Consider the following 68,182-nt stretch of genomic DNA (forward strand, 5'->3'; position numbering starts at 1 on the left):
GAGTCAGCCTAAATTCTGCTCGGGCTGTACGAAATAGACTGTAAAGACAAAAACGAAATTAAAAAAGCAGATGGTAGAGTCCGTAGGGAAAGCCAACCGAGGCAACGAAAAAAATTAGGAAGTTGATCAGAGTGCCCCCTGCAACAAAAGAGTCACTTCAGGAGGTCAAAGCGGCCGGTTCAGGGAGGCACCCACTGGGAAGGGAGTTTCGTACCCGGTCGCACAGGCCATTCCTGGCGGGGGAGGAGAGGGGAACACCCCTACCCACCGCGCTGGATATCTCAACCAACTCTGATCCTGAGAGAAGTTTTTAGGTGGGCGACGCAAACGCCCTGAAATTCTGCACTGTGTTGCATAGGGTTGCACTGTGTGTGTGCATTTGTTTTTCTCAAAGGAATCCAAGACCCTTCCCCAAAATTATGAACCTTGGGTTTAGACATCCAGATGAGAATCGGGAAGGAATGGTGGCAAGGGGTCGCGCAAATCTTTGCAGAAGTGTCCTTTCCCAGGGCTGTCCCGGCGCCTGCCCCAGCTTTCAGAGCCGGGGGCGCGCGGGGGCGAGGGTGGCTCCTCGGGCGCAGGGCGCAGGCTGAGCACCTCTGGGACCGAAAGGAGCTCGGGTGTATTGGAGAGGCGGACCTGGGAGGCGCTGGGGTTGCTGCCTAAGGGTAGATGGAGAGTGAGGGCTGAGGCGCAGGTAGAGACGGGCCAGACGGATGGGAAGAGGAGAGGAGGAGGTTACTCAAAAAAAGGTGAGTGGCCGGAGAAAGAGAGCCGGGCAGCAAGAGAGAGAGAAAGGACCGGGGAAGGTGCTGGTGGGGAAGGAAGCGGCGGGAGAAATGGTGAAGGAGGGCAGCGGCCAAGACCCGCTTCTCACGGCCCAGGTCTGGGGGTAGACCGGACACATCCTTGGCGCTCAATCCTGTTTCCTTCTTTTCTCTCAGTTCTGGGGCAGCGCTGCCCGACTGGGGCGGGTGGGTGGAGGGCCGTGGAGGCAAACGGCGCCCTAGGTTGACTCGGTGTCACCCCCAGGACCCGCCCCCTCCTCCATTCCCGCAGGGTCAGAGTCCTGGGTGCCCGCCAAACCGAGACAGCTCGAGGGCAGTTTTCCACTCGACGGGGCGGGCCCCGGATCCTGGGAAACACTCCGCCCAGGCCCCTCGCCCCAGCAGTGCGGGGGCCAGGGAGGAGCGAGGGAGGGGGCAGGGTGCCACCTAGATAGCGATTCCCTCCGCCCGCCGCCTCCCCGCTGGCCCGGCCCGGCTCGGCCTCTGGTGCCGCAGAGCCCGCAAGGGTTAAAGGCGGCCACAGGTGAGGTGGGCGGGGCCGCGAATTCGGGCAAAAGGAGCGCAGGGCCGAGGATGAAGGCAGAGAGCGCGGTGAGTCACGGGCGGAGCTGTCCTCGCTCGCTCGCCGGCTCCCGCCCGCCCTCCGCCCTCCCGCCGCCTCTCTCCGCCCCTCCGCCGCCGCCAGCCGCCGGGTCTTGTTGCGGCCCCCTCTCGCCCTCGGCTCCTGCCCCTCGCCGCTGGAGAGGCCGCCGGCGCGCGAGGCCCAGGAGCGCCCGTCGGGAGGGCGCCAGCCTGCCGTGCCAGGCGCCCGAGCGCAGCCTCGAGGTAGGAGCCCGGGTCCGGGCGGCGAGGGGTGCGCGCATCGGGGATCGTCTCGGAAAGACGCGCCCGGAACGCGCCACAGCCTCCTCTGGCCTCGGGGGAGGTGGTCTTAAAGAATCCGAGGGGCTTAGAGCCCCGGCGGAGTGAAAACGGGGCGGACGGGCGAGGCTGGAGACTGGGGAAACTGGAGCGACTGGGACAACTGGAGGATTGGACCCCTGAGGACCGGGAGTACAGAAGTCCTGACCACCTGAGCACCGGTGATGGGAGAGGCAGCCGGCGGAAGGGGGAAGGAGGGTGTCTCTACCAGCCTTCCCGCCTTGGGGAGCGGCACGCAGGGGTACGCGCCCGGCTGTCTCCCTTCCCGAGATCTCGGTAGCAGGCGAGTGCATCCCAGGATCGGGCTCCCTGGCCCTGTGGCGGGAGAGGCCACTCTGGAGCCTGGATCGTTAGCCTCCCCCCACCCCCCCGCCCCCAACCCCTGGGGCCGTTCCCAGGCGCCAAAAGCTATTAGGGTCCCAGGCCTCTCTGCTCCCGCCCAGCCCCTGCTGGGCTGCCCCGCCTGGGCCTGAGGCTCCATTCCTGCCGCTTCTCCCTGTTCCTTTCTTGTGGTGAGGCACCAGGAGCCTGAGCAGGCGCCCCAATCCCCCTCTCCCTCCCTCTCCCCGACCACCAGGGCGACCTCCCTGGTCCCAGAAGCAGAAGGTGGTAGGGTCATCCGAATCCTGATTTAGGAAGGAAAAGTCCCGCCCTAAACCACTGCGTCTCCTCCCCCATCATCAGAGAAGGCTCAGGCACCCAAACCCACATACTCCAGGCATCACGGCAGGGCTCCCAGACCTCAGGGAGAGGTGGTGAGACGAGGGGGAACTTCAAGCGACAGGTATGTGGTCCAGAGAGGGGTGGGGGGTTCTTTAGGTTCCCGGTGGTTTAGGGAAAGAGAAACAGACCAGGACTATACTGTATATACCTCTGGTTCACAGAGGTATATACAGTACCTATTTACTGACTGAATAAATAAAATTTTTTTCAAGTGACTTCTCCAAATATGGCCTCAGTTTTCTCTTCTCTAAAATAAGAGAACTGGCCTGGAGCAGTAGTTCTCAACACTTGGCTGCATGTTAGAATCATCTGGAGAGCTCCTAAAAATGATCCAGGCCTAGAATGCACCCCCTATATAATCTCTTTGGGTAATTCTTCCTCTTAATTTCTGTGTGATTCTGGCTTTTCCTGTTGCTTCCCCCACTCTGTCCCTGAATCCCTTAGGGGGGTGGCAATTTTATCTTCCTGAGCATGCTGGTAAGCTCTTCTCTGGCTGACCCCTCCGAGCTTCACATCTGGTCTCCCCTAGATTGGAGGACGGCAGGGGTAGCAGCCAGAAAGCGGGCTGGGCACTGGTGTAGGTCAGGACAGGGAGGGGGGCTTAGTTTCTCTGGCGGGGAGAAGTCTTCTGGAAACTGGCACTGCAGTTGCACCCCAGGGAGCTGAAGTCCCTGCCAGAGGGAAAGGGGCATGGGAGTGGGTTTGGTGGGGCTGAGGCAACCGAGCCAGGCAGGGAGCTGGGGTGAGTGGTGGAGAGCAGTGAAAGGCTCTTCTTCACTGAGCATGCCTCAGGGATGGAAGGAGAGCTCTTTTTCCAAAACCTCAGAACCTGCTTTGGGCTTCGGGAAGTCAGGTCACTTTAAGCTTTGGGTTAGACCACCTCCCTCTCCCCAACTGTGTCCTGAGTTAAACGGGGGAAGCTGAGATGGGCCTAGATTCTCCATTTGGGCTGGCAGCAGATCTGCGGGTGGGCGGGCATGGGGGCAGGGGTTATGGGGCAATGCCACTGCCCCTCCCACTGGGCTGGGCAGCTACAATGGTTCCAGCACTGTACTCTAGTTGTATCCGACTGACCTACTTGCCTGGGACCAGCCCAACTTCCAGGATGAGCTGGGTCCTATAGGAGGGATCACCCAGCACAAGGTAGACTTCCCCCATCCTCTGCACCTCACACCCTCAACCCTTCCTAGCACTCCCAAGTTCTCTTAACTGATCTTTAGTCCCCACCCAGACATGCCTTCCTCTTTTTCACCTGGGGATGGGAAAGAAGCATTTGACAGGGAAGGGAACTGGGCTAGGACGGGAAATGAGACGGTTACTGTCCTCACTTTACCTCATCTTTTCCTCCTTTAGGTCCCACCTGAGGTGCCCTTGACCATCCCTGTCCCCCACCCCACTCCGGATCCCGGCAATGCTAACCGCCGTCTGCGGCTCTCTGGGCAGCCAGCACTCGGACGCGCCTCCCGCCTCCCCGCCGCGCCTCGACCTGCAGCCCCTCCACACATACCAGGGCCACACGAGCCCGGAGGCCGGGGACTACCCCTCCCCGCTGCAGCCTGGAGAGCTGCAGAGCCTCCCGCTGGGCCCAGAGGTGGACTTCTCACAGGGCTATGAGCTGCCGGGGGCCTCCTCTCGGGTAACCTGCGAGGACCTGGAAAGCGACAGTCCCTTGGCCCCGGGACCCTTTTCCAAGCTCCTGCAGCCGGACATGTCACACCATTACGAATCGTGGTTCCGGCCGACACACCCAGGCACCGAGGATGGCTCTTGGTGGGACCTTCATCCGGGCACCAGCTGGATGGACCTCCCCCACACGCAGGGCGCGCTGACCTCACCTGGCCACCCCGGGGCGCTTCAGGCTGGCTTGGAGGGCTACGTCGGAGACCACCAGCTTTGTGCCCAGCCGCCCCACCCACACCCGCACCATCTCCTCCCAGCCGCCGGAGGGCAGCACCTCCTCGGGCCTCCCGACGGGGCGAAGGCCTTGGAAGCAGCCGCCCCGGAATCCCAGGGCCTGGATACCAGTCTGGATGGGGCGGCCCGGCCCAAAGGCTCCCGGCGGTCAGTGCCCCGCAGCTCAGGCCAGACCGTGTGCCGCTGCCCCAACTGCCTGGAGGCGGAGCGGCTGGGGGCTCCGTGCGGGCCCGATGGGGGCAAGAAGAAGCATTTGCACAATTGCCACATCCCGGGCTGTGGGAAAGCCTACGCCAAGACATCGCACCTGAAGGCACACCTGCGCTGGCACAGCGGCGACCGCCCCTTCGTGTGCAACTGGCTCTTCTGCGGCAAGCGCTTCACGCGCTCCGACGAGCTGCAGCGCCACCTCCAGACCCACACCGGCACCAAGAAGTTCCCCTGCGCAGTTTGCAGCCGAGTCTTCATGCGCAGCGACCACCTGGCCAAACACATGAAAACCCACGAGGGCGCCAAAGAGGAGGCTGCCGGGGCGGCGGCGGGAGAGGGCAAGGCCGGCGGAGCGGAGCCCCCCGGGGGCAAAGGCAAGCGCGAGGCCGAGGGCAGTGCGGCTGCCTCCAACTGAGCTCCTCGTCCCGCCTCCCCGTCCCGCCTCCCCGTTGGTCTCCCCTGGGGCCATCAGAAGAGCGCCCTCTGGCCTCATGCCCTTGTGGGGGTGGCTTGAGTAAGAGAAGGTGGTTATTTATTGAGAGGGAGGGAAAGTGGTGCGGGGGTCAGGGAGCCGGGTCGCTAGGGGTTTCATAGTCTCTGGGGCTGGACAGGACGGACGCGTTTGACTGGGCGGGGAGGAGCTGCGCATGCCCATCAGTTCTCCCCTTCCTCGCTCTTTCACTCACGCCCCGGGGCTGGGGGGTTGGGGTGGACTACCCTTACGGTGGCTGGAGGGCCGAGGGGATAGGTTGGAGGATACGGCGCGTCCCCGGAGCAGAGCGGAGTGGGGCCGCCCCGGGCGCTCGGGGTAGTTGTCTGGACACGTCGTTAGCGCCTGGGAACCCGGACATAAAAGGGCCTCTGGAGCCGCGCTGCAGCCCGGGTCCCTTTCATCCCCCTTAGAGTGCTTTACCCCGGGGTTTCCGGAGGGAGAGCTGAGATGGGGTAGCAGAGGCTGGGGGTTTCCCTAAGGGAGGAGTTTCTCACTGGCTGGGAGGGTTGTCGCCGCAGAAATAAAGTCTCTGATGTGCCTCCTTATTAAGCCTTCCAGACCCCGTCTGATGGAGCCACGAGGGAAGAAGGGAAGAGGGCCAGAATGGGCGACAGCTTCCAGCCAGAACGGTGGGGTGGAGGAGGGAGCTAGATGTGGAGGTGGGAGCTAAATGTGGAGCTTGAGCAAGGAAGTCTCCTCTAAAATGAGAGGAAGGGATTTGGTCAGGGAGTGGAACTAAGCCCTTCCCCCCTCTAACTCTGATTCAGTCCTTAACTCTTGGTCTTTATAAAAGTAAAGTTCAGTAGTCCACTCTCACCTGTCACCCCAGGCAGGCCTTCAAGGCAGCCAAGAGCCCTTGCTCCAGAACTGATGTAGCTCCTCACCCTTGGTGCCTGGCATTTGCCCTCCCCTTAGGGATGGAAGGAAGAGGGTTCCCTCGGTTGGGTGAGGGTAGGTGGGGGTGTCCCAGCAGAGGGACCTCCAGCGGTTCCTGCTCAGAGCGCAGGACTCTGTCCCTGCCTGGCCATCTGCTTGCAGAGAAGCTAAGCCCCACTCTTTCTTTAGCTCGACGCTCCCCTTTCATGCTGCCTACAAGCCTTGCCCCTCCTGTAGAGTGTGTTAGGAGGCTCCTCCCCATCTCATGTCTTGTGGGGCTCCCCGTCCATATGAGGAAGTTGTCCTGTCACTGGAAGGGGCCTGCCTTCTGAGGTGATGTCCACTGTCCCTGTTCCCTTCTTTAGATGCTAGAAATACATCCTGATGGTGATCCTGGAGTGGGGAACGTGGGGAGGGGGGAACCCAGAAGAGGCTGAGCCAGGCAAAAGGAAGAAAGCTGATGGGGGCAAGGACTGACAGGCCACAGGAGCCTGGAACTAGTGGGCTTTCCCAGGCTCCAGGTAGAGGCCTTAAGATTCCCCCCGACCTCCCGTTTCCCTGCCTTTCTTTCTCCACCCAGAGCCCTGTGCAAGGATTAGTTGTGTATTGAGTTTTTAAGTTATAAGCAAAGGGTATTTTATTTAATATTAGGACATGTGTGTTCATGTTGTGTGTACCTATGTATGTGTGTGTTTCTGTGTGTGTGTGTGTTTCTCTACTGAGCCTGGGGTCTCCAGCCAGGGAGACCCCATCTTGTTCACCCCAGCCGAGGTCCTGGAGCCTAGGCCCACAGCATCTCTTCCTTCCTTGGGGATATCAGTCCAAGGACTGGGTGCTATTGGGAAGTGGGGCTGGGATCTGGGTGGGAATATGTTTGTGTAGAAGAGAGCCCTTCTTAAGAGGGATGGGGTGACTCTCCCTGAAGGACACGTGGGCCTGGGGTACGTTAAGAAGTAACATCCTTTCTTTATGCTCCCTCTTCCCCTACCTCCTGCTAATCCGACCAGAGGTCCCTTTCCTTGCTGAGAGGGCTGGGGGCAGAAGAGAGTTGGCAGTGCCTGCAGGTTGCCTGGCCAGGTGGATGAGGGGGAGAGAGGGAGGGCGCTGTGGGTGTGAGATGCCGTTTTCCTCCAGCTGAGGAAACCAGCCACCTCTCCCTTTGCCACTAGGACAGCCTTTCCCAGTGACCGTCCTCAGGGGAACTCCCAAATGTGTGCTGGGGAGAGGACAGCACGAATACTCCCCCCGTGGAGGCCCCGAGCTCTAGGGTGTGCTGGTGAGGGCTTTGGATAGGCTTTCCTCTGCTCCCCTCTTTCATAGATCTAGGTTGCTTGGCTGTCTGCCCCCTTCTAGGCAGCCCCCTAGAGGAGAAATGTAGGATTTTTTTTTCTTGAAGTGCTGTGAACCCGTTTTGGGGGGGAGGAGGAGGAAGAAACAGCCTGTGTTTTTTATTCCATAATAAAGTCATCAACCACATCACTGCTTCATTTGTCTTCCAGCTCCGGTTTCCTTTTTGACTCATGGTGTCTCAGCAGCAAGGACCAGGCTGGCTGCAGGGTGGGGTGGACACTTCTCTTTGATCCTGCAGCCCTGGGCAGCCTCACCTCCCTTTGTTTGGGGGCAGAGCTGAGCTGATTGAAGGGTCTGATCCTGCCCGGAGGTTGTTGATGCAGAAGGAGGGTGGCGCTCCCTCGGGGTTGATAGCTGGGCTGACTGTCCCTCCCTGGTCTTCTCCTGTGGAGACGAAAAGGTTCTAGATATTTCCTTCCTCTTCCACATGGAAGCCCCCTCTTTCGCCTCCCCTGCCAAGAATGCCGGTTCCCTGCCTTCCCACAGATGGCCAGCCCCTTGGCCCCCTCACCCCACCCCCGTGGGTGTGTGCCTGTCAGTCAGGCCTTCTGGCTCTGAGAGAGGTGGGGGTGACTGACAGCGATTTCTTCACCCAGGATGATCCCTATCAGGGACAAGGTGATGAAAGGCAGCCAGGTTATCTGATGGGCTCCCACCCAGCTGAAAAGCACGAGGGAAAGGTTCCTAGTGCAACTCCCAGCTAGAGACCTGCCACAGTTACGCAACCACGGTGTGCACAGAAGTTCCTCACTGGACCCATCGGGAACCCCCGGATATGCACAAATGCACACTTCCCCAGGCTGCTCAAACGCCCGGTGTGCAGTTGGTGCCTAATACACGTCAGATGAGTAAAAGCCTCATGGCTCCAGAGCCCCAAACCTAGGAACGTTGACACAGGATCAGTTTTGGGCTCCGAGGGGGCAGAGTAGGTTGTTACGTTCTTTCACCTTTTTCCATCCTACGTCTTGGCCAAAATTATCATCTACCCCAGTGGGATTCCTATTTCCCCCCACTCTAACACTAACCTAATTTCTCAGAGCCAAATCTGGTACCCAGGCTGGCCCATTCCACCACTTGTTTGGGAGAGTCTGGGGTCACAAAGTTTCTTAAATGGGGGCATCAGAATGATTTAGGTGTTACAGAGGAAAGCAGACCAGTTGAGGGGGCCAAATGTTTGTTTCTGTCTGCCTGGGTGGAGGAGGGACAGGCGAGTTACGGTGACCTCAGGCCCACCCCACTCCCTGGGGCTCCTCTTTTGTCTTCCTGGTTCTGGGGCACTTGTCCTCTCCTGCTCTCCCCCATTGCTGCCCCCAGGGACACAAGGGCAGCTGTGGGGCCGGCTGGGCCTGTCTGGGCAGGGCTGGGACCGCCCCTCCTCCCCTTGCAGCTCCTTCCGCCTCTCACTGTTGCGGCCTCTCCCGTTGCGGAGCACAGGCTCCGGACGCATAGGCTCCGCGGCCATGGCTCACGGGCCCAGCCACTCCGCGGCATGTGGGATCTTCCCGGACCGGGGCACGAACCCGCGTCGCCTGCATCGGCAGGCGGACTCTCAACCACTGTGCCAACAGGGAAGCCCTGACCTGCATTATCGGGGGCCTTTGGTGGGGCTCTGACGCTCACTTGCTCGCTCTGACGGCAATGCTGCCTGGCTGCCGCCACTCCCCCACCCCAATGGAGCCCGAGGCCACCTCTGACCCCTCAGTTCTGGCACCCCTGGCAGGACAGTCCTGGAGGGACTGAGAGGGAGTTTGGGAAATCAAAACACCTGGGCTGGCCCTCTGGGCAACGTCTGTGAGCCACCCTCTCCTCTCCTGTGGAAGTGGGAATAGAATCCCTCTAGGGTGGTTGAGTGAAGTCAGGAATGGGAAAGTGACCGAGGAACCTGCAGCCTGGGGACTGCAGCCTGGGGCTGTGCTGTTCTGCCCGGTCCTGCCCCCCAGCGGGCAGCTGGGGAAGTTCAGGATGTGAACTGGCTTTCAGGCCAGTCACCTCGGGGACTCATATGTTTATCACCACACAGTCTTGATGTTTGCTTCTGGAATGACGTCCAATGGCAACCTCCCGACCCCCACCCCATACATCACACCAGAAGCAGCCTTCACCTCCCATTAATCCTTGCGAGTCTGACTGCTCAGCATCTGAGCAGTGTAGGTTTGAAAAGAATCTCAGGCACCAAATAGTCCAGTTGCTCCCACCCGGTAGAGGGCATATTAGAGTCACCCATGGAGTTTTTCCAGATGTTCCAATTCACTCCCCAACATCCCACCCAATTATGTCCCTTGGGGGTGCAGTAGAGCAGCGCTTCTCAAACTTTACACCTGGGGGTCTTGTTAACATGCAGATTCCTATTCAGTAGGTTTGAGGTGGGGCCTGAGATTCTGCATTTTTAACAAGCTTCCAGATAACGCTGATGCTGGCAATCCGTGGACACTTTGAGAAGCAAAGTATTATATTGTGTTGTGCAATGGGAGTTGCGTCGTTGAAAACTAATCCCTCCTCATACCAACCACGGCTGAGAACCACTGATCTAGTCCAATGCCTTCATTTGCTACTGGAGGAACTGAGGCCCTGGCAGGTAAGGTGACCTGCCCGAAGAGCCCCGCGGAGCTGTGTCCTAGCAGGAGCAGGATGAGATGCCAGCCTGCACAGTTCCGGGTAGTGATCTCCTCTGCCTCCAGCCCAGCTTCTAGGTCAACCTTCTGTGCAAGTGGCAGTCCCCTTTCTGAAAGGGAAGCCCATCTCCCTGGAGACAGCACCCTCTTGGGAGTCATTCTTGTTTATCTAGAGGCAATCAGAAAATATCTCAGATTTCAGATGTCCCAACAGCCTTATCTGGCAGGTTTCCCCCGGCCATCACCCAGCACACCTGCCCGCAGCCTGCCTCCTGGGGAAACCTCGACCTCAGGCTTCATTCCCATCCCAGGAGTGACCACAGGCTGGGATGCTGTGGCCAGGGCTCCGAGCAGCAGCCCTGATTGTTTGGCAGGGTGGATGTGGGAGAAGTATATAATCTGCAGTGTCTCCCCTCCCCCCTTTCCTGAAGGGCTCCGTAGAGCAAAAGGGTGTGAGATGCATTAGCTTAAATGCTGGTTATGGAGATGGTTTATAGAGGAAAATGACCTGGGAAGCAGAACATTTGGGCTCGGAGTCTACCTCCACATGGATATGTGCCCCCTTGGCCAGGATTTCTCCTTTGCTGTTTCAGTTCCAAATCTTTGGACTAGAAATTTCCAAATTTCCTTTCAAAGCTAACCTCCAGTGAGTTTGAGCACTGTGGGGCAGAATTGGCCTTTTGGAGGTCGGATGGATTTTGTGCCTATGTGCCTTAAAAAAATGCATTAAATTATTCCTACACCTCCTGACCTGTGACCACTCTTTTTTTTTTTTTTTTTTTTAGCATCTGTATTGGGGTATAATTGCTTTACAATGTTGTGTTAGTTGCTGCTGTATAACAAAGTGAATCAACTATATGTATACATATATCCCCATATCTCCTTTGCGTCTCCCTCCCACCCCTTTAGGTGGACACAAAGCACTGAGCTGATCTCCCTGTGCTATGCTGTGCTATGCGGCTGCTTCCCACTAGCTATCTATTTTACATTTGGTTGTGTATATATGTCCACGCCACTCTCTCACTTCGTCCCAGCTTACCCTTCAAGCCCTCCCCGTGTCCTCAAGTCCATTCTCTTTGTCTGCGTCTTTATTCCTGTGTGACCACTCTTATAGATCTTATTTCCGAGGGGTTGGGGAGTGGGAGGTGGGAGATGGGGAGGAGTAGGAGGGACAGGGCAGAGAGAGGATGCAGGGGAGGGGGCACCAGCCTGGCGTTGTACCTTTGTAATTCAAACCGGGTCACAAGTAGCTGAGGTTCTTCCGTCATCTCCGGATGCCCTAGCATTCCCCGTTCTCTAACAAATCAGCCAAGTTTTTCTTTTCTCCCCTTTCACGGGGGCTCCTTTCCACCCCCCAGCTCCCTCTCCCGACCGTGACCCCATCGGAGGAGCTAGCGCATTCATCGCAGCCCTTATCTGGCCTGAAAGCTGCGCGCGGGGTACGGCAGGCAGCCAGCAGGACTCCGAAGGCCGCCTCGCTCCAAGAAGTGGTGCTGGCGCGCGCTCTGGTGGAAAACCAAGGAGCTGCAGGCGCTCGATTCCGACTCCGCCCCCAGGCCCAAAGCCTTCCAGGTCATTTAGGAGCCTCCGCCCCTTGAGACCGACCTTACCCGAAGCGGAGGCAGTGGCGCTCGGGACTAGGCTGCGGATCCTGGAGGGAGAGAGGGTGAGGGGCATACAGTATTGGGGAAGCGAGAAACTGGCAGACAGAAGAGTGGTGTGCGACTCTCGGAGAGGGGTGGGACAGCGAGGTAGACGCTCCCGCGACTGCCCTGAAGGGTCAGACTTCTGGTAGAGCACGGCCCTCGAAGCACGCGGCCTGCGCCCATCTGCTGACTCCCAAGCCTGGAGCCTGGGGAGAGAGTGGGCGTCTCCGTCGCGCACGCCGGTCATCCAGTGTGCGTGCGGTGCTGAGCGTCCAAAACCCGACGGCAGTGTCTTCCCTGAGTGTCTGCACGTGTTGGGAGAAGGGCTCCCTAGGACTGCGCCCCGCTCAGGATAATGGAGAGGTGGCACGAGAGGGACACACTCATCTCCACCTCTCCGCAGATGGCATCGTGGAGCCCTGACACCCCATGTTCCTGCGACTGCTTTGTCTCGGTGCCCCCGGCCTCGGCCATCCCAGCTGTGATCTTTGCCAAGAACTCTGACCGGCCCCGGGAAGAGGTGCAGGAGGTGGTGTTTGTACCGGCAGGCACTCACGTCCCTGGGAGCCGGCTCCAGGTGGGTTAGGCCTTATAGGGTGCTGGGAGTTGTGGCAGAACCAGGCATTCTTCTAAGACCTTCCTCCTCTGCTCGCCCCACCCGGGAAGCTGCCAGATGTGGTGAAATGAGCATGAGCTTTGAGTCTACCGACCGGAACCTAACCTATTATTTAGGCTCTGTCGACCTCAGTTCCCTCACCTGTAAAATGGGAATAAGACCTTCCACGAAGGGCTCTGTAAGGTGATGGGCATAAGTGCCACCACTTTATAGGTACCTCCTCCTTTCTGAGTGGACTCTATCTTTCTCCTCCCTTATCTCCAGTGCACCTACATTGAGGTGGAACAGGTGTCAAAGACCCATGCTGCGATCCTGAGCCGCCCTTCTTGGCTGTGGGGGGCTGAGATGGGCGCCAATGAGCATGGTGTCTGCATTGGCAACGAGGCGGTGTGGACCAAGGAGCCAGTTGGGACAGGGGACGCCCTGCTGGGCATGGATTTACTCAGGTGTGGACCCTGCCTCCCTCAGCCCCTCAATACACCAGAAATCTGGGGCTGAGTACTGACCCAGGCCATCCTCCCTGCCCTGCCCCCAAGCCTGGTTCCCAAGCGCCTCCCCCTTTCTGCTCACTTTGTCATCATCACCAGGGAGGCTGCCCCTGCCCCGCCCCTCTCTCGGCCCCATCTCCACAGTCCGTTAAGGAGCTCCCAAGTGTGGCCATCTCTGGGCTTCTGCTGGCCCAGAAATAGGACAGTGGTTTAAAATTTTTTTCAGGAGAAGTAACGTTTTTTTTCAAATGAAATCTCAGGGAGAATTTTGATTTGTAAAACCACTAAACATGGAGCAGCTCTGATTGAAGAGGTTGGAGGGCTTAGGGCACTTCTTTCTCCAAGAATATGTTTCAGACCTTTTCATGAACCCCTTAGAGCACAGCTTGAAAACCACTGGCCTATATGTGCTTAATACAACCAATGTTGGCCGATTTTCTCTGTGACTTGGGCCTGTCACCAAACCTCTCTGGGCCTCTTCTGTCCGCTGAAGCTCTGCCACCAGCCACTGATACCCCATCGCCCTCTGTCCCCTGGCCTCTCTTTGTGCCAGGCTGGCTTTAGAACGGGGCAGCTCAGCCCAGGAGGCCTTGCACGTGATCACAGGCTTGCTGGAGCGCTACGGGCAGGGGGGCAGCTGCCGGGAGGACCCCACGCCATTCTGCTACCACAACACCTTCCTGCTGGCCGACCGGACTGAGGCATGGGTGCTGGAGACAGCGGGGAGGCTGTGGGCTGCGCAGAGGATCCAGGGTGAGGGGCCTGGCACTGGGGCCCGCCTCCCAGAGGTGTTCCCCTTTTGGGGTGGGAACAGTGCTGGGGGCAGGGAAGGCCCGATCCAGGAGCAAATGTCTCGGGTGGTGGGGGCATCCAGGGAGATGGGAAATGAGTCCCCTCAGGAACTTATCCTCGCCCCTCACTTGGTTGAGTCCTCTTGTGCTCCACCCTGCCGCTTCCTCTGGGGAGCCTTCCTGGACTTCCTGGTGGCCAGGTTTCTCCCTTAAACGCAAGCAGGTTCCTCTTCTTGATGCTCACCACAGCTGCAAGCTCACCGTTATTTCTGTGATCGGTTTGTCTGTCTCCCCCTCCACGAGGGTTGTCTGTTCCCTTCACCGCTGTGTTCTCAGCACCTAGCTGAAAGCCTGGCACAGGACAGGGACTTAACGATAAACGAGCGACTCCCCATCTCCTCCGCAGAGGGGGCCCGCAACATCTCCAACCAGCTGAGCATCGGCACGGACATCTCAGCAGAACACCCTGAGCTCCGGCCCCACGCCCGGGCCCAGGGCTGGTGGGGTGGGCAGGGTGCCTTTGACTTTGCCCAGATCTTCTCCCTGACCCAGCAGCCTGTGCGCATGGAGGCTGCCAAGGCCCGCTTCCGGGCCGGGCGGGAGCTGCTGCAGCAACAGCAAGGTCAGCGAGTGGATGGGGTGGGGGCCGGCCTCCCTCCCCTCCCACAGCTTCAGGGGGCTTAGTCTGAGGCCGGAGGGCCCCCTTCTGCCCTGGCAGGGGGCATCACGGCAGAGGCGATGATGGGCATCCTCAGGAGCAAGGAGAGTGGCATCTGTATGGACTCCGGGGGCTTCCGCACCACGGCCAGCATGGTGTCCGTGCTGCCCCAGGACCCCACGCAGCCCTGCGTCCACTTCCTCACTGCCACGCCGGACCCGTCCCGGTGAGAGCGTGGGGAAGGCGGCTGGGGAGAACGGGCCAGGCAGGGGAGACGGACGGGTGCGATGGCCCTCAATCCTTCCGTCCCTGTCCCATCAGGTCAGTGTTCAAACCTTTCATCTTCGGTGTGGGAGCGGCCCAGGTCCCCCAGGTGCTGTCCCCCACTTTTGGAGCACAGGACCCTGTTCGGAGCCTGCCTCGATTCCAGACTCAGGTGGATCGCCGGCACGCCCTGTACCGCGGACACCAGGTGGCCCTGGGGCTGATGGAGAGTGAGCAGGTAACCCCCAGGGAATCCCCCACCCCCAGCCGGGACTCTGGAAACGTGAGGGGACCTGGGAGTGGAGGAAAGACGGCAGAGCTGGGGAGAGGAGTGTCTCCCTTCAAAGCCAGCGTCCAGGAGAACGTTGCGTGCTCTGGGCTTTCTCCTGCTTCGGTGGGGCGGCAGCCACGCCCCCCTTCCCGGGGGAAGCCGGTCCCAGGGACTCAGCGCTGCCTTTCCCGGGCAGGATCGGGGGCAGCAGCTCCGGCAGAAGCAGCGGGACCTGGAGCAGGAAGGCCTGGAGGCTGTGCGGAGGCTGCTGGCCAGGGAGTGGGCCCCACCCCCGCAGGAGCCGGGCGGCCTCTTCCAGGCCTTTGTGGAGAAGGAGAGCCGGGCATATGCCTGAGCCCGGCTCCTCCTGGCTTGGCCTGGGGTGCAGCGGGCTGCAGTGGGCACAGGACCCCTGGGGTAGAGGGAGAGAGCAACCCCTTCACCACCTCCACCTTGTTCTGAGTGGCCGGGTCAGCCTTTGCCTTAATAAATGTGTTCTATTTCCTCGTTCAGTGTCCAGGGCCAGTGGGTGTGGGAGAGCCGAGAGAGGGCACAAGGGCAGCCCTGAGGTGGATGCAGGGCCTCTGGGTGCCTTGCTGGGCGGTGCGTTCTTCTGACTTGGTGAAGGTCTTGGGGGGCCCTGTGGGGAGAGGAGGTGGCCCCCAGGCGTGTGGGTGTGTGTACACGGAGGAGCATGCGTGCCTGGCACAGCAGGTGGCTGCTACGTGGGGAGGGTTAGAACCACGGCTTTTTGGTCCTTGACTTGGACCTCGGAAGGGCACTCCCTAGGGGGGGGTGGTGAAATGTGTGCACCGCGAGACGGCCTGAGACGGGGTGCCAGTCCCTCGGGTAGTTCCTGCAAGACCCTATTCTTTAGAATCAGGCTCTGTATTCCTGCCACTGTTTCTGGGTGCTTTTACTGACAGCTTCCCCTGAGATTCTCCCAAGTGACACGGAAGACACATGCAAGGCCTGGAGATACTTTATTGGGGGCAGGCTCCTGCCACAGGCGAGGGCTCTGAGGGGGAGGGGAGACCCACTCCACTCCTCGTTCCTCCATGTTCCTGGGGCTTTGCTGGTAGCGATGGGCTGCGCTTCACTTCTTGATTCTTTTGGTCACAGTTTTGGTCGTGCTGGGGGCCCCAGCCGGCGAGGCCTTGGCGGCTGCAGCCGCTCTGGCCCCCTTCCCTGACTGAACAGTGCTTTGCTGCCTCCTGGAAGCCAGAAGGCATGGTTTCTTGGTGGCAGAGGAGGCTTGTGGCAAGGAGACAGGCTCCGGGGATGTCTCCTTCCCTTGCCTGGGAGTGACGGAAGGGCTGCTGTCCCCGGCCACAGGCGCCCCTGGCAGCAGTGGGAGGTCGGTGAGGGCGGGCCGCATCTCCACCCTCAGTAGGTGCTCCAGCAGGGCTGTCTGCTGCCTGTGCTCCCGGTGCCTGCTCATCTCCTGCTCCAGCTCCTTGAGGAAGCCTGTGAGGGGCCAGGACGGTGGGTGGTGGATGGAGCCCCGGGCTTAGCAGGAACAAACTCTCCCCTACCGTCCCTAATGGGAGGAGCCTAAGATGGGGTGGGGAGGATGAGTCACCTGCATGCCCAGACTGGTCTGGCCCTGGGACCACCTCCCCAGACACCTCCGCTGTCTTAGCTTCTCCCAGATCCCACAGGGCAGGCAGGGGTGTGCTCTGGGGAGGCTGCAAGCCTTGGAAAGCAGGGTCACCTCGCTCTGAGCAGAACGGGCCTCTCAGCTCTGGGAACTCCTCGTCCTCATCGCTTGAGGCTTCATCCTCCTCGTCCGAGGTCCAGCGCTCTGCCACAGGCTGCCCGTCTAGGTCCAGGAGCAGTGGCAGGGCTTCTGTCACCAGCTTCCTGCAGGGCAGAAAGAACAGAGGCTACCACCCAGGAGGGCGCGCCTGGGCGTGGAGCCTGGGAGGATGCACAGACACAAGCCACAGCAACCACACCAGGAGGGGAGGTGTTCTCGAGCTGGAAGATAGGCCTGTGGTCAGGCCAACCAGCTGAGGGCAGGCCCCAAGTGGAGTTTTGGGGGGTGGGAAGGCCAAAGGGGGCCAACTCGAGCTGGAGTGAGGGTGGAGAAGGTGCCAGGGACGGTGCCCCCAGGTGTGCAGGCCGTCACCCCTCTCTTCCCACCTTCACTTCCTCCTCACCTGTAGCTATCCTGGTTGGTGCAGCTGTTTCCAGTCAGGTTGAGGATGAGAAGGCTCTCGGGGAATTCATCTGCACACAGCAAACAGAGGAATAATGAGGGTCTCACACCCACCTTCCTGTCTAAAGCCATTGCCTCTTGGCACAGCCCCCCAGAGCCCCGGAGGATGTGCCGATAATGCAAGCACGGGGAGGGAGAGCAGAGAGGAGGGAGGGCACCACCGGGACTTATTCCATGAGCCAGGGCAAGGGCGTTCCTACCCAGCTTCAGTGTTTCTATCAGGTTCTCAGAAAGGTCCAGAAACTGGAGGTGTGGGAGGTCGCGGAGGTTTTCCACCTGCCTGATTCGGTTTCCTGCCAGAGACAGGAAGCTGTAGGGGAAGGGAGGGGGAGAGACAGCTGAATCACGGAACAGCTGAAGCGGGGGACGGGGGCACCAGGCGTCCGGGGCCCCCTGGCTAGGCAGCCCGATGATGAATGGGCACACATGGCCTTCTGGGGTGAGGGAAGCAGAGCTAGGCTTGCAGGGTCCTCGGCTGACCAGCAGCTGGGCTTGGGGAGATCTGAGCCAGTTCTCTGGGGTATTACCAGGTTCCTCCCCTTCACCCTCCCTCTTCTTCCCTCCCCCGACCCGGCCTGAGCCCTGGCACCACGTACCGTACCGTAAGGAGGGGACGCAGGCCAGGTTCTCAATTCGCTCGATCTTATTCTGCAGGAGGAAACCGAGTTGGGGAAACCAAACTGAGGTCAGCTGAATGGGGGGCCTTTTAAAGGGACAAAGCCCCAAGACCATGTCTACTCTTGAGGCTGGAGATCTGGCACTTTGGGAATGATCACCCCACTTCTTGAACTGGTTGTCACGACCTTGGGATGATTTGCTTTCTCCAGGTGGATGGTTGAGGGCATAAACTTGGGGCTGGGCTAAACTTGATTTAAGTACCCTGATCGCCCCACAACCAAAGAGTGACCTGGACATCAGAGAAGGAAACCAAGGGGAAACAGGGAAAGGGAAAGGGCTTTGGTGGTGGATTACACACATGGAGGGGACAGTGTACCTATACTACTTTGATCTGTCAAGTTTCTGTGGGGGAAGGTTAAGGGATCTGGGTATATTCAACCTGAGGGAGGCTGGAGATCAACCAACCACACACCCCCACTACCACCACCACCAAAAAGCCTTCAAGGTTCTGAAGGATGCTGAGGAATCTTGTGGTTCCTTCTTCCTTTTCTTCAAAACAGGGAATGGACTTGAGCTATATAACATGAGAGATTTAGGGCAGACACCAAGAAGGACTTCTCGAACAAGAGAATTGTCTGACAGAAAAACAGTGACTCAAGAGCATGGTCAGCATCTCTTTTGGGTGGATTGGTCTTTCAACTCAAGATAATTCCTGATTGATCTGGAAACAGTTTCTATGAAGGTCTGCCTGTCTGAACACCAGTAAATGGGCAAGATGACCTGGTTGGCTCCTTTCAGATTAGACAGACATGGCCCACAGGGGATGGAGTCCTCTCCACAGGGAGGAGTAAGGGCAGGAGGCAGGAAGTTACCCCTTGCAGATAGAGGCTGTGAAGATTCTGGAGGCCCTCTAGGTTCCTGATAGTGGTAATTCCCTCCCAGTCCAGGCGGACAGTCTGCAGTTCAGCAAGCGTGTGGAACCTGGGCAAACGGTCAGCAGGGTTGGCTAACAATGCCACTTCTGTGGTCTCTTAGGAGGAAGATGGAGGGGAGGGTGTTTCAGGGAGGGGGTGGATGGCTCAGTGACTGATCAGATGTCAGGGACACCTGCTTGACTCATGAGGCGGGGTCTAGATCGGGGAACCTGGGTTGACTTGGAGACCTGGGTATCTGTCAGTAGCACTGGGAGGGATAGGAGTGAGAGGTGAGTAAGGGTCCTTGGACTGGGAAACTGGGTGATGGCAGCTTTTGGTTCCTGCAGGGGCAGGGGAAGACTTCCTCCAGCCAGCTTGGGTAGGGGAGGCAGGGGCTGGGACAGAGAGGAGACAATCTCTGCAGGAAGATCCTTCCTCACCTCCCTTCTGAGTGGTCCACGGAGGGAAGATCACTTGTTCCACCCACCCGTTCATTAATCCCCAAACATTTACTAAGTGCCCATCAGAGACAAATGAGAGAGTCCCTGCCCATCACTACTAGGGAAGCTGGCCAAACATCTATGACAAGTGGATGACAGAGGCATGTGCAAGGGACTAAGGAATTCCATGGATTATACAATGAATTCAGACTGGGGTGTTCAGGGAATGCTTCCTGGAGGAGGTGACATATGAGTAGGAGTTAGCCAGGAAGGTGAGGGGGGATGAGGAGAAGGCATTTCAAGCAGAAGGTATAGTATGTGCGAATCCAGACTTTCTTGAACTTTAATGTACCCATGAATCCCTTAGGGGGTCTTGTTAAAGTTCAGATTCTGATTCAGTAGGTGGGCCTGAGACTCTTCATTTCTAACAAGCTCCTAGGTGATGCAGATGCTGCCCACTTGTCCCAGCACCACTCTGAGTAGTAAGGTGCTAAGATGTGAGAACACGGGGTCTTAGAGAAATCACACACTTATGGAGAGTGGCAAGAAATAAGGCTGAAAAGGCAGCAGAGGTCAACTCAGGCTAAGGTGTTTGGATTTTATTCTGGAGGTACCAGGGAGTCAGATTCTACCAGATTTGTCATTTAAAAGGATCACTTTGGCAACAGTATAGGGTGCCTGGACTGGGGGTAGAGAGACTAACTAGGAGTTTGTTGAGAGGTGATGACTTATTTAAGACCCGGACTTAAAGCTATTGAGTGGGCATGGTGAAAAAGAAATAGAATGATTTTTAAGGAGGGAGAAGAAGTTGGACATTGCCACTGACTGACTGTGTGGAGTTAAGTAAAGAGAGGGACAAAGAAAGATAAGTTGACAAATCAGTAGAGCTCAGGGGACTGGTCATCCTGTGTGTTTCAATCTTCCAGCACCCCTTTCCCCTCCCATGCACTCACATCTTCTCTGACAGGTCGTCATCCTCAGGGAAGGCCAAGTTCCGCTTAGTGATAAGGGCTTCAGTAATGCACACACCGCCTTCCTCTGGACTCTGGGCAGGCTTAGCTGTGAAGAGTCCAATTGTTACATTTCCTTATTCTTGGAGGCCTGACTCTACTGTTAGTCAATTGTTCTACCCGACATCCCACCTCCCTACTCACCTCCAGCCATGATCTAAAAGCTGCTGGCTTGGGGAGGGATTGGAACGAGGAGGAGCGGAGCAGCTTGGACAGCCCCTGGGAATGGAGGAACCCAGGATGGTATGAGGAGAGAGAAGCTCAGAGAATTGGGGGACAAAGGAAAGGGGTTGATTCAGAGCAAATTGTTGGGGTGGCAGAGAAGACGAAAGTAAATCGAAGTGGAGGGTCTGGAGTTTGAGGGGTGTATAGGGGCTTTACTGGCCGCCTACGGGGGGCTTGTAGGTAGATGGTGGCGCGTGCGGATGGAAAGAGCGGTTGGAGGAGTCTAGCGTCGTTGCTAGGAGACTGGACGCCAGATGGGTCATCCGGGAGGGCGGGCTCGCCGGTGCGGGCTCGGCGCATTCATGTTGCTGCTCCAGCCGGCGGCCCCGCCCTCCGCTTCCGGCCCTGGGACTACCCACAATCCTTAGCTCCTTCCGTTTCGCTAGGCTCCCGGCCGTTCTTCCGGTGGCGATGGCTGCGGCCGTGGCTGGGACGCTGCGAGGGGGTCTCCTGCCCCAGGCGGGTAAGGAGCGGCCCACGTCTTCTCGGCGCGTTCCGACCGATGCTCTCTACTCGTCTCCCTCCTCTACTACTAATCCCCTCCCGAAATCTCTGATCCCAGACACCTCCTGATGACCCCTGACCCCAGCTAGCTCGCCGGCCTCCTTCCCCCATCTAATTTCCTGTGAGTCCAGACTCTAGTAATAACGACAACACAGCAAAAACGTCAGCGACAACCACAGGATTTATTCTCGACGCCCCAGCCCCCCTGCCTTGTTTGGGGTTTCTCTAGCCCACCACCCAGCTCTTTCTGCCTCCAGAGATTCCTTAAGGTCTCAGCCTAAACGTCATCTCAGGCCTTCCCTCACCACCCTCCGCAAAGGCTTCCCCTGTTAAATCTGTATCTCTCACCCTGTTTATTGACCCCTTCGCCTTATCACAATCTAATTTAGCATTTCTTTATTTGTTGTTTTCTCTATTAGACTATAAACTCCGTAGTGGCAGTGCCCGTGTTCATTCAGCATAGCCAGCATGTGGCATGGTGCCTGACGTTAATAGGCATGCTATAGATATTTGTTTAATGAATGATTTTGAGTACGTAATATAGGTCAGGCACAGTGATAAGTACTTTACATGTATGATTTCATTTAAACCTTAAAGCGTCCTTTGAAGAAGGCATTATCTTCCCCTCTTTACAGTTGAAGAAACTCAAGTTTAGACCAATTGAGTGACCGGTCCAGGTCACAGCTAGTAAGTGGCAGAAGAGAGATTAAAATCTGGTTCCATGTGTGTCAATTATATCTCAATAAAACTGCAAAAATTTTTGAAAAATCTTGTTCCATCTGATGTAACTTAACAGTTAGGTTTTGTGGCCACTGGCAAGAAAACCTCTCACTTAAGCAATCTCCATGCTCTCTGTTAGAGCCACCTTCTGGCTGCACCTTTCTCTGAGATCCCATTCCGGCCTTGGGAAGGGCTGAAAGTGGGAAGCTCTAGCTTGGGTCCTTTTGTTGAGCGTGAAGCGGTTACCTTGGCTTAGGGCTTTCGAGTGGCTCCCTTGTCTTCTGAGGGGTGCTCTCCAGCGATGCCTGTAAACAAAAAGCATAGAGAGGAGGGAGACTTGTTTGGGGGAGCTGTGAGGACTCTATAACTTTTCTTCTTGCTTCAAATCATGGGGGAAGGAGCAATGCGTAGACAGTGGTTCTCAAACTTTAGCCAGCATCAGCATCACTTGGAGGGCTTGTTAATACTGTTTTCTGGGCTCCGCTCCAGAGCTACTGACTCAGGAGATCTAGGACGGGGCCCAAGAACTTGATTTTCTAACAAGTTCCTGGGTGATGCTGATGTTGGGTTGGGGAGGGGTGCTGGTGGTGCACACTTTGAGAACCACTGGCTTACAGCAGGGGTTGGCAAACTGTGGCAGCGCTGGTCACCATCTTTCCTACGTAGTTGTATTGGAACAGCTACATCTGTTTGTTTACATATTGTCTGTGGCTACTTCCATCATACAGTGGCAGAGTTGAGTAGTAGCGATAGGCCATGTGGCTCTCAAACTTAAAATTTTTGTTCGGTCATTTAAGAAAATGTTTGCCCAGCTCTCTCCTCCTTTTTAAAATGTATTCAAAATACTTTCTCCTTTGTTCTCATTTTTTCCTTATCTCTGTGCATAAAGAGCTGGAGAAATGGGCACCTCCAAGGATCAAGCACCTGACCTTAGTCACCAATTAAAGAGAAGAGAAGGTTCGGGGATTCAGGCTTTCTAGCAGAGTTCCTTGTCCCACTCAGCGCTGAGGCTAGCTCTGTGAACTCTGGTTGTCTGTGCCTAGGGGGTGGGTTTTGTCCATCTGGTGCAGACAAAGAGGCTGCTTCTCACCATATGGCTGTTTCTTCTCCCAGGCCAGCTGCCCACCTGCCAGCTTGTCCGCTATGGCTCCAAGGCTGTTACCCGTCACCGTCGTGTGATGCACTTTGAACGGCAGAAGCTGATGGCCGTGACTCAGTATATCCCCCCCAAACCTGCTGTCAACCCCAGATGCCTGCCGCCCCCTCCCAGGCCCCCCCAGGAGGTAAGAAACAGGCTGGGCATGTCGCCTGGTGGTGGGATGGTGGATTAAAGTGATCTTGTCTCTGTGGCCATAATGAAGTAGCACTCGAGGACATGGTCATCCACATCATTTCTTCCCCACTTTGACCCTGTAGTCCAGATACTTTCAGATGAAATCTGCACTTGATTCTGCGTCGGCCTTTTGGGCTCCTGGTTGGACAGGGCCCCTGGATTTCCTTCATTCCTGTCTCCAAAAATGTGTGTGTGAAAGCTCTCCACACAGGCGGAGGTAGGAGAGAGCATCGCTCCCGTCTTGAAGCTTCCATGTTTTCTTAGAGGAACAATACGAGGTTTTTTGTCCTTGAAAAAGGACAGAAAGACCAGTGGAGAATTGGTAACTTCATGGTGGTTCTCAGCTCCACAAGTTCTCAACTTTGAGAAACACTGTCTTGAGAAAATGAAGTCTTGTTCTGTGAAAATACCTCAATTTTGAATTAACATTGAAAAAGTAATCTTATATTTATAATTGGTAAAATAATTCAGCATGAGTACAGTGTCAGGGATAATTAAATGATTTTGACAGTATTATTATCAAAATAATGTTTGCTGGGTCAGACGGCTGTCCAGTTCAAGGGGACTGAGTGTTCTCAGGTTCTAAAAACACTGCTGTAGGGAATTTCCTGGCAGTCCAGTGGTTAAGACTCCGTGCTTTCACTGCCGAAGGCCCGGGTTCAATCCCTGGTTGGGAAACTAAGATCCCACAAGCCACACGATGCAGCCAAAAAGTATAATAACAAAAACTTTAAAATATATATTTATTTACTTATTTAGGCTGCACCTTGTCTTTGTTGCGGCACATGGGACCTTCCTTGCAGCCTGTGGGCTTCTTTAGTTGCGGCATGTGGACCTCTTAGTTGCAGCATGCATGCAGGATCTGGTTCCCTGACCAGGGATCAAACCCAGGCCCCCTGCATTGGGAGCGCAGAGTCTTACCCACTGGACCACCAGGGATGTCCCAATAATAAAATTTTTAAAAATTAAAAAAATAAAAACACTGTTGTAAGCCTGTGGTTATCAAATGGAAATGAAAGGATGGAGTGGGAGATAGAACATGTCTCAGAGTCAGGGGCCCAACTCTCCTGCCTGTACCCTGATCTTCGTTAGGGCATCACTGGGAGCTCCAGCGCCTGTCCCTGAGGGAGTAAGGGGTGTAAGGAGTCGGGGCATTTTACGTCCCCTTGGTCCTCCCTTTCTGACTGCAGGAGACAGGCCTCATCCGGCTCCTCCATCAGGAGATAGCAGGAGTTTTCCGAGACAACCGAATGATAGCTGTCTGCCAGAATGTGGCTCTGAGCGCGGAGGACAAGCTTCTCATGCGGCACCGGCTGCGGAAGCACAAGATCCTGATGAAGGTCTTCCCCAACCAGGTAGAGAACGGCCCCCTGGCGTGGGTTGCCGTATTCCCCTCCCTCACCCCCATCTCAGACCCCAGCATCTCTCCCAAGATACGGCACTCCCGACTCCTCCCTGCCACGGCAGCCCTCTAGTCCGGGGCCTAATCTGTGATGAGGGTTTGAGCAGACCCTCGGCTTGAGCCCTCAGCCTGGTGTGGCCTGTGACCAAGGTGGGTGACACTTTCTGCTACTCGACCCCAGTAAGCCCTTCTATCTTGCTGTTCCAGATCCTGAGGTCCTTCCTGGAAGATTCCAAGTACCCAAGTTTGCTGCCCCTTTTTGTGGGGCACAACCTGCTGCTGGTCAGTGAAGAGCCCAAGGTCAAGGAGATGGTGCGAATCTTGAAGAGTGTGCCTTTCCTGCCGCTGCTGGGTGAGTAAGCTGCCCTGCCAGTTGGGGGTGAGGGTGAAGGGGAGTGGGTGCTAGAGCAGCCTGGTGCTCTCTTCAAGGCTTGTGTGGGTAAAACTGTGGACATGCTTGGAGGGGACCCCCTCTCACGATGGAGCCTGCGTCAGTAGCACCATTTGATGAGGGCTGCTTGTGTGTGTCACTCCGCGGAGGGGAAGTTCAGACACCTTGAGTCTAGTAAGGGGGTAGTGGGTGTTGAAACTCAAAAAGACAAAGATACTTAAGACAAACAGCCCAAGTGAAGGGTGTTGAGGGACAGTGAGCAATGTTTCCTAGAGTTCCCTGATGCCGAGAATCCCTGGAGGTGCTTCTTTCAGAGAATCCTGATTTCACAGGTGTGTGTTGGGGGGCAGGAATCCGTGTTTATAATACAGGCTCTCCCCCGCCTTGCCCCCCCGCCCCAAACACACATTCCATGGTTCTTCAGGGAAGTTTAGGAAACAGTGACGTAGTGGGGCTTGGAACAGGTAGATGTATTATGTAAGGGTTTTCTAGGGAAGCGTTAGGAAGGAAGGGAGAGGGCTGATCTGAAACAGTGGGAGTGGGGCGGGGCACAAGTGGGAACTAGATTTGGGGGAAGGCTGGGAGGTAGAAAAGGGCAATGGAGAGCAAATTCCTAGGGTTGGACCATTGTTTTTGGAGAAGAAAAGCATTTGTGGGAGCCTCGCTGATCCTGTGTTCTTCCAGGTGGCTGCATTGATGACACCATCCTCAGCAGGCAGGGCTTCATCAACTACTCCAAGCTCCCCAGCCTGGCCCTGGTGCAGGGGGAGCTGGTAGGAGGACTTACCCTCCTCACGGCCCAGACCCACTCCCTGCTTCAGCACCAGCCCCTCCGGCTGACTGCCCTGCTGGATCAGTACGTCAGACAGCAACACGAGGAGGACCCTGTCGTGCCAGCCAGTGGGCAGCCGGATCCTCCCGACCCTGTTCCGGACTCGTAGCCAGCCTCTTGTACCCAGCCTGCCCATAAATACACTCTGCCCCGTTGGCTGTTGGAGATATGGGGAACTTGGGGTGGGGAGTGGCGTTTGTTACCTGGCTTTCACTGACAAAGATCTCGTCCAGTACATGGCAACCCAGAGATGCAGAGGGATCCCATTTCAGGACGGAGGCGGCTCGTAATCACTGTCTTTGTCCCTAGTTTTCCCAGCTTGGGACCTGATAGCAGCGGTCTCTTTCCGCTCTCCAGGTCCAAGGCGGAGAAGCCTTTGGTTTCTGTGTTCACTGTCCCTTGCTGCACGCGCCTCCCAGCCTATCCCCTCGTGGCTCCAGTGTGCCAGAATAGCTCAACTGAGTAATTAATTGTGCTGAGAGTGGCATCTGTTGAGAGCCTACTATGCCAGGCTCCCTTTACACGTGCTAGATCCTGTATTTCTCACGTTATCCCCATTTCACAGAGAGGACGACTAAGGGGAGGAGAAGTTGAATAGCCCGCCCGAGGCCATGCTGTTGGTAAGAGGCAGCACGGACTGAACCAGGCTCTTCCTGCTCTGAAGATGCTGCCCTGGTTTTCTACACTAGAGCTTTTTCATTAGGGTCCCAAGTGTGCCTGGGTGTTAATTCTGCGCCCTCAGGGTGTGCCATGTCGTGGAAGAGTTTGGAGCACTGCTTTATGATAAAGTGAAATGTATTTTACTTACTGTGTTTTGCTGTTGACAAGCTTATCCTCCCTGTAGACTTACTCCCAAGGTCATCTCTGACTCACTTCTCTTCCTAGGAAATCCTTCCTCTTCCCCTGTCCAAGCCTGTTACCTCCCTGTACCTGCTCCCACAAACGGCATTGCTTAAATGCTTGTCCTTTTGAAGGCAGCTGCCCACTTTGTCCAGTATCTGACACATCTCAGGTGGTTCAAGACAAAAGAGCTGGGACTTCCCTGGTGGCGCAGTAGTTAAGAATCCACCTGCCAATGCAGGGGACACGGGTTTGAGCCCTGGTCCGGGAAGATCCCACATGCCACGGAGCACCTAAGCCCGTGCACCACAGCTACTGAGCGTGCACTGTAGAGCCCACGCCACAACTACTGAGCCCACGTGCTGCAACTACTGAAGCCCGCGCACCTAGAGCCCGTGCTCTGCAACAGAAGAAGCCACCACAATGAGAGGGCTGTGCACCGCAACGAAGAGTAGCCCCCGCTCGCCGAAACTAGAGAAAGCCCGCGTGCAACAACGAAGATCCAACGCAGCCAAAAATAAAATAAATTTATTTAAAAAAAAAAAAGAGCTGAGGGAAAGCCAGGATTCTGTTTTAATAAGGGGGTCAGGGGGCTCTTGGGTAGGAGGCCTCATCCAAGTCTCAGGGAACTGGAGGTTTTTAATGGAGAGGCGGTGTATGACTAGAAGCCCACCCTTGTCCTTGATTGGCGTGCGTTCCGGGTGGACACGGGTGATGTGGGGAGTTGGTTGGTGATCATTGCTCTGGGAGCAGGGCCACAGCTTCCTTAGTCCTGGGCAGACACTGCTCTGGCGATGATCTGCAGCAGCTTTTCCTTCCCCAGTTCAGGACCAACTTTCCACAGTGCCCAGCTCTGTGCCATTCGCCCAGGGATGCTCAATCAATAGGAATTGAATTAAAAGGCCCTTGAGGCTCCTGGATGCCAGAGCTGGTCTGGCTAGTGCTGCCCAGTACTCTCCCTGGCTCCCAGGACCCTGCCAGGTGCTAACGACGCCCTCCTGGGGTGGCAGGGACTGCTGAGGTTCTGAATGGAAGAGAGCAGGCATCTCCCGAGAGATGTGTAAGCCAAGGCCCATGGGACAGCTGGCTGGGGAAGTGGCCTATGTCATACTGGGAATCAAAGAAGAACCTCGAATGGCATCCTTCGCCTGCTGGCGTTGCCTGAAGCCACAGCATTAAACCCACTTCTTTCCAGAAAGTGGCTGCAGTGCACGTAAAGCTGTCAGTCCAGTTCATATTCATTTGAATGAATTCTAGACCTTTCTCGAGAGGTAATTTTTAATTAGAATTGAGCAGCTGCACACAGTACTCCAGCAGAAGGGCAAAGGTATTCAGAAAGGGAGGCCAAGGGTACCAGAGTTGGCTCCAGCTAGCCTTTTAACAGCCAGGTGGTTACTGCCCCAGACCTGCTCCCCATCCAAAGACTTGGTAGGCAGGGGGGTGGGGGGTGTCTTACCACATAGGTGCTTCTGGCCCCCATGGGTCCTGACCTGGTGGGACATCACCCCCAATGACAGCCTCACTGTGGTTCTCTCGAACGTTGCCCTGCTGACTGCCTTTGGCACTGTCAGTTGTGGTTCCATAGGGGCATCCCTCCCTCCCTGTCAACCTGCAAGCTTTGCTGGCCCCCAATTCCACAATCTATTTTCAGATGTAAAACGAGAGGCAGGGGTTAATAAGGAAATGGCCTTGGGTACTAACTGGGGTCAAGGCCATGCTAGTGTGAGCGAACTCTTCATCAGCACTAGCTTGGGGCCAGCAGCTCCCTAGTCCTCTGTGGTCTGTCTGGAGCTGTGCCCACTGGGGACTGCTCCCACTCCCAAGCTTTCTGGGCGCTGGGGAGTCGGCTCAGCCCTGAGTCCTCCGGGGAGCAGGGGGGCAGAGCTGAGCGGCTGCCCGGAGTTTGGCTGGAGGAGGGGCCGCGGGAGGGGGAGGTGAGGAGATCCGGCTAGAGGGGAGGCTCCGACGTCTCCTTCCTTCCTGGTTCCTGCTGCAGCTGCCGCCACTGCTCAGGTCCGTGAGCAGGGAGCTGGCGGCTCGGAGACGGTGACTCAGAGGCGGAGCGGTGCGCGGGCCAAGGAGCACTGGTGTCCATGGACCCTGGGGTAAGGGGGCCGCGCTGGCATCAGCTGACATTCCCCAAGAAGGAGACATTCACCTGAAGCCGGTGGGTCTGCTCTTCCAGAGATGAGGGCGGGAATGGAGGTGGAAAGGGGGCACCCACCTGGCTCCCCTCGACCTGCACCCTCTCCTAACAGAGCCTCCCCTCCACCCGCAAGCAGTGAGGGGCCAGAATCCCACGGGGCCAGGAGAAGGGCACAGAGACACCCAGAACACTGGCAGAGTTTGTTAACTTTCAGTGGCTGAATGTAGGCGTTTCCCCCCAGGTCAGCCTCCGGAAGCCTAGGCCCCTCTGCCCTGACCTCCTGGCCACCCGCACCCCACCACGTCCCTGTCCCCTCCTGGCCTCAGCTCCACCGGAAGATCTGGGCTGCTTCCCCAGCCTCAGGCCAACCTTGCCCCTCCAGTCCCCTCCCCCGTCTCACACACAGAGCCTCATGCATTATTGATCTCCCCGTGGAGCCAGGAGGACCAGGGCTGGTGCCAAGGGCGCCTGTGGGCACTGCTGCCGGACCTGTGCGGTCCTCGGCATGTGTCTCCAATGGCCCGTCCCCTGCTCTCTCCAGGTGGATGGCACTTCTCAGGAGCCCCAGGGACGGGGATGAAAGAAAGGAGGCTTGGGGCACGGGGGGACAGAGAGTCCGAGGTGGGCATCCTAAGGGGGCTATTGATGGGAGGCACAGGGGAAAATGCGGGCTGTCTCAGGCCTCAGTTTCCTCAGGCAGAAAAATGGGAGCCCAGGAACTAGAGGATATGGAGGCCAATTGGTGGGGCGCTGGGGTCAAGAGGCTGGGGGGCTCGGTAAAGGGATGAGGGCCGAGGAGCCTCCTGCCGTGGTGCTGGGGTCACAGGGGTCCTGGCGGGAGAGGAGCTGGGCTGAGATCTCACTGTCCAGTCTCTGGATCCCTCTGTCCTGTTTTGGAGCCTCTTCCTTCCCTCCCCCGCCTCACCTCTGATTACCCCCAGGGAATCCTCCAGAGAAAGCACAGGAGTGTCTCCTGGAGCTGGGGAATGCGTGAGTGCCCAAGGTGGGGCAGGGCTGACTTTTCGAGGTTGTCTTTTGGCGCCGGCCTGCCCGCTGCGCGCTCCACCTCTCTGGGCAGCGGGCGCGGAGACCTGCCCAGAGTGGGATGGGGACAGGCTTGGGAGAGGTGTGGCAGGTGAGCAGAAGATGTGCTCAGGGGCTCTCCTCCCAGAGGGTGCAAGAGGGGCTGGAGGTGGGGAAGGTGATAGCCGAGTCTGTGCTAACAGGGTCTCTCTCTGCTTCAAGGGCCCCCTCAGGACAAGGTGACATCTTTCCCCTTCCACTCTTCTCTACGTCCTCAGCAGGGAGTGGCCACTCCCTTCCTCATGGACTTCCAAGAGCGGGACCCTCCCTCCCTGGCTGAGAGCACACAGTCCGCCAAGCCCAGCAATGCCCAGCAGGTCTGAGGGTGGGGAGCAGGCGGTGGGCGCGCCGAGCTTGGCCCCCAGGGGAAAAAGGCAGAGGTGGTCGCTTCACTGGCCGCTCCCCGACTCTGTCCTGGACTGCAGACCTCCGAGCTGTGGGAGGTAGTGGAGGAGCCTCGGGGCCGGCTGGGGGCAGAGGGTATCATGCCCGAGAGGCAGGAAGGCCACCTGCTCAAGAAGAGGAAGTGGCCTCTGAAGGGCTGGCACAAGGTAAGGAGGCGGGGCAAAGGGAGGGGCCACATGGGGGCGCCGGACGGGGGTGTGTGGGGTTGCCGGGCGGTACAGGGTGTTCGTGTGTCAGAAGAAACTTCTGTATGGTTGCTCTCTCCCCACATCCTTTCCTCTCTGCCCCCCGGGCCCGGTCCCTTCTGGGCAACGTCACAGAGATACTTTGTGCTCGAGGATGGGATCCTTCACTATGCAACGACTCGGCAAGATGTGAGTCAGGGCCTCGGCTGGGGGACGAGGGAGGAGTTTGGCCCCAGAGTGCCCTGCGCGGGCAGGGGGCTTCTGGAATCCCCCAGAGCAGGGTCTGAATCCCAGGGACACCAATTATTGGGTGTGGGGTCTTGGGCAGGTTACTTCCCTGGGCCTCAGCTCCTCATCTCTACGGTGGACAGAGTGCAGCCACCCATTTATAGAGTCTTTGTCTTGGTGAGGGCTCTCAGGACAGTGCCGGGCATAAAATAAGTACCCAAGACATGGGAGCTTTATCATCCTCGTCCTTGTCCTCTGCTCTTGCAGGAACAAGGACCTAAAGGCCTAGACACCCAGGCTCTCTCCAAGGAGGTGCTCCTTTCTCAGCCTCGCAGATTCCTGAGGGTGGGAAAAGTTTTCCTCAGTCTGTGACTGCCTAGAGCTCAGATTGTGACTTGACGTAGTGGGATGTCCTGCGCGCAGGAGGATGACTGACAAGTCCTGCTGATACTGTGACTTGGGCATGAGGGTGAACCTGCTAACTGGCCCTTGAGCCTAGCATGACCTCAGCGATGGTGGCCCTGGTGGCCTAAAACCAGTCCCCCCTTCCCCCTCCGATCTCTCCACCCCAGATCACCAAGGGGAAGCTCCATGGCTCCATTGATGTCCGACTGTCGGTCATGTCCATCAACAAAAAGGCCCAGCGCATTGACCTTGACACTGAAGACAACATCTACCACCTCAAGGTGACATCCCTGGGAGCCAGGTGGTGGCTTGGCCCCCAGCCTGTCGGAGGCACTGGGGCACGCAGGAGAGAGGGACAGGAGTCGAGGGTTTGTCTGAGTTTGACCAGAAGGGAGTTCCTACCATGTACAATAGCCAATGGCAAACTGGCCCTGTTGGTTGTTGTGTGAACAGGAACAGAGCTGAAGGCTTGGACACCTGCAGAAGCTGTTCCTGCCTCCCCGCGAGGGACCTTTGCACAAGCTGTGTGCTATAGGGGGAGACCCTGCCTGCCTGCGGACCAGAGCCCCAACTTCTTGCCCCTAGAAAGCAATCCTTCCTTTCATGCATCCCTCCCCTTCTCCATCACCTCTGCAGATCAAATCCCAGGACCTGTTCCAGAGCTGGGTGGCTCAGCTGCGTGCCCACCGCCTGGCCCAGCACCTGGATGTGCCCCGAAGCCTGCTGCCGAGCACCACTCACCGGAAGGTAAGATGGGCCCTGGGGCAGCGACAGGTGATGTGGGGATTCAGGATGAGACTCAGGGAGGCAGGCACCTTCCTGACCCTTGACTCGCCCCGCAGGTTCCTGGTGCCCAGCTTCCGGCAGCGGGTAGTGCCTCAGCTCTGCCAGGGGTTGGACCTCGGGAGAAGGTGTCTTCCTGGCTGAGGGACAGTGATGGGTTAGACCGCTGCTCTCATGGTGAGGGGCCCCTGGCACTGCGCCTCCGTGGGGAGGGCCCATGCTATTGCATCTAGGTGGCACCAGCAGTCACAAGGAGGAGAAAATGTTACCTCCACCCCTGCCTCTGGGAGCCCCAGTCTGATGGGGGAGACAGCCTCCGTCTCTAGGCTGATCAGGTCTCCTAGGGCCCTGCCCTGGGGAGCCTCAGGCTTACAGAGAATGGTGGGGCTCGTGCTCTAGGCATATAGACAGACCCGGACACAGGGCCAGGACTCATGGAAAAGAAGATCCAGAATGCCAACGCAGGGAGGGGTCCTGAGGAGTAGTGCCAGGGAAGGGGTGTGGACTAGAACCGGATTCCTGGAGTTGCAGGCTGTGCTGCTGGCCTGGGAGAGGGAAATGCAAACCAAGGGGGGAGAGCAAGAGTGGGAGCCCCCTGGCCTGTGTGGAGGCGGCCGAGGTAAGGTGTGGTCTGGGGACAGTGCAGATTGGGGTGCGGGCACTCCCGTGAGGCCAGACCAAAGGGTGGGAGCTGGGAACTGCTTTGGGCTCGTGAGTGGGGGGAGGGCAGCCAGTGTCGGGATTTCCCTGGCTGCCGGTGACGTCTTTGGAGGAGGAAGGGAAGCTAAGGGGCAGACTGGGGGGCCTGGCCAGTGTTGGGAGAGGGACTTCCTCATTCATCCTTCCCACAGAGCTCTCTGAGTGTCAGGGGAAGCTCCAGGAACTCCACAGACTCCTCCAGAGCCTGGAGTCCCTGCCCCGGATCCCCTCAGCCCCTGTTATCCCCACACACCAGGTAAGGTCCACGGGAGGAGGAAGGGGCCCGCCCAGGGCTCTCTCCGCTCTCGCTGTCTTCATCTCCGTCACTTCCCCGGACAGGTCCCCAGTCCCCCTTATATGCTGCGGTTTCCTGGAGAGCCACCATCTCCCCGTTGCCCCTCCCCACCGTGTCCAGACCGCCTCAGGGTTGTCTTTCTGCCCCTTTGGAGCGACCCCTCCTTCCTCCTGTGCCCGGGCGGCTGCCAGGCTGTCGGTCTTCTGCCTCCGGGATGCTGGTGTCTGTGCGCCCTCCTCCATGACCGTCTGCCTCTCTCCCGGCTCTGGTGGTCTTCCCCACCCTGAGACTGAAACTCCCTCACCTCGACTTGCCAGGCCTCGGTGACGACCGAGAGACCCAAGAAGGGGAAGCGGACCAGCCGCATATGGTGCACACAGAGCTTTGCCAAGGACGACACCATCGGGCGGGTGAGCTGGGGGGTGGGCCCCGAGATGCTGGGTGGGAGGCTCTGAAGGAGGCTGCGCCCTTCAAACCCTCCCCTTCGCCTACAGGTGGGTCGTCTCCACGGCTCTGTTCCCAACCTGTCTCGCTACCTGGAGTCCCGGGACCCCTCGGGCCCCCGCGGGCTGCCACCCCCAGACTATGCCCACGTGCAGCGCAGTTTCTGGGCCCTGGCTCAGAAGGGTGAGTGCGTGCCCTGGGGGTGGCTGGGGGCAGGCGGGGAGAGGGAGAGGGAGAGGAAGGGAGTCTGATGGCTGGCCTGCCCCCGCAGTGCACAGCTCGCTCAGCAGTGTCCTTTCCGCCCTCACCACTGAACGGGACCGACTGAGGGACCTGCACCAGGGTTCGGAGCCGTCCAGGCTGGGGGTGAGGCTGGGGGCAGGGTGGCCAGTGGGAGGAGCGGGCCCGAGCCCGAGGACTGCAGGCCTGGGGGTGGTCGCGGACCTGGGCCGGGAAGGGAGGTTGGAGGAGGCAGGCTGTGCCTGGCAGGCTGGGGAGGGCTTCACCCGCCCCATCCCGGCACCTGTGCCCTCACCCTCTCCCTGCAGGTCTCTGAGGCCGCAGCCGGCCCGAGGCGCCTCCATTCGCTGTCCGTGTCTTCCGACACCACTGCAGACTCCTTCAGCTCCCTCAACCCCGAGGAGGTGGGAGCCGGGGTGGGCTGTGGGGACCATTCCTCTGGGCCTTCTTTCAGCAGAAGTGAAGGCGTGGTTGGCTTTCAGACCTGAAACTCCAGCCCCTTTCACGGAACACAGGCAGCAGCCACATGTGGGTCATTTCTTAACAGCGTGCAGAGTGCTTTTACTTTTAAGTCAGAGTCCCATGAGGCAGTGATTGTTACCCTCAAGTTCACAGATGAGGAGACTGAGACTCAAAGGATCTAATTGATGGGCCCAGGCTCCCGTACTACATGGGTTTGAATCTGGCTCCACTGTATGCTGGCTTCATGACCCAGAGCCTCAGTGTCCTAATCTGCAAAGTGGGGGTAATAATTGCACCTACCTGGTAGGGTGAGTGTTGGGATTGATGGAGTTGATACACGCAAAGGGCTTGGAGCCGGGCTCAGAGTCAGTGCCCAGGCAGTGTAAGCAGTTATTGTGGAGCCCGTGTCTCCTCACTTCCAGGCCGGGATCTTTCCACCAGGCCTTCCTACCCCACTACACTCGCTCCCCTCCGCATCTTCTCCTGCTCAGCAGGTCTCAGACTCAGATAGAAAAAGTCCCCAGTCACACTTCCCTCACAAGGGAGCTGTCAGGCCAGGGGAGCCCTGCCTGACTCTCCCGGCTGGGCCTTGGGCCTGACACCTGTCCCGCTCCCACAGCAAGAAGCTCTGTACATGAAGGGGCGAGAGCTGACGCCCCAGCTGTCCCAGAGCAGCGTCCTTTCCCTCGCTGATTCCCACACAGAGTTCTTTGATGCCTGTGAGGTTCTCCTGTCTGCCAGCTCTTCTGAGAATGAGGTGAGGGACCCTGGGAATAGAGGGGTGGGGTCCCGGGAGACTGGAACCTGTAGACTCCCAAGTCCTTTCTGACCACCTCGGCCACTTCCCTGGGAACACGTCCAGATCTGCTGGGTTCGTGTGGCCCTGCGTAGAAATCTCTGCTGGGGACCCTTCTTCCAGTGTGATGTGCTCCATCCCCATGGGTTCTACTGAACATGCTGCCTCAGCTGCACCCCGCCATCTTTCTGTGACCTGTTTCAGCCTTAGCACTCCCTTGACGCTCACCCTCCTGACTCTGAATCCCAGTAATCCCCAGCTTCCCTTCCCTTAGTGTCCCACCAAGTCCCTGAGCTGTCTCCCTGCTAGTGGTAAGGCCAGGCCCTCTCCCTCCCAAGGTGTCAGGGCACACCATGATGCCAGGCCTCCCAGGGCAGTGGCTTAGGGCTCAGACCCTCCCAAATATATTCTCTTCCCCTTCCCACCAAAGGGCTAGCTGGGCAGATTCTTGCCAGGCCCTGGGCACTGTCCAGCTGCCTGGGGGAGGCCTAGTCTGCCCAGCCTGTCATCTGTCCCTGGCCCAGGGCTCAGAGGAGGAGGAGTCGTGCACCAGTGAAGTCACCACCAGCCTGTCCGAGGAGGTCCTCGACCTCAGGGGAGCTGAGCGCTGTCAGAAAGGTGCCAGCCAGACGGGCGGGAGGGAGGGCTGGAGGTGGGCACAGCAACGGGGTTTGTCCAGGCCCAGGCCCCGGCCCCTTGGGAAGTAGTCCCTTGTAGTACTGGTGGGCTAATGGCTTCGGGTGCTGACTCCAGGGGCGGCCCTGGAGGTGGGGCAGGCTCAGCCTGGGGCTAGCCTCCACTCTGGGCTTCTGCGAAGGCTTGCATGGGCCTGATAAGCAGAAGGGCCCGCTTTTTAGCAGTGTGGCTTTGTACGTGTCATTTTCCTTCTTGGAGCCTGTTTCCTCATCTATAAAATGGGCTGAATAATTTTGACATTGGTTTCTGTGCTTATGAAACGGAGCAGAAGCCAAGGGTGAGACTCAGGAAGGGCTTCTGGGGTGCAGGGAGTCTGTGTCCAGTAGTGGGAACTGTCCTCTGGTTCTTAACTCTGCGGCTCACCTAAATCCCCAGGAGCTCATCAAGAATTAACCACTCCCCACCACCCCCCATCGCCCCCCCAGCCGCCTGCCCCATAGTGAGTCGAGCCTGGGGCCTGGGAGCGAGCAGACCTAGGAGCACCTCAGGAGCTCGGGAGGCCATGGGCCTGGATGCGAGGTGCCCAGGGCAGAGTGACAGGCGGGTTGGCCCCGGGGTTGTGTTCCAGCAGGAGCCGTGGGACCACCCCGCCGCCGATGCCTACCTGCGGCCAGTGGGCCCGGGGCCGACGTGAGCCTGTGGAACATCCTGCGGAACAACATCGGCAAGGACCTGTCCAAGGTGTCGATGCCCGTGCAGCTCAATGAGCCGCTCAGCACCCTGCAGCGGCTCTGCGAGGAGCTGGAGTACAGCAGCCTTCTGGACCAGGCCAGCCGTACCACCGACCCCTGCGAGCGCATGGTGGGTCCGCCCCGCCCCCGCCCAGGCTTCGGCCGCCTCCCAGGATCCAGTCTACCGGGCGGACCCCAGGCCCCCGTCCTGGCTCATGGTAGGGTGGGGGCGGGACGGCATCTCCTCTGACCCCCCGGCGCCCCGCCCCCCGCAGGTGTACATCGCAGCCTTCGCAGTGTCAGCCTACTCCTCCACGTACCACCGGGCGGGCTGCAAGCCCTTCAACCCCGTCCTGGGGGAGACCTACGAGTGCGAGCGGCCTGACCGAGGTTTCCGCTTCATCAGTGAGCAGGTGAGGCCCTGGAAGAAGTGGGCTGGTCGGGGCAGTCATGTGGCCAAGGCCGGGGAACACCCGGGTTTCAAGGGGCCAGGGCGTGGGCGAGAACACCCGACAGTCGGGCAGTCAAGGGGGGAGCTCCCCGCTCCTTGGGGAGACAGACTTCAAACAAGGAGTTACTGTACCATGTTCTAGAGCTGGGATTGTGGAAGCTCACAGGAGGTTATTCAGCTCTATTGGTTGCTTGGTTTTTAAATCCTGAAGGCCACGGGGAGTCACGGGAGAGTTTTAAGCAGTAGAGTGACATGCTTAGAATTGCACTTTGTAGAGAACACTCAGGCAGTGGTGGGCACCAGGGGATGGGGAGAGGCACGGAGGGCAGGCTGTGGGGTCCCTGAGTTCAAGGTTCCAGATGGGGAGCTGTTCTAACGAGGGCAAGGCCGAGGTTTTCCAAGGGTGTGTTGTGGAGATCGCAGGGTGATGATCAGCTCTGGGGGAGAAGATGATTAAGGAAGAGGATCCTCATGGGAGGGCTGGCTTTCAGGCAGGGCATGGGTGGAGGCCCCACCTGTCGCTGCTAGAGGGCTTGGGCAGGGTCTCTGGAGGGCACCATGCACAGGGTCGGCATGGAGGGCCCTAGAGGGGAGGGAGGGAGAAGGGAGAACGTAGGGGCCTCGTGGGAAAGGAGAGCGAGACGGAATTTGGGTGGTGGCCAAGGACACCTAGACAAGAGACCTGGAACGAACTGGTCTTCTGGTTCCTTGGGGAACTGGGGATGGGGTGAGGGATGTTGGGGGCCTGGGGTCAGGAGCAGACCCCAGGGTCCTCAGGAGCAGCCTCTAGAAAACTTCCTTGCTCATCAAGGTCTCCCACCACCCCCCCATCTCGGCGTGCCATGCGGAGTCTGAGAACTTCATATTCTGGCAAGGTAAAGGATGGGGCTGGGGGTGAAGCACAGAAGCGGGAGGGGCTGGAACACTCTCTGGTCTTACGTCTCCTTCCCCCACCCAACTCCAGACATGAAGTGGAAGAACAAGTTCTGGGGCAAATCCCTGGAGATTGTGCCTGTGGGGATGGTCAATGTGAGCCTGCCCAGGTGAGTGCGGGCAGCCAGGCCCAGCCTACAGGCCCTCCTCCCCGGGCTGGGATGGGGAGGTGGGAGGGACAGGAGAGAGAGGCCTGGTGTGAAGCTGCTCAGGGTGGGGCAGTGTCTGTACATTTATACCTGGGTTAACAGCAGTTGTCAATAAAGAAAGGTGAAAAGTCTTAGAGCTGGAAGGGCTCATCAAGGCCATCTGATCAAGTGGCTTTCACACTTTTTGACCATGACTCACAGTAAGGAGTGCATTTGAGACTTCAAGTCAGTGCACCGTAACCCATTCTCTCTCTCTCACACACACACACACACACACACACCCCTAAAGTGATTCTGAAGTGATTTCAGGAGGGCTCACAAACCACATTTGAAGCACCCTCATCTAGCCATGTTATAGGTGGGGAACTGCAGCCAGAGGCCAGTGCAGGGGTGGGGAAGACCCTGGACTTCATGGTCAGAAGTCCTGGGTGGAGTCTTGGTTCTGCTACTTAATAGTTAGACAAGCGGCAAAAAGACTTGACGCCTCAGAGCCTTGAGTCTGCTTGTCTATAAAATAAGAGTAATAAGTAATATTCGACAGAAGTGGGGAGTAAACAGGCTGATATATGCGAACAGACATACATCCCAGGGACATGGACCCCGTCTATGTTTTTACCCCTGTGACTTAGGCACTCTGGAGCTTTCTCAGCAGATGGAGACGTGTTAGTTGAATACTTTCTGTGAAGCTGCTTTGCTTCGTAAATATGTCGGCCTTCACGGAAGGACCGTGAGCTGGAACCAGGACCCCAGGGTTCCTTTCCCAGACCCGCACGACCTGCTCTGATGAGACAGGCATTCCCCGGCTCAGGGTGGCACTTGTTCCCCAGGGCTGGCCAGCTGCCCCCCGCCATGCTTTGTCTCTCTCAGGTTTGGGGACCACTTTGAGTGGAACAAGGTGACGTCCTGCATTCACAACATCCTGAGCGGCCAGCGCTGGATTGAGCACTACGGGGAGGTGCTCATCCGGAACACGCAGGACAGCTCCTGCCACTGCAAGATCACCTTCTGCAAGGTGGGTGGCCTCCCTGCCCCACCTGTCCGCCCCGGGGAAGGGGAGGGGACACCTCCCTAAGCCCCCTGTCCCACCCCCACCCCAGGCCAAGTACTGGAGCTCCAACATCCACGAGGTGCAGGGCGCCGTGTTCAGCCGGAGCGGCCGCGTCCTCCACCGACTCTTCGGGAAGTGGCCCGAGGGGCTGTACCGGGGACCCCCGCCGGGCGGTCAGTGCATCTGGAAACCCAGTAAGCGGGGCGCTTGGGGCGGGCTGGGCAGAGGTGAGGGCAGCTGTGCACAGTCCACCTGCCCCAGCCCCCTGCCTTCCCCCTAGACTCAATGCCCCCAAACTATGAGCGAAACTTCGGCTTCACTCAGTTTGCTTTGGAGCTGAATGAGCTGACGGCAGAGCTGAAGCGGTCCCTGCCTTCCACAGACACGCGGCTCCGGCCAGACCAGAGGTCAGTGCCGGGCGGGTGCCGCTCCGGAAGCTCCGGGCTCCTCCCTCCCCACGTGGGTTTCCACCCAGACCTGGGACTGTGTCCTTCCTTCCTTGAGTTGCCTCAGGGAGATGGGACCTGTTTGGGGGCAGAACCGGGCAGGCCCAGTGGCCTTGGATTTGGGGGCTTCTGAGAGTAGGCAGTTCCGCTGACTGCAGTCTGGATGCTCAGGTACCTGGAGGAGGGGAACATACAGGCCGCCGAGGCCCAGAAGAGAAGGATTGAGCAGCTTCAGCGAGACAGGCGCAAGGTGATGGAGGAGAACAGCATTGTCCACCAGGCTCGCTTCTTCAGGTGCCTCTGCCCCCCTCCTCCTCCCCACTAGCCCCTTCCTGCTTTGAGTGGGGCCGGCAGTGTAAGGCAGCGTCTCGGGACCCCGGCCTCAGTGCTGGGTGTTCACCCCTCTTCTTCCACGGCCCCCTTCCCCCAGGCGGCAGACAGACAGCAGCGGGAAGGAGTGGTGGGTGACTAACAACACATATTGGCGGCTGCGGGCCGAGCCGGGCTACGGGAACCTGGACGGGGCCGTGCTCTGGTAGCCCAGGCCCCAGGGGCAGGAGGCCCCGGTCCCCCCGTCCTGCCCCCACCCCCCCCCACGGACACATGGGCGAGGCCAGGCTCTCCCACTCACTGCCCTGGAGAGCAAAGGGGAAGCCCTGGCTCTGGCCCTCTCCCCTCTGCCGGCCGGAGGGGCTGCGCCTCAGCCCATCCCCCACCCCTGTTTGGGGTGGGAAGCAGTGTCCGTGCTTCCCTAGTCTGGTTGCCCCAGACAACCAGCATGTAAGACCCTCCTTGCTCTGTCAACCCTCTTCCTTACCCCCTGGGGTACTTGGGGGAGACTCCAGGCCCCCCAGGATCTGTTCCCCATTTCAGTGCCTTCCTAGGACACAGGGGACCCCTCGACATTCCCCAGGATTCCTATGCCCAGGACTCTGGCCCCAGCTGCGAGGCTGGAGTGAGTGAAGGAGAGCAGATGGCCTTTTCTCCCACCCCCGTCCCTCCCACGCCCCATCTCCAGCATCTTCTCCCCATGCCCTGGCCCAGAGGGGCTCCCTTCGCTTGGCCCTGGCCATTGCTCCTATCCTCCTGGATCTCCTTCTCCCAAACTGCAAAACGCCTGCAGCTGCCAGCTCCTTCGTCCCTGGTCCTCAAGTGGTTTCCTTCAGTCTCAGCTCAGTGGATCCCCCAGAGCAGACAGGGCAGGAGGGGCGCCTGGCCTCTCACCCACCCGGACTGAGCGGGCACTCATGAGAGTGTTGGTTTGTGTAGAAGAGTGTGTGCGTGTGCCTGTGTACTGCTTGCGGGCGAGCAGGATTCCTCGTGTAGGCCGTATGTCCCCTGCCGGGGGTCCGCCAGCATTGCTGCTCATTGTACCAGTCTGCCTGTGATTAAGGTGAATTGCTATGACATTCCAAACTCCAGTAAAGACTGTCCCAAACTTTGGCCTGTGACCATTCATTGAAAAACACATGCGCTGAAGCCCGGTGAAGGCCCATAGCTCCCCACTCACCTGGGCTAAAGACCCAATGTCATCTCTCTCCCTTAATCCTCACCTCCTGTCAAGTCTACCTCAGTGTCTCTCTGGCCCCTTCTCGTGATTGCACCTGGCTTAGGCTGGGCCCTTATCAACCTTTGCCTGGACTACTGCAGTATCCTTGGAGCCTCCAGTCACTTCCATTCTAATGCTGGCTTTCAGGGTGATATTTTAAAAGAGAAATATGGCACCTCGTACCTGCTTCAAATACATCCATTGCTTCTGAGCGCCTCAGGGGAAAACCCAAACTCCTTAACCAGGCAGAAAACTGTGTGGTCCCTGTCCCCCTCTGGCACAGAAGCTGCCCCCACCGCCAGCATCCTCGGTCAGGTCTGTGCTCACCCTCTCACCCCCTCAGTGACTTTTCAAGGGAAGGTGGGGGGGGGAGGGACTAGAAGGGATGGGAGAACAGGGCGAGCTGCACTTCTCCCCCTCCCGCACTGCCTTGGCTCTGTTATTCCAAAGCTGTTCTGATCTTGGTCAAGTGCCTTGCCTTTCTGTTCAGGGACTCCGTGGTCCTTCATTTGGCTTCTTTTGTGTCTTAGAGGAGAATGTATGTCCAGGCTCCTGATTTCATTAGTTGTCTCCTAGCCCCTCAGCCCACCGCACTGCACACACAGGCCCTGCTCTAAGAAAAGGAAGAAAAGGAAGTCAGGGCCCTGTGTCAGGTGTTGGCTAGAACAAGCAGTGAATTCTGCTGGCAGTGTTGAGCTTTCTCAGGCAGGCATCTGAGGGGACTGGGGTCATCCTAGGGACACAGGCTGCTGGAAGCTGTGCTAGAGTTTGGTCATCTCCTAGTGCAGGGGTTTGGGCGGAGTCGTTATGTGCTGATTTGCAGCTCTCAGGGGACACCTCACTTCCTCTCCTGGAGGACAGGGTCCGGACCTGATCCCCTGAAGCTGGAGGCACCCACCTCCCTGCTCCCCAACGGCATGCAGCCCAGGTGGCTGTGAGTGGGGTTTTCCCACTGGCTCTGCTACAGGGAGAAGGAAAGCAGCATCGGGGCAGTGGTGGGGATACCCTCAGGGTCTGACCAACGCCTGCTCAGGATGCAAAGGTGTTGATGCCTGACTTCAAGTCCGCTGGTTTTGGTCTGTCCCTGAAAGGCCCCACTATTCCCCTTCTTCACAGGCACCTTAAAGATCCCTGGTCACATTGCCTGGGATCCTCTTTAGGGAAAGCTCAGGGGGCCCCTTGTGGCTGGTCATTAGCTTAACGATGCCCTCTTCCTGGAAAGGACCCACCGCACAAGTGACTTCCCCCTTCAGAGACCCTCTGCTTCCCGCATGGGCAGAAAAGGAGGTGGGGCTTAGTGCTCTCCCCCTGGGACCTGTCTCTGTGCCCCTTAGGGGGTCAGGGAGGGCAGCAGAGACTTCAGAGGGACCCTCACAGGCTGCTCTGGGCTAAGTCTTGCTCACCTATTCCTGGTACAGACTCTTTTTTTTTTTTAAGAATTTTCCCGAATATGAACTCAGAATAGATTGCAGGCAGGATCAGATTATATTTTTATTTATTTATTTATTTATTTTTGGCTGCGTTGGGTCTTTGTTGCTGTGCACGGGCTTTCTCTAGTTGCGGTGAGCGGGGGCTACTCTTCGTTGCGGGGTGCAGGCTTCTCACTGCGGTGGCTTCTCTTGTTGCAGAGCACGGGCTCTAGGCACATGGGCTCAGTAGTTGTGGCTCGTGGGCTCTAGAGCGCAGGCTCAGTAGTTGTGGCGCACGGGGCTTAGTTGCTCCGTGGCAATCTTCCCAGGCCAGGGCTTGAACCCATGTCCCCTGCATTGGCAGGAGGATTCTTTTTTTTTTTTTTTTTTTGCAGTACGTGGTCCTCTCACTGTTGTGGCCTCTCCCATTGCGGAGCACAGGCTCCAGACGTGCAGGCTCAGTGGCCATGGCTCACGGGCCTAGCCACTCCGCGGCATGTGGGATCTTCCCGGACCGGGGCACGAACCCATGTCCCCTGCATCGGCAGGCGGACTCTCAACCACTGCGCCACCAGGGAAGCCCCCGGCAGGAGGATTCTTAATCACTGTGCCACCAGGGAAGCCCCTGGTACAGACTCTTAACCCGGCCACCTGGCCTGAAGAGTTCAGGGACTGATCCATCCTGATTCTTGCCTCATCCTCTCCTCACCTGCCCCCATGCAGAGAGGGGTCACTGAGAGCTCTTGAGATCCCCAACACACCAGAGTCAGCTCAGCTTGGGGCTCTGGGGCAGGGTGAGCTTGGCCCTAGGAGTTGGGGTTAATGAGACTACCCATGTCTCATTAACATATGTCATCACATGGTACAAAATCCTCAGGTTGCTAGAAGATGCTTCCAGGCCCTAAAGTATTTGGAGGGGTGCTTTCCTATGGGCAAGTCCAATGGCACTATGCCCCATGATGCCAGGGCACTGGGGATGCTGGGCCTTGCTGGTTCCTAACATAAGAGGCCTCTCAGAATGATGGGTGGGCTGGACTATGGGGAGGCTGTAGATGGAAGAAGAAATTGGAAGGGTCTGGACAGGAGCCAGAAGGAGAGAGACTGGGGAGGAGAGTTGGCTTCAGAGTCCCTGTATGCAGGATGGAGGTAGTGAGATTCGTCAAGTATCCTCAAGAGGGCGCCTGGGTCTCCTGAAAGGACCCATTCAGGCACATCCTGAACCCACCTGGTGAGTGGCTGGCTGCATCCACTGTTCGCTCCGAGTATCAGGCCCCCAAGAATCTTCAGTGGCTGGCTCCCTGCTCATCAGTGACAAATGAGAGCACAGACACCATTTATCAGCAGTTCATCCAGCCGCTGTTCACCTTTACTCTTCAGAGAACACTCACGGGGCCAAGAAACCCCCTTTTCTCGGAGACCCAGGTGTCCCGACCACTCCCAGAAATGGCCCAGGTGGTCTGGGGGAGGCACTCTTCTGGTGCCTCCTCACTGCCAGGTAACAGTGTCCCCGGGGGCTGTTTCAAGACCCCTCCACCACACGGAGCCCCTATGAGAGAACTTGCTGCTAAGTTTCCACTAAGTTTCTACTAACACCTCTCCTGCTTCTGCAGCCCCCAGACCCATCACACCCTGGGTCAGGAAACTCTGAATTAGTCTTTTACCCTAACTTTGAACTTCCAAAGAGAAAGGCAGGTAGAATGTAGAGTAGGAAGAGGGCCATCCTTAAGTCCAGACAAGAGGTGCCCCTGTCAGGGCCCTCAGCTTTGAAAGGTCTGGTTCTGGCTTTCCTCTGACAGCGCCCCTCCCACAGGGCTGCAGATCTGTGGGGTGGACGGAATTCCTGACCAATTGGCTTCTAGGCCACGGAGCAGGTATCTTTTCCAGGCACACCCTATCAAGGGTTAACTGCCCACCAGTGTGAGCAGTCCCACCCATGACAGAAATGAGGATCTGCTGTTGGCCTAGTGCCAGGTCTCCCTACACTGGCGAGGAACTTGGAAGAGTCTGGAAATTCTAAATTCGAACCTGACCTTTCAGGTCATAATGAAGTTATATTTTGTCAAGTTTGGAAAATAGAACATATTTGTTAGCTTGGTTTATAATGTTTAAGTATTTAACACATGATATATAGGCCTGCATTTGTACTCCTGTTCTGGGCCTGGAAAGACTCCTTGTGTTGTGTTTTTCAAGGGTGTATGCATGTGTGGGAGGGTGTGGGGTGTGAGGGGCATCCGTGTGCCCTCCTGGGAAGGATGAGACTGGGGATGCGAAGGGAGCTAGGTCAGTGCCAGTTTAGCAGAGAAGTCTTGGCTGCTGTGGGAAGTCATCTTGCCTAGGACCCCTGGAGAGAGCTAGAGAGTGGGAGATAGGGAGGGCTGGTCCCATTAGCTCCCTTCTCTATCACCGAGCAAGATACTCCAGGCCTAGGGCAGCTTCTCTCCTCCAAGCTAGTCCATCAGAGGCTGGCACACTCCCCTTCCACCACCTGCGAGGCAAGGTGGGCAGGGGAGAGCACTGGACTAAGAACCAGGAGGTCTGAGTTCTGGGTCTGGCTCTGCCATTTATTCCCTTCCTCCGTTTTTCCCTCTGTAGGGGGGGTATAATGATAATGGCCCAGTTTCTCTCCTTTGTCAAAGGAGATTGTGGGACACAGCAGTGGGGCACTGGACAAGGGTGGCTTCAGATGACCTGGACCAGAGTCACCACCGGCTCTGCTGCCCCAACACCTGGGGCCTCCCAGTGCAGCGCTAGTCCTCCCTGAGAGAGAAAGATGCAGAGTTCAAGGGTGGGCATGCAGACACCAGTCAGTGCCCTAAGTTTCCCAATACTTTTTCCAAGAAAAGGAAGATACAAAGCATCTTCCCCAAAAGGTGGGTGGTTCAGGCACTGGTCAAGGGGAATGGCCACCACCCCTCACCTCTGTGGGCCCCTCACCATCAGTGCCTGAGACGGAACACGGCATCCCTGTGTCTGTTAGCTGACTGATCCTCTCTCCCCAGTTAAGGAGCCTCGGGCTCTGAGAAACTCCTGTCCCACCTGAGTCAGACACTCCAAGCTAAAAGGGGCCAGAAAGTCCTGGAAGGGCAGTCAGTCCCTGGCTGACAAAGATGAGGGTTAAGGGACGGAAGTGGGCACCTGCCCCAGGCCTCACCTTCACCTTCACCTGTGGCACCGACACGGTGTGGCCGGGGTGGCAGGTGGCCCGGGCGCGTGTGGACACCCAGCTTCACAGGAGACCCGGGGCCAGAGCCGCGCCTCCCAACCCGGCCGCTCGGGTGCAGCTGGCCCGGTGACCGCGGGGCGGAGCCCGAGGACCGGAGACGCCCGAGCGCGGGGCCCGGGCCGGGCGGGAGGGAGCGGCGCGCCGCGTCCTCGGTCGCCTCTGCGCTTCCCCCGGGGCTGCGGGGCTCGGGGCGCCGGGGAGGCGCGGGGTCCGCGAGGGCGGCCGGAGTCTCCATGCCCTCCCTCCGCGCGCACGAACGCCGGACCCCTCGGCCAACACGCGCACCGGGCGCTGCGGGACCCGGGACCGCGCCCCCGCCTGCGGCGCTCCCTCTGCGGAGAGGGCAGGCCCGGGAGCCCAGTCCCGGACGGCCTCCCCCAACAGCCTCACCACTCATCCTCCCCACCTCAACGAGTATGAGGTGCGTCCCGGGGATGATCACCTGGAAAAGGAAGTCCTCCCCGGGGGGAGGACAGAGAAGGGGCAGCGCGGGCTGGAAGAGCCGCGAGGGGTGAGGACAAGAGGCGGGGAAGTAGAGGTGTCTGAAGGCAGAATAATCTAGAGCCCCTGTCATGGAGAGGAGTAGAGACCAAGTTCCCTTTCTAGGTCGTCGGGTTTTCCTTTTATTTCTTTAAAACGACAGCAATATAGCGCGTGGGTTTTTTCGTCTTTTTTTGTGTGTTTGTTTTGTTTTTTGGTGTTTTGTTCGCTTGTTTTTACCCCCTCTCCACCCCTGTTAAAAATAATTTATGTTCATTGTTGGACAGTTAGAAAATACAAAAAGAATAAAGATCTGTCTCCTAAAGCAAAGGAAAAAAAAGCAAAGATAAACAAATGGGACCTAATGTAAAAGCTTTTGCACAGCAAAGGAAACCATCCACAAAACGAAAAGAGAACCTACTGAATGGGAGAAAATATTTGTAAATGATATGACTCATAAGGGGTTAATACCCAAAATATATAAACGGCTCATACAACTCAATTTCAAAAACAAACAAGTGGATTTAAAAATGGGCAGAAGAAGGGATGTGGGAACAGATGTATATGTATGACTGATTCACTTTGTTATAAAGCAGAAACTAATAAAGGTAAATAAATAAATAAATAAATAAAAATAAAAATGGGCAGAAGACCTGAATAGACATTTTTCCGAAGAAGACACACAGATGGCCAACAGAAACATGAAAGATGCTCAGCAACACTAATCATCAGGGAAATGCAAATCAAAACCACAATGAGATATCACCTCACACCTGTCAGAATGGCTATCACCAAAAAGACCACAAATAAATGTTGGTGAGGATGTGGAGAAAAGGGAACCCTATAGGGTTGGTAGGAATGTAAATTGGTGCAGCCGCTGTGGAAAATAGTATGCAGGTTTCTCAAAAAGCTAAAAATAGATCTACCATATGATCCAGCAATTCCACTCCTGAGTATATATCCAAAGAAAACAAAGACACTGATTCTAAAGGGTACATGCTCCCCAATGTTCATAGCCGCACAATTTACAATAACCAAGACATGGAAGCAACCTAAACGTCTATCAACCGATGAATGGATAAAGAAGATGTGGTATATATATATACACAATTGAATACTCTTCAGCCATAAAAAAGAATGAAATTCTGCCATTTGCAACAACATGGATGGACCTAGAGGATATTAGGCTTAGTGCAATGTCAGATAGAGAAAGATAAATACTGTATATTATCATTTATATGTAGAATCTAAAAAATAAAGCAGGGCTTCCCTGGTGGTGCAGTGGTTGAGAGTCTGCCTGCCGATACAGGGGACATGGGTTCGTGCCCCGGTCTGGGAGGATCCCACATGCTGCGGAGCGACTGGGCCCGTGAGCCATGGCCTCTGAGCCTGCGCGTCCGGAGCCTGTGCTCCGCAGCGGGAGAGGCCACAGCAGTGAGAGGCCCGCGTATTGCAAAAAATAAAAATAAAAATAAAAAATAAAGCAAATGAATGAATATAACAAAACAGAAACTGGCTCACAAATAGAGGGGAACAACTAGTGGTTACCAGTGGGGAGAGGGAATTGGAGAAGGGCAAGATAGGGGTAGGGAACTAAGAGGTACAAACTACTATGTATAAAGTAAATAAGCTACAAGGATATATTGTAAAGCACAGGGAATATAGCAAATATTTTTTTTATTTTCTTCTAGAAGCTTTATAGTTTTAGTATGTATATTTAAGTATATTATCCATCTTATATTAACATTTGAGTATTACATAAAATAGGAGTTGATTTTTTACGTATGGACAGCCAATTATTTTAGCAATATGTGTGGAAAAGACTTGAAATGAAAATCAATTGCCTATGGAAGTGTTGATTTATTTCTGGACTTTCTATTCAGTCCATTTATCCATTTATCTATCTTTATTCCTGCCAAATTGCCTTTATTTTATTTTATTTTTTTATTGGAGTATAGTTGCTTTAGAATGAATATTTTATAATAACTATAAATGGAGTATAATCTTTAAAAATTGTGACTCACTATGTTGTACACCTGAAACTTATATTGTAAATCAACTACACCTCAATTTTTAAAAGTCCTAAAAAAATTGTTTAAAAATATAGCCCACCGTGAGCCATGGCTGCTGAGCCTGCACGTCCAGAGCCTGTGCTCCGCAATGGGAGAGGCCACGAGAGTGAGAGGCCCACGTACCGCTAAAAAATATATATATATATATATATATATATATATATATATATATATATATATGTATATGTATGTATGGCCCATAATCCCATATCCCAGGGACTGTCTTCCACTCATTAGCATTTTCTTCCCTAACGTTGCATGATCACACCGTATATATTGATAGTTTTGTATCTTACATCAGGACTACATTCCCATGTCATAGTCTTCAAAAATATGATTTTAAAAGTATATACATAATATTCCATTGAAGAATATGAGGTTTAGATTTATAGCCTTTAAAACATATCATAATAACACAGAAATGAAAATTCTTGAAGCTTTATCCACATCTGATTTTTTAGGCTAAATTACTAAACATGGAATTATTAAATCTAACGCAGCAGGTTTCAAGCCTGGTTGCACATTCTGCTGCTCTGAGAAGTTTTACAAAAGACCAGAGCCAGAGTGGTCCAGGTGGGGCCTGAGCCTCACTATTTTCAAAATGCTTCACATGCAGCCCAGGTTGACAACCGCTGGTTTAAGGGTAGGAATATTTTATCTCAGTTTATTTTTGTTCTGAAAGTAACATATACTCCTAGAAAAATATTCAAATGAAAGGAAGGTATAAAAGTTATAAGACACAATAAGCATCCTGCCCCCACATTCCCTCCCACTGCCAGGGGCTCCTCTATTAGCTGTTTGGTGCTAGTGGTCCTGCCTTTTTCAGTGTGTGTGTATGTATATAAATGCATGTATATGTTCAAACACAGAGATATGTTTATGACGGGCAATGGCATATCAGGCAAATAATAGCAAAATAATACATACTCATTATAAAAACAAATCAAGAAATAAAGGAGTACATACCCCCAAAGAAGGAGATTCTGGACGGCTGGCAACTTGAGCCCGTATCATTGAAGCTGAACCACAATTCCAACCACTATTGGAACTGCCTTTCAAATACTGTGGATTTGGGGCTTCCCTGGTGGCGCAGCGGTTGAGAGTCCGCCTGCCGATGCAGGGGACACGGGTTTGTGCCCCGGTCCGGGAAGATCCCACATGCTGCGGAGTGGCTGCGCCCGTGAGCCATGGCCGCTGAGCCTGCGCGTCCGGAGCCTGTGCTCCGCAACGGGAGAGGCCACGACAGTGAGAGGCCCGTGTAGCGCAAAACAAAACAAAACAAAACAAAAATACTGTGGGTTTTATGAGAAGAATGAAATGGCGAGGAGCCACAAATGTTCTGGGAAGAGCAGCAAAGAGCAAACTGCACTGGTTCAGGCAAAAGATAACACTCACTTGGCTAGTGCTATAGACTGAATGTATCCTCCCCAAATTCATATGTTGAAACCTAATCCCTAATGTGACAGTATTGGGGGTGGAGCCTTTGGGAGGTGATTAGGTCAGGAGGGTGGAGCCCTCATCAATGGCATTCGTACATACCCTTATAAAAGAGTCTCCAGAGAGTTCTCTCACCCCTTCCGCCATGTGAGGACTCAGAATACAGCCATTTATGAATGGGCCGTCACCAGACACCAAATCTGCCAGCGCTTTAAACTTGGATTTCCCAGCCTCTAGAACTGTGAGAAATGAATTCCTGTTGTTCATAAGCCACCCAGTCTGTGGCATTCTGCTAGGCCCAAACAGTCTGAGACAGTTAGGCTGCTGGCGCTGGTGCTGGAGAGCTCTCTAGTCCACCAGCCCCATCCACATCTTGCTTCCCTCACCACCCCTGGACCCCATGGTCACTGACTGAACCAGCCTTGCTATGGAACCTCCCTGCTTGTATCTCTCTTCCTTCTTGCTGGCCTCCAACCTTGGATCCTCCCACGGTCTGTTCCCACACATGCGGCCCGCTTCTGGGACATATTGCCCAGCTATGGATGGATGAAGACTGTCAGAGATACGTGGCCTTTAATATGAGATCACATCAAAGTTCTTGGGGGAATTCCCTGGTGGTCCAGTGGTTAGGACTCTGTTTTCTCACTGCCAAGGGCCCAGGTTCAATCCCTGGTCAGGGAACTAAGATCCCACAGGCTGTGCAGTGAGGCCAAAAACATAAAGAAATAAAATAATAATAATACAAACCAAAGTTCTCAGCAATAGTTCAGAGTCTCTTTGCATTTGAGCAACTGCCTCGCCTTTTCTCCTCTGACTTCCAGGCTCTCCTCACCGAAACACACTCACCCAAATATATAAATTCTGACAAACTCGATAGTAATTTTTATTTCTTCAATATGAATCAAATAATAATGGTTTTTCTTTCTCTCTAGTGGATTTTGGTCATTTATATTCTGAGAAAATTGCTCATTTAATCCACATTTCCAAATATATTAGTATGTAGTTGCTTGTATGTGTTATTTTCATTAACCCAGTAACTGTTAACCTTTCTTTTTTTAAAAAATATTTATTTAGTTATGTAGTCATTTGGCTGTGTCGGGTCTTATTTGTAGCACACAGAATCTTTTGCTGCGGTGCACAGGCTTCTCTCTCTAGTTGTGGTGCACAGACTCTAGCGCACGCAGGCTTAGTTGCCCCACGGCATGTGGGATCTTAGTTCCCTGACCAGGGATCCAACCCACGTCCTCTACATTGGAAGGCAGATTCTTAACCACTGGACCACCAGGTAAGTCCCTCCCATCCCCTTCTTAATTCTCAAATTTATTTCTGTCTGAAGGCAAAGATTTATTTTTATTTTTTATTTTATTTATTTATTTATTTTTGCAGTACACGGGCCTCTCACTGTTGTGGCCTCTCCCATTGCAGAGCACAGGCTCCGGACGCACAGGCTCAGCGGCCATGGCTCACGGGCCCAGCCACTCCACGGCACGTGGGATCTTCCTGGACTGGGGCACAAACCCGTGTCCCCTGCATCGGCAGGCGGACTCTCAACCACTGCACCACCAGGGAAGCCCTGAAGGCTAAGGTTTAAAAGACTGATAATACAAAGTGCTGGAAAGGAAATAGAACAGTAGACCTCTCTTACATTGCTGGTGGGAATGTAAATTGGTACAATCACTATGGAAACTATCAATATTAACTAAAGCTAAAAATGCATATATATACTCTAGGACCAACAATGCCACTCCTAGCCATAGTCCCAACAGAAATGAAGGCATGTGTTCCCTAAAAGACATGTATAAGAATGTTCCTAACATTAATTATTCATTTTTACCAAAATGGTGGATAAATTCCAGATGTCCATCAAGAGGAAAATGGATAAATAAATTGTGGTATGCCTATACAGTGGAAAATAAAACAATAGAACAATGAAAAAGGAATGTATCACTACTTACAATAACATGAATGAATATCACAGACATAATATTGAACAAAGGAAGCCATACTATGTACTGAATGACATCATTTATGGAAAGTTCTATGGTGTTAAAAACCAATTGGTGATGACCTTTACAGAGAGAGGACTGGCTGAGAGGGATTCCGATGAAAATGTTCTAAATTCACCAAGCTATACATTTTAAATCTGTGCACTTGACTGTGTGTATAATTGTACCTCAATACAAAGTAAAAAAGAAAAAGGGAAGAGTACTTCTGTTTTGCAATATTTTCCCCAAATGTGAATTTCCTCTTCCGGGAGCTGTTCATTTCCTTCTTGTTTCACATTTTATTAATGGATACCATTTGTTTATTTTTAAAAGTTTATTATTTCTAGGGACTTCCCTGGTGGTCCAGTGATTAAGAGTCTGCCTTCCAGGGGCTTCCCTGGTGGCATAGTGGTTAAGAATATGCCTGACAGTGCAGGGAACACGGGTTTGAGCCCTGGTCTGGAAGATCCCACATGCCATGGAGCAATTAAGCCCGTGAGCCACAACTACTGAGCCCACATGCCACAACTACTGAAGCCCATATGCCTGGAGCCTGTGCTCCAAAAGAGAAGCCACCTCAATGAGAAGCCCTCACACCACAACAAAGAGTAGCCCCTGCTTGTCGCAACTAGAGAAAGCCCACGCACAGCAACAAAGACCCAACGCAGCCAAAAATAAAAAAAAAAAAAAAGAATCTACCTTCCAACGCAGGGGACGCGGGGTCGACCCCTGGTCAGGGAACTAAGATCCCACATGCTGCGAGGCAACTAAGCCTACGTGCTCTAGAGCCTGCGTGCCACAACTGGAGAGAAGCCCGTGTGCTGCAACGAAAAGCCTGCATGACCCAATGCAGCCAAATAAATAAATATTTTTTTAAAATAAAAAATAAAATGTTAATAGTTCTAGAGTGAGCATAATTGAATAACACACATGCTATATGCCCAGGATTGTCATGGCTGGCTTTTCCTAAGGTTTTATAAATCATTACTTGAGGATTGCTGTGAACCTCCCCTCTAGGTTTTAAAAATGCACATAGTAATTTTATTATATTAATTTTAATTGTGGTAAAATGCACATAACATAAAATTTACCATCTTACCTTTTTTTTTTTTTTTTTTTTTTTTTTTTCTTTTTGCGGTATGCGGGCCTCTCACTGCTGTGGCCTCTCCCGTTGCGGAGCACAGGCTCCGGACGCGCAGGCCCAGCGGCCATGGCTCACGGGCCCAGCCGCTCCGCGGCATATGGGATCCTCCCAGACCGGGGCACGAACCCGTATCCCCTGCATCGGCAGGCGGACTCTTAACCACTGCGCCACCAGGGAGGCCCCATCTTACCATTTTTAAGTGTACAGTTCAGTGGCATTAAGTACATTCACATTGTTGTGCAGCCATCACTACCATCCATTCTGAGAACTTTTTTATCTTCCCAAACTAAAACTCTATACCCATTGATTAATAACTCCCCATTCTCCCCTTCCGTCAGCCCTTGACAATCACCATTCCACTTTCTGTCTCTATGAATTTGACAGTTCTAAGTACCTTACATTAGTGGAATCATACACTATTTGTCCTTTTTGACTGACCCATTTCACTTAGCATAATGTCCTCAAAGTTTATCCATGTTGTAGCATGTGTCAGAAGTTCTTTCCTTTTTAGGGCTGAATAATATTTCATTTTGTGTATACACCACATTTTGTTTATCCATTCATCCATGAGTGGATGCTTAAGTTGCTTCCACCTTTGTGGCTATTGTGAATAACGCTGCTCTGAACAAGTGTGTACAAATGTCTCTCTGAGATCTTTTTAAAATTATTATTATTTATTTTTGGCTGCATTGGGTCTTCGTTGTTGCATGTGGGCTTTCTCTAGTTGCAGCGAGCAGGGGCTACTCTTCGTTGGGGTATGCGGGCTTCTCATTGTGCTGGCTTCTCTTATGGAGCACGGGCTCTAGTCGTGCAGGCTTCAGTAGTTGTGGCACGTGGGCTTAGTTGCTCTGTGGCATGTGGGATCTTCCCAGACCAGGGCTCGAACCTATGTTCCCTGCATTGGCAGATGGATTCTTAACCACTGCGCCACCAGAGAAGTCCCTCTCTGAGATTTTGCTTTCAACTCTTTTGAGTATATATCCAGAAGTGGAACTGCTGGATCATATGGCAATTCTATTTTTAATTTTTGAGGAACTGCCATACTGATTTCCCTAGTGACTGCACCATTTTATATTCCCACCAACATTACACAAGAGTTCCACTTTCTCCACATCCTCCCCAGCACTTGCTGTTTTTTATTTTATTCTGTTTTGGTTATAATAACCATTTTAATGGGTGTGAGGTCAGCAAACAGTAATATTTTTGAATCAGGTTAATTTTGCACATTGTGATTTGACAGGAATTTGAAGAGGTCAGTTGCTGCCTGAAATATGATGTGAATGTTACATGGGGAAAAGTATGTTTTCAGGCACTAGAGAATCATATTGTCAACACTAAAAGAAAAGAAAAATATTTTCTTACATATTTTTATATATAAGAAAAATATCAGGTGGAAGAGTTGGAAGCCTTAATCATCTTAACTCCAAGCCTGGACCCAGCACAAATTCTTTGGCTCCTGCCTTGGGCAAAATCCAGAACCAGAAGAGTCAACAGATTCAGAGTTGAGAACACTGATGACTTAGGATAGCATTGCAAAACCCCAAGGGGTGAGAGGAGAAGTTATTTTTGTCTCAGGAGAAGGGAAGGCAGCAGAACACTTGAGATGACCCTGATCTGTCCAGGGTGCTGACAACTCACAAGCCATCCTGCCAAACACGTTGGAAAGATTTGATGCTAATTATGAAATTAACTCCAGTGGCTTTATGGCTTCCAGTCTCAAGGAGGGTCCAGAATCCTCCCTCCCCCCAACCCTGGAGAAAATTAAGTCAGAGACATCGTGTCCTGAACCAAATAGGCTAGAATCCCAAGGAGCCTTGAAAAGAGTTACAAAGCTCAAAAAGAAGTACAACTAAATAATACCTTGTTTAAGAATATATGAACATTGGATTATAATTTTTAAACAAAAAAGTAATAAACTCACAACTCAGGATAATGGTAAACTCCGGGGAGACTAAGGCAGCTGGGTAGGGAAAGAGGACACAGATAGATGCAAAGTTATTGGTATTGTTTTGGTTCTTAATTTGAGTGTTTGATTCATAGGCATTTATTTTAATATTACACTTTAAGTCCTAGGTATATGCCACATGTATTTTTTTACATGAACCAAAAATGCGATATAAAAGATAATGAAGATTAAGAATATCCCTTAAAAGAATCTTGAAAAAAAATTAAGCCTAGGGATGTGTTTACCAGGTGCTGAAAGAACTGGGCCACCCAAAGAAATGAAAGTTTTTGTTTTTTTCATTTCGGACATTGTTACTACTGAAAACATTTAAATTGTTAATTTTGCACTTTTATATTGAAAACGTCATTATATAAAATTATGCAATATATTATAGACTAGTTTAGAAATATTGCTTTGTCACTCTCGCATTTTATGAAACTTTTTGATCCAAGTTGCTCCTTTGATATCATTATACTTGTTTTCACTACTGGGACTGTTTGAGCGCTTCCATCCAAGCTACTTGAGGATAAGCAATTTTTGCATCACGTATGATGGTGTCCCTGGAAATGTTATCCCAACATACCCATTCACTATTCGTGATCTTCACAACAGAACAACCTATTATATACTTTTTGTGTGTGTGTGGTGGGTGGGCCTCTCACCGCTGTGGCCTCTCCCGTTGTGGAGCACAGGCTCCGGACGCGCAGGCCCAGCGTCCATGGCTCATGGGCCCAGCCGCTCCGCGGCACGTGGGATCCTCCCGGACCGGGGCGCGAACCCGTGTGCCCTGCATCGGCAGGCGGACTCTCAACCACTGCGCCACCAGGGAAGCCCCTATTATATATATTTTTAATTTTTATTATGAAAGCATTACAAAACACAATGACCCCCATATTCTCATCCTCCAGAATTAGCGATTATCAAACTTTTCCCACACTTGCCTAATCTATTCTTTCTGTTATTATTGTTTTAAACTCTGGACCTCACATATTTTTCAATCCTATAGATTTCAGTATACATCTCTGATATATGGATATTTTCTTCAAAACTCCAGCCATTATCATGCCTTTAAAAAATAATAATTTCTTTGGTGTCATCTAACATCTAGTCCATTTTCAAATTTTCCAAGTGTTCCAAGAATGTTTTTTTTATAGTTGGTTTGAATCTGGATTCAGTCAAGGTCCACACACTACACTTGATGATGTCTCTTAAATCTCTTATTTTTTTAAAGTTAATTAATTAATTTATTTTTGGCTGCATTGGGTCTTTGTTGCTGTGCACGGGCTTTCTCTAGTGTCCCCTGCACTGGCAAATGGATTCTTAACCACTGTGCCACCAGGGAAGTCCTTTAAATCTCTTTTAATCTAGAGTAGTCCACCCTCTTCTCACCTTTCTTCTACTATGAGGTTGTTGAAGAAACCAGGCCTGTTTCCTTGTAGAATATCCCATATTCCAGATTTCTCTGTGCCTTTGGGATGGCATTTAACTTGTTCCTTTATCCTCTGTATTTCCTGTGAACAAGAAGTTAGGTCTAAAGGCTCGATTCGATTCAGGTTTAACTTTTCTCTTGGATAAGAACATTTCAGAGGTGGTGCTAAGTCCTTCACATCACATGTCCCCAGAAGGCACATAATGTCAGGGTGTCCCATTCTTAGTGATGTCAATATTGATCAGTAGGTAACAACTTGAAACCTCCACTGTAAAGTTGCTCATCAACCTTTCATTTATTCCATGATTTTAAAAATAACACCATCCTCTTAATATATAGAAAAATGCAAACATACAGAGAGGAGAAAATAATCACTCATGTTCCTACCTCCAAAGGCAATGATAAATTCTGCTTTTTAGATCATTTGCTTCCATGTAATGCATTCATTTTTCCTCGCTGTGGTCATATTAGTGTATATTTTTATAAGGTATTTTTATAATACCACTGAAGTACTTACAGGTGTTATTAAAACTTTATGACCATCAGTTTAGTTGCAGCAATGCACTAATTGTTGGTTGTTACTAAAACTTCTGAGCCAGTGTAGGGTAGGGCTGGCAAGCAATGGGAAAGAAGCTTCATTTCCTCCAGGGTGAGTGGGGTTGGTGGTGACATGCAGAACTCTGCGGTGTCGGGGAGCAGATTCTCTGCCCCAGGTCCCTCAGGCTTAGAAGCTTCACTCCCTGCTTTCACCTACTCATAGAGAGAAGTGCCCTTTGATTTTGACATCCTAATTTTAAAGTTGTATCCCATATAATAAAAGCACAAACAAGGAGCAGATATTTATTGCAGCACTGGTTTGGATAGCAAAAACCTTACCATCCCACATGGGAACAAATGAATTAAAACCCAACAAAATAGAAATTAAAAAGCTACTTTTCAGATGCATATGAAATGGTTTTCAGGTAAAGACTACAGATTGAACACATATACATAATTTTTCTCTCAGCCATATCACCCACTAAATGTACAAAATAGGTAACTAATAAAATCAAATAACATCATTTTAGCAATATTTAATTGCAGTGTAATCATACAGTAAAATTCACCCTTTTTAAAGTTCCATTTTAAATTTTTCTATGCATTTTAATTTTTTCTATGCATTTTAACAAATGCATATCTCCCAAAATTTCTCTTGTGCCTTTGTGTTGTCAACTCCTTCCCACACCCCATCCCCTACAACCACTGATCTGTTTTCTGTCCCTGTAGTTTTGCCTATTCCACATGTCATATAAACGGCAAAATAGAATATATAGCCTTTTGAATCCGGCTTCTTTCACTTACCATAAGACATTTGAGATTCACATAGTTGGGTGTATCAACATTTCATTTCTTTGTATTGCTGACTCATTTTCCATCGTATGGATATATCGTAGTTTATTCATTCACCAGTTGAAGGACATTTGGACTACTTCCAGTTCTTAGCAATTATGAATAAAGCCACTATAAATATCCATGTACAGATTTTTGTGTGAACTTAAGTTTTCTTTTCACTTGGATAGATATAGAGGGGTGGAATCGCTGAGTCTTAAGTGTATGTTTAACTTCTTTATAAAAAATTGTTAAGCAAGGGCTTCCCTGGTGGCGCAGTGGTTGAGAGTCCGCCTGCCGATGCAGGGGACACAGGTTTGTGCCCCAGTCCAGGTAGATCCCACATGCTGCGGAGCGGCTGGGCCCGTGAGCCATGGCCGCTGAGCCTGCACATCTGGAGCCTGTGCTCTGCAGCGGGAGAGGCCACAACAGGGAGAGGCCTGCGTACTGAAAAAAAAAAAAAATTGTTGAGCATATCTTTAACTTTATGAGAGACTGCAAACTGTTTCCCAAAGTGGCTGTGTCATTTGCATTCCCACTAGGAATGGATGAAATCTTTATTGGTTCCACATTCTCAACACCACTTGTATTATTAGGGATTTTTAAATTTGTTTTTTTGTTGTTGTTTTGAGCTATTTTATTTTATTTTATTTATCTTTGGCTGCCACATGGTTTGTGGGATCTTAGTTCCCCATCTAGGGCCACAGCAGTGAAAGTGCCAAGCCCTAACCACTGGACCGCCAGGGAATTCCCTGTTTTGAGCTATTTTAATAGATGTGTAGAGCTATCTCATTGTGGTTTTAATTTGCATTTCTCCAAAGAGCAATGCTCTTAGCATCTTTTCATGTGCTTGTCATTAATATATCTCCTTTGCTGAAGCATCTGTTTGAATCTTTTGCCCCTTTATCATTGAATTGTTTTCTTATTATTGTATTTTTAGAATTCTTTATATATTCTATGTCCAAGTCCTTAATCAGATAAGTATTTTGCAAATATTTTCTCCCAGCCTGTGGCTTGTCGTTTTATTCTCTTAACAGTATCATTTGAAGAGCATAAGTTCTAAATTTTGATGAACTCCAATTTTATCAATTTTTCTCTGCTTTTTGTATAGTATTTAGCAGATCTTTGCCTAATCTAATGTCAAAAATATTTTCTTCTATGTTTTCTAAAAGTTTTATAGTTTTACATTGAGGTCTGTGGTCTATTTTGAGCTATTTTTTTTTAGCAAATTCTCTTTTAGAGTGATTAAAAATAAGAAAAAATAACCTTATTGTTACTTTAATTTTTATCATTTTTACCACTCTTCATTTCTTTAGTGGAGTCTGCTTATCACATTCATGGGTTATTTTTTTTAAGGAATTTTCCCTTTTTTCTTTTTTTAAAAAATTTTATTTATTTATTTATGGCTGTGTTGGCTCTTCGTTTCTGTGCGAGGGCTTTCTCTAGTTGCGGTAAGTGAGGGCCACTCCTCATCGCGGTGCGCAGGCCTCTCACTATCGCGGCCTCTCGTTGCGGAGCACAGGCTCCAGACGCGCAGGCTCAGTAATTGTGGCTCACGGGGCTAGTCGCTCCGCGGCATGTGGGATCTTCCCAGACCAAGGCTCGAACCCGTGTCCCCTGCATTGGCAGGCAGACTCCCAACCACTGCGCCGCCAGGGAAGCCCCCCTCATGGGTTATTTTAAAAAGATATTTATAGACATTAAAAGGAAAACATAGCAATTGAGGTAGGAGACAGTCTCAACAACATTTTGGAAACCGGAAACAAATGGCCAGTGATCATACCGTGCAGCTAGCAGTGGGAAAAGCCCAGTAACGACCTTGATGTCTATGTAATTCCCTAAAGGCTCTTGGTATAGAAGTTACCAGGTACTTCTGGAAGTAGGGGAGAAGGTAAGTTTGGAAAAAGAAAAAGGAGGATTGTTTAAAAGCCTGTTTAAGAAACATGTACGTCCTCTAATTTTCTCCATACTCAACACAGCTGAACAACTTCCCCTTCCAATTCCCCAAAGAAGAATGGAGGTTTATTATGTGGAGAGATTAAAATAAATAGTCTCTGTGGGGCTTCCCTGGTGGCGCAGTGGTTGAGAGTCAGCCTGCCGATGCAGGGGACACGGGTTCGTGCCCCAGTCCGGGAAGATCCCACATGCCGCGGAGCGGCTGGGCCCATGAGCCATGGCCGCTGAGCCTGCGCGTCGGGGGCCTGTGCTCTGCAACGGGAGAGGCCACAACAGTGAGAGGCCCGCGTACCACAAAAAAAAAAAAAAAAGTCTCTGTGTTGTGAGGTGCCAGATGTAGCTGAGGGTGGGACTACTATTCAGAAAACAGGAGGAGAAGTGATGTTTACATGTTAAATTTTGAGACTCCCTTCCCGAACCTCTCCTTCCACTCAGCACCCAGACACTGGCCACGAGGTTTAAACTCCATAGGCAAGGGGTCCAAGCGGCCTTAAAGAATCCTACCAGCTCATGAGGAAAGATGCAAAAGGGGTGCCCTAAAAAGGTCCAGACAGATCACTACATGAGTCTTCTGTAGATAAAGCTCAACTACTCCATGCACTCAGCTCCTCCAATAAGCGCTTAGTGTCCCATTCTCAAACATAAACAGACAAAAGGGTCACTTGCTCTCTGAGAGCCTGGTGACAAGGCTTTCCCAGGTGATAGCCCATTACCTAAGTGTGGGTTGTGAGCAGAAGCTTTCAGAAGAGATTTCTTTTCTGGGGGGTGGGAATAGAACCCGGGCCCATGGCAGTGAAAGCACAGAGTCCTAACCACTGGACTGCCAGGGAATGCCCAGAAGAGATTTCTTCATAGAAGATAAGACGGACAAAAAAATCTAAAATAGATTCACTTCAAAGCACACCATCTCAAAACTTCCAAATACCAGGGACCCAGAAAAGATCCTACAAGTTTCCTGAGAAAGAAAAAAAAAACTATCATATGAAAAATAAAGAACCAGAAAGGCTTTGAACCCCAAGAGTAACATCGGAAGTTAGAAGACAATGAACCACTACTTCTCTGAGGGAAAGTTAATTCTTAGAATTTTGAACCCACAAAAACTACCAATTTATTGTGAATTGAAACAAGAAGTTCAAGATGTACAAATTCTGAAAATATGTGCCATGTACCCCTTCTCAGGAAGCTACTAAAGGATATACTCTACCAAAATGAGGATGGAAACCAAGAAAGAAAAGACGTGGAACACAGGCATCAGGAATGCAACCCAAGAGACAAGCAAAAGGATGAGGATGGAGAGTGATCAGCCCAGATTGGAGCAGCAGGGAAGATTCTGCTCGGGAAAGGTTCTTCCATAAGATGAAAGGATCAAATTACTTGATATGACTGAAAAGACTGAGAAGCGATTTGGACAACTGGTAAAGGTTTGGGGTTGGAGTAGTGATATATTCACAGAAAAATAGGCAAACAAAAACAATGACTAAGTTTGGAGGGGAAAAAGTTGTCAGAAAAGGAAAAGTGCTCTGTGAATTTCAGTTATGGATAGAGTTTTACATGGTCCCAGTGATGTGAACATGGACTATTGATCTAGCCAATCAGGTTTCAGCCATATTTATGATATAATTATGCTGAGAATATGTGGGGAAGTGAGCATATATGAGACAGGGGTTGGAGATGAGGAAAATAAATCCTTATTTTCCATCCTGGGAAGTAAATAGATAATGTGTCAAAATTGAAAAACAACTAAGTAGTTATATAAACATTTTGAGCTAAAAGAGTTGAAGGGAGTTGCCTCCAAGGAACAAAGATTGGGAGATGTGAGAGGCTAAAGTTTTTCATAACAAGGCTTCCAGAACAATTTAGTTCTTAAACTACTGTATGATAAAAAGATAGAAAGAAAGCTAAATTATAAAATTTAAAAAATAGTAGGGTGTATATTTATTGACCAGGAAGCATTTCTATTACTTACTCTTGAATAAGAAAAGCAAATTTCAGAGTAATGAATAATACAATCCAATGTTCTTTTTTCAATGAAAAGAAAAAAATACTCAATGTGTGTGTGTGTACATATTTGCATGTTTATATAAGCATAAAGAATGGGGTGGGACTTCCCTGATCCCCATGCCACGGAGCAACTAAGCCCATTAGCCACAACTACTGAGCCCATGTGCCACAACTACTGAAGCCTGCATGCCTAGAGCCTGTGCTCCTCAACAAGAGGAGCCACCGCAATGAGAAGCCTGCACACTGCAAAGAAGAGTAACCCCCACTCATCGCAACTAGAGAAAGCCCGTGCGCAGCAACGAAGACCCAACGCAGCCATAAATAAATAAATAAATAAATAAATAAATAAATAAATAAAAAGAATGGTGTGTAGGGATATACACTAACATCTAAACAGTAGTTGTGTCAGAGGGATGGAATAGGGTGGGGAGAGAGAGAAATTTTTATCACGGTCTTTATGTCTTTTGCATTGTTTGAATTGTTATTATGAGTATAAATTACTTCTGTAATAAAACAATTAAGAGTGGCCTTTTCTTTGCTCCTTGACAATGTGGTTCCTTTTTTTAAAATTAATTAGTTTATTTTTGGCTGCATTGGATCTTCATTGCTGCACGTGGGCTTTTCTCTAGTTGCAGAGAACAGGGGCTACTCTTTGTTGCGCTGAGCGGGCTTCTCATTGCAGTGGTTTCTCTTGTTGCAGAGCACAGGCTCTACGTGCCTGGGCTTCAGTAGTTGTGGCTCACGGGGTCTAGAGCGCAGGCTCAATAGTTGTAGCGCACGGGCTTAGTTGCTCCACGTGCCACAACTTCCTGGACCAGGGCTCAAACCCGTGTCCACTGCATTGGCAGTTGTTAACCACTGCGCCATCAGGGAAGTCCGACTATGTGATTCTAAATGCTACTGGTTTTCTAGATTCCTGAAAGAATAAACATGAGACCATTTAAGAAAAAAATTTGAAAAATAGATGTTAAAATTAAGTAATTTTCATCAGCTATTAAAATACTTTCTAAATTAATTAGGTTAAATGTATTACTTATGAACCATCAAATGGATTATGAAAAATAACACAGAGCAGAGAAGACTGGAGCACATGTAAGAATTTAGCCTGTGCCAAAGGCAGCGTCATAAATCAATGGGAAAGAAAGAAAAAAAGAGTTTGACAAATAGTACTATGAGAGTTGATAAACCATTTGGTCAAAAATAAAGTCAGATTTTTACCAAACACCATACACTAAAAAATACTGCAAATATGTTGTTAATATAAAAATAAAATTAAAGTATTTATGTTTATATACTGTTCTTAAAGAGGTTTAGACAAAGATTTGCTTCCTCTTGTTACAGAAGTGATGCATTCTTAATGCAGAATAAATTTTAAAACTACAAGCATGTAAAATAAAAGGTAATAGTGACTCCTCCTCCTATCCCCACCTCCCAAACTCCACTTTCCAAGGTCATCAGTCTAATCACTTTGCGGTAAATGTATTCAGGTGGGTTTTTAAAAAAATTTTTGTTGAGATAATTGTAGGTTCACTTTACAGTTAGAAGAAATAATAGAGATATCACAGACATTTTGTCCAGTTTCCCCCATTGGTAACATTTTGCAAAACTATAATGTAATATTTCAACCAAGAAATTAATATTGATACCATCCATGCAATTTATTCAGAATTCCTTAGTTTTACTTGTTCTCATTTGTGTGTGTGTGTGTTTAGTTCTATACCATTTTATCACCTATGTAGGATTGTGTATCCACTAATACAGTCAAGATGCTGAACAGTTCCAATACCGCAACAATCCTCTCCTGTTGCCCTTTCATAATCACACCTCCTTCCCTTCCATACATTCTCCCCACCATCCCTAACCCCTGGCAACCACCAATCTGACTGTCTTTTCCAAATTTTTGTCACTTTAAAAAATGTTATATAAGTGGAATAATACAGTATATAACCTTTTGAGAAATGTTCTATTTTGCTCAGCATAGTTCCCTGGAGATTCATCCAAGTCATTGTCTGTGGCAATAGTTCATTCCTTTATATTGCTGAGTATTTTTCTATGGTATGTATGTACCACAATTGGTTTAACCATTCATCTGTTGAAGGACATCTGAGCCGATTCCAGTATTTGGCTTATACTTCAGTTATTTGTGTTATAAACAAAGCTGCTATGAACATCCACGTGTTTGTGTGAACACGTATTTTCACTTCTCTGGGATAAATGCCCAGGAGTACAATCGTTGAGTCCTATGTCAGCTGCATCATCCAGGTGTTTTTGCATGTGCAAACTACATAGGTATATGTTTTAACAGATGCATAGTCATTAATCACCACAGCAGTGTAAGTTTCATCATTTCAAAAAATCCCCGTGCTGCCCCTCTGAGGCCAACTCTCCTTCCACCCTTGCCAACCCTTGCCAATCCCTGGTCCATTCTCCATCACCTAGTCCAGTATGCTGGGTATCTGTTTAGCTTTCCCCACTCTCTTGGTTTTAGAGTATTCCCAATATCACTGGACTCTGAAATGTCAACACAACGTATATGTGGGTTGATCATTTTAATTCTTCCTGCACTACACTCAGTGGGCTCTCTCAAACTGAAGATGCATAAGAAATGCTATCGTATTTCTTTATTGCTCCCCCCACACCCTTCCCTCTATTCTCTTCTTAGAGAACTTCTATTAGATGGATGTGGAAACTCTATATATACCTTAAGCTTTTCACTCACCCTTTCCATCACTTTCATTCTTTGCACTGTATTGTGGGAGATTCTTCAGCTCAGTATTCCAGTTAACGAATCAGCTGTATCCATACTGTTATTCAACCATTTTCTGAAGCTTTTTTCCCCGACAATCAAATATTTAATTTCCAGAACTTCTGGCTGTGTGTGTGTGGATGTTATCTTGCCTCCTGTTTTCAGTCATTCACTGTAGTACAACAAACTACCCCAGAACTAAGTGCCTTGAAACAGCTGTTTGTTCATGATGCTGTCCTCTTGGCAGGACCCGACGGGCGATTCTTCTATTGGTCTTGCAGGTGGTCCATACAGCTACATTCAGTCGGGATGGCCAGGCCTCCCTTTCTCTATGCAGTCTAAGTGTCTTTTGTTCAGCCTCTCGACTTCATCTCTCCAGCAGGGTAGCTGGACTTCTTAAACGGTGGCTCAGGGCTGCCAAGAGCACAAACGGGGAACATGCCAGGCCTTCTTAAGGTGTAAACCCAGAGCTAGCACACTTCTGCCATAGTATACTGATTAAAGCAGGTCCCAGGCCAGCCCAGAGCCAACCTGAGTGGGGACTACCAAGGACACACACAGCAGGAGGCATGGTTCTCTGGGGACTGTGCATGTGACAGACTGCCGGCCATCCCTCTGGAGATACTAATTGTACCTCTTCACACGTCTCATTTTTCTCAGTTAACTCTTAGGATATTAGACACAGTGTGCCACCAGGAGGGAAGAGCTGGGCATTTGTCTTCTGGGTGTGAGGACGTCTTGATCCTGCCTTTCCAGTCACAGGGCCCACATTTGTTTTACCATTTCTGCAAGCATCACTCATGCCTGCTGCTCAGCTAGAGTGACTAAAGGGAGGTTAGGCGCTGCCCACTGCTCCAGATGAAGCATCTAACCACTTCGATTCTGGTTCCAGGGCCGTCCTCCACCTAACGCATGGTGTGATTTTCTTCCTCAGGAAGGCTGATCTGGAATGATCTCCATACTGAAGAAATTCTTCAGCGTTTCCAGTTTGCTCACACTATTTCCCCCTCCCATCTTTTCTGTCCTTTTGTGGGACTTGGTGTGACATGGGGTGCAGAGGTGTGCTCTATCTACCATGGCAATGCAAATCCACTGCACAGATTTGCCATAATTCAGGCACCCCTGTTCCTCCGCAAAGTCAGGGCACTAGGTAGTCCTGGGATAACCTGTTGCTCAGTCCTGGATATCTGGCGCTTCCCCCACCCCTCCACCCAGAGCTGACAGACACGTTAAAGAGGATGGTGGTACTGAATACACTGTGAACTCTGGGGGCCAAGCAAGTGGTAAGTGCAGCTTTGGGCAACACCAGACTAGAGATCTCATCAGCCTGGGCTGTCTTTGGCTGTGCTGCCCACCACACACTGGGCTCCAGGTCCAATTCCCTCTGGTGATCAGGCAGGGGTCCCAAACGCTGACTCCACCACGTGTACTCTACTGACAAAATACAATATCATCTGTATATCTAATACCCTGTATCTGACCCCCTTCTCCACTTAAGGAGCCTCGGGCTGTGAGAGGCTCCGGATCCACCCACCTCAGACACAGGAGACACTCTAGGCTAAAAGGGGCCAGAATGTCCTGGAAGGGCAGCAAATCCCTGGCTGATAAAGATGAAGGTTAAGGGGGCAGAAGTGGGCACCTGGCCCAGGCCTCACCTTCACCTTCACCTTCACCTTCACCTTCACCTTCACCTGTGGCACCGACACGGGGTGGCCGGGGTGGCAGGTGGCCGGGGCGCGTGTGGACACCCAGCTTCGCAGAAGACCCGGGGGTAGAGCCGCGCCGCCCAGCCCGGCCGCTCGGGTGCAGCTGGCCCGGTGACCGCGGGGCGGAGCCAGAAGACCGGAGACGCCCGAGCGCGGGGCCCGGGCCGGGCGGGAGGGAGCGGCGCGCCGCGTCCTCGGTCGCCTCTGCGCTTCCCCGGGGGCTGCGGGGCTCGGGGCGCCGGGGAGGCGCGGGGTCCGCGGGGGCGGCCGGAGTCTCCGTGCCCTCCCTCCGCGCGCACGAACGCCGGTCCCCTCGGCCAACACGCGCACCGGGCGCTGCGGGACCCGGGACCGCGCCCCCGCCTGCGGCGCTCCCTCTGCAGAGAGGGCAGGCCCGGGAGCCCGGTCCTGGCGACCTCCTACCCCTCAGAATTAGTGACCTAGGGGCTGGGGAGGCGGCAGGATGACAACGAAAAGGCACCTCAGGTCCTGTGAATTAAAGGACTGAGGGTCAAGGGATGGTTGGATTAAGAGAAGGGGAGTTTGGAGGAAAAGGTGTGTGTGGAGCGGGGCGGAACAAGCCAACTCAGACATCGCTTGATGGAGACGTTGGAGGGTCGTTGACCGTTTCCAGGCTTAAATGCTCTTTCCATTCATTTAATTAAATCACTGTTTATTTGTTTGTTTTTTCTTGCAGATAAAATCATGCGAATCTATTTGAGAAAATTTGAAAATTTACAACGAAATTAAGAAAATTATAAATTGCTAATCTTATCACCAGAGGCAATCATTTATCTAACCAAACTGTATTTACATTTGTATCCTGCTTTTAAAACTTAACTTTATATCAAGAGCATTTTCCCATATCATCAAGTAATTTATAAAAGTGTGATTTTTAAAAAAATATTTATTTATTTATTTTTGCTGTGTTGGGTCCTCGTTTCTGTGCGAGGGCTTTCTCTAGTTGCGGAGAGCGGGGGCCACTCTTCATCGCGGTGCGCGGGCCTCTCACTGTCGCGGCCTCTCTTGCTGCGGAGCACAGGCTCCAGACGTGCAGGCTCAATAGTTGTGGCTCACGGGCCCAGCCGCTCCGCGGCATGTGGGATCCTCCCGGACCAGGGCTCGAACCCGCGTCCCCTGCATTGGCAGGCGGACTCCCAACCACTGCGCCACCAGGGAAGCCCTAAAAGTGTGATTTTTGACGTATCATATTTTATTGAAAGAGTAGATGACAACTTATTTAGCCTGTTCTTTACTGATGGAAGATTGGTTGTTAGTTTCTAAATATTCTCTAAATCATGCTGCAGCGAACATCCTTACACATGAATGTGCGCCAACATATGCTTATTCTTTTAGGATAAGAACTAAGTACCATTGAGTGAAATATTATGAATACTTTTTCTCAAAGTTATTTTAATTCTAAAAGAAGTACCTGTAAAATGTATAAGCAATCCTGAAGGGTACAAAAGAGAACATTGAAGATCTACCCTCGCTCTTTGTCTAACTCCCCAGAGGTGACATTGTTCACATTTTTGTAGTAAAGGGTCAAGATTCTCCCATATGCATTGAAAGATAAACATACCCTAAGGTATATATTTGTATAGATAGGGACACAGCAGATCACACAACCAAAAATCAAAATTTATTTGATTTTTTAAATAAAATAAATCATTGTAAGAAAAATATACATTCATTGTATAAGCAATAACAATCAAACAAATTAGGGAAAAAAGAACCTAATTGTTATGATAATGATGAACCCCCCTCAAGTCCCTGATTAAATTCTAACTCCAAGTACATAAGACAGAACAGCTGAGCACTTAATTAAGAGCAGACTGAGCTAAGACGTGCAGTCACTTGCCTATTTGCCTGCCCTGACTGAGTGGGGCCCTGTCCTAGGGGGGATGTCAACTCTGCCCTTAGATCTCAAGAGCAGGAGGGAGCCTATCTCATGGGACCCACCACGGTCAACATGCAGTGTGAAAAACATCGCTGCAAGCACCATCATAGGCAACATCTAACAGTCCCTTTAGTAACAGATGGAAAAACGTTCCAGAAAGGGAAGGGACATGCTGGGGAGGGGCTCAGGTACCTTACATGACTCTTTTTTTGTTTTTCACGACTTTTTGTTTTTAATTCTTGTAACAGCCTACATGGTGAACACTTGCCCCATTTTACGGAAGACAAAAGTAGAGGGCTTCCCTGGTGGCGCAGTGGTTGAGAGTCCACCTGCCGATGCAGGGGACGCGAGTTCGTGCCCCGGTCCGGTAAGATCCCACATGCCGTGGAGCGGCTGCGCCCGTGAGCCATGGCCGCTGAGCCTGCGCGTCCGGAGCCTGTGCTCCGCAACGGGAGAGGCCACAACAGTGAGAGGCCCGCGTACCGCAAAAAAAAAAAAAAAAAAAAAAGTAGAAATCAAGACACCTGACTCCCAGGCCAATGTTCTTCCTGCACCCAGGACTACTTCATCTTCCTGTATTGTTATCTATCTTGCCTCCTCACCAGAATACAAGCCCTGGGGGACAGGGCCCTGCCATCCCGGAGGCCACAGACCATGCTGTCCCAGCTGCGATTCCAAGTGACAGAAGTCTTATTGAACCTCCACCCTGAGCGAGGCCCAGGCCAGGGCACCTGAAACATGGTGGATAAGAATCCTCAATCCCTAAAGGATTCCTGGCCTGAAGGGCAGATTAGAGCTGACACAGGGCATGAGACCCCAGGGGGCAGTAATGCTGAGACTGTGCTAGGCCAGGCTCTCAAGCTTTCAAAGGCCTGTGGAAGGCTGCTCTCCTGAATGCAGTGGGGGAGGGAGTGAGGATGGGCATTCCTTACACACACACACACACACACACACACACACACACACACACACACAGCCACACCCGAAGCATGTCAGAAGCCCAGATTTGCCTGTCTGAAAGGGGACCACCTGAACCAACACCTGAAACACAGAGGGCTGGGTGGCCCTGGCTGACCCGCGGGCATCTGCTCTCATCCCCAGCCCTTGACACAGATCCTGGAGAATGGTTCAGGTTTCGATAGCCTGGGGGTCCCCTTCACTGGTGACCCACTGGTGCAGCCTTCCCCCAGGCGCTG

At 52.8% G+C, this 68,182-nt stretch overlaps 5 protein-coding genes across 15 annotated transcripts; 4 read left to right on the forward strand and 1 right to left on the reverse strand.

The window, feature by feature from the left end:
* Positions 1-3,843: 3,843 nt before the first annotated feature.
* On the forward strand, positions 3,844-5,041 carry SP6 (Sp6 transcription factor). The gene has a single exon (XM_060082319.1). The coding sequence runs from the start codon at positions 3,844-3,846 to the stop codon at positions 4,969-4,971; it is 1,128 nt and encodes a 375-aa protein (XP_059938302.1). The 3' UTR covers positions 4,972-5,041.
* Positions 5,042-11,486: 6,445 nt separating this feature from the next.
* On the forward strand, positions 11,487-15,129 carry SCRN2 (secernin 2). Of its 2 annotated transcripts, XM_060081096.1 has the most exons (8): positions 11,487-11,553; positions 11,937-12,110; positions 12,414-12,595; positions 13,191-13,390; positions 13,835-14,050; positions 14,147-14,312; positions 14,408-14,588; positions 14,818-15,129. In XM_060081096.1, exons 2-8 carry the CDS (start codon positions 11,937-11,939, stop codon positions 14,974-14,976), a joined length of 1,278 nt encoding a protein of 425 aa, XP_059937079.1. In that variant the 5' UTR covers positions 11,487-11,553; the 3' UTR covers positions 14,977-15,129. The 2 variants fall into 2 exon arrangements, with proteins under 2 accessions (XP_059937079.1, XP_059937078.1); XM_060081095.1 differs by having other exon boundaries at positions 11,487-12,110.
* A 544-nt stretch (positions 15,130-15,673) lies between these two features.
* On the reverse strand, positions 15,674-20,020 carry LRRC46 (leucine rich repeat containing 46). The gene is made up of 8 exons (XM_060082433.1): positions 19,969-20,020; positions 19,768-19,873; positions 18,333-18,441; positions 17,444-17,490; positions 17,043-17,152; positions 16,784-16,853; positions 16,336-16,484; positions 15,674-16,088 (listed from the first exon to the last, which is right to left on the reverse strand). Exons 1-8 carry the CDS (start codon positions 19,976-19,978, stop codon positions 15,718-15,720), a joined length of 972 nt encoding a protein of 323 aa, XP_059938416.1. The 5' UTR covers positions 19,979-20,020; the 3' UTR covers positions 15,674-15,717.
* A 213-nt stretch (positions 20,021-20,233) lies between these two features.
* Positions 20,234-26,034, forward strand: MRPL10 (mitochondrial ribosomal protein L10). The gene is given in 6 exon segments (XM_060082432.1): positions 20,234-20,333; positions 20,336-20,512; positions 22,387-22,556; positions 23,797-23,961; positions 24,216-24,360; positions 25,084-26,034. Coding segments are annotated over 6 exon segments (1,014 nt in total). The 3' UTR covers positions 25,341-26,034.
* Positions 26,035-28,084: 2,050 nt separating this feature from the next.
* On the forward strand, positions 28,085-40,078 carry OSBPL7 (oxysterol binding protein like 7). Of its 10 annotated transcripts, none has more exons than XM_060081199.1 (24): positions 28,085-28,838; positions 29,463-29,617; positions 29,726-29,851; positions 30,026-30,079; positions 30,386-30,430; positions 30,691-30,804; positions 31,160-31,270; positions 31,366-31,483; positions 32,158-32,261; positions 32,618-32,710; positions 32,795-32,927; positions 33,016-33,110; positions 33,293-33,388; positions 34,066-34,203; positions 34,767-34,860; positions 35,507-35,739; positions 35,885-36,022; positions 36,872-36,935; positions 37,025-37,103; positions 38,010-38,154; positions 38,240-38,384; positions 38,471-38,597; positions 38,808-38,930; positions 39,510-40,078. In XM_060081199.1, exons 1-24 carry the CDS (start codon positions 28,763-28,765, stop codon positions 39,871-39,873), a joined length of 2,970 nt encoding a protein of 989 aa, XP_059937182.1. In that variant the 5' UTR covers positions 28,085-28,762; the 3' UTR covers positions 39,874-40,078. The 10 variants fall into 10 exon arrangements, 9 of the variants coding, with proteins under 9 accessions (XP_059937182.1, XP_059937183.1, XP_059937187.1 ...); XM_060081200.1 differs by having other exon boundaries at positions 35,510-35,739; XM_060081204.1 differs by having other exon boundaries at positions 39,521-39,696.
* The last annotated feature ends 28,104 nt before the right edge of the window (positions 40,079-68,182 follow it).

Source organism: Mesoplodon densirostris, chromosome 18, assembly GCF_025265405.1.
Source record: "Mesoplodon densirostris isolate mMesDen1 chromosome 18, mMesDen1 primary haplotype, whole genome shotgun sequence".
In the NCBI taxonomy this organism is placed as follows: domain Eukaryota; kingdom Metazoa; phylum Chordata; class Mammalia; order Artiodactyla; family Ziphiidae; genus Mesoplodon; species Mesoplodon densirostris.

What these genes read in the sequence shown, in the direction of transcription:
- SP6 (XM_060082319.1), top strand. Translation starts at nt 3,844, where the DNA reads ATGCTAACCGCCGTCTGCGGCTCTCTGGGCAGCCAGCACTCGGACGCG.
- SCRN2 (XM_060081095.1), top strand. Translation starts at nt 11,889, where the DNA reads ATGGAGAGGTGGCACGAGAGGGACACACTCATCTCCACCTCTCCGCAG. An exon ending in CTGGGCATGGATTTACTCAG is followed by an intron (nt 12,596 to 13,190) that starts GTGTGGACCCTG and finishes TCTTTGTGCCAG; the next exon opens with GCTGGCTTTAGAACGGGGCA. An exon ending in GGCTGATGGAGAGTGAGCAG is followed by an intron (nt 14,589 to 14,817) that starts GTAACCCCCAGG and finishes TTTCCCGGGCAG; the next exon opens with GATCGGGGGCAGCAGCTCCG.
- LRRC46 (XM_060082433.1), bottom strand. An exon ending in GATAGAAACACTGAAGCTGG is followed by an intron (nt 16,854 to 17,042) that starts GTAGGAACGCCC and finishes TGCTGTGTGCAG; the next exon opens with ATGAATTCCCCGAGAGCCTT. An exon ending in CCCGTTCTGCTCAGAGCGAG is followed by an intron (nt 16,089 to 16,335) that starts GTGACCCTGCTT and finishes GGCCCCTCACAG; the next exon opens with GCTTCCTCAAGGAGCTGGAG.
- OSBPL7 (XM_060081199.1), top strand. Translation starts at nt 28,763, where the DNA reads ATGGCACTTCTCAGGAGCCCCAGGGACGGGGATGAAAGAAAGGAGGCT. An exon ending in CTCTGAAGGGCTGGCACAAG is followed by an intron (nt 29,852 to 30,025) that starts GTAAGGAGGCGG and finishes GCAACGTCACAG; the next exon opens with AGATACTTTGTGCTCGAGGA. An exon ending in AGGACGACACCATCGGGCGG is followed by an intron (nt 32,711 to 32,794) that starts GTGAGCTGGGGG and finishes CTTCGCCTACAG; the next exon opens with GTGGGTCGTCTCCACGGCTC.